Consider the following 72,089-nt stretch of genomic DNA (forward strand, 5'->3'; position numbering starts at 1 on the left):
CTTCTCATTGTCCAATTCCTTCTTCAAATCATGGGGTCTGTTTGCAGTATGAGTAGACTCCTCTTTCTTTGTGTTCTCCAATTCCTTCTTCAAATCAAAGATTTTCTTTGTAGTTGACTCCTTTTTTTCTTCGCATTCTCCAATTCCTTCTTCATATGGTGGATTGTGTTACTATTTACAGTTGCACTGGAGTCCATTGTCTTCGCATTCTCCAATTCCTTCTTCAAATCAAGGATTGTCTTTTCATTTGACTCCTCTTTTTTCTTCATATTCTCCAATAACTTCTTCAAATTGTGGATTGTGTTTGCACTAGACTCCTCTTTTTTCTTCTCATTCCCCAATTCCTTCTGCAAATTATCAATTATCCTTGCATTAGACTCCTCATTTTTCTTTTCATTCTCCAATGCCATCTTCAAATTATGAATTTCTTTTTTAGTACATGAGTACTTTTTCCTTTCACTCCAATTTAATCTTTAAATTATTATTTTCCTTGATAGTAGAGTCCAGGTTAGTTTTCAATTTATTGTTTACTTGTGCACTACTCTCTATAGACTTGAACAATTGTATAGTAGAAGCATTTTCATTCTGAAACCTTTTTTTGCACTCATCCAATTCTTTAATCATATTTTTTAGTTATTCATTCATCTTTTCTTGCTGGACAATTGCCTCTATAGAAGAAGAATTCTTTATCCTATTTTGCAATTCTTTCAACCTATTGTCTGTTGCTTTTTCCTTGGTCTTCACATTATCAAAGTTTGCCTATAAATTTTCCATTTTCTTTGCAAGCCTTTTGTTTTCCCTCTCTACTTTTAGAAGTGTAGAGTAGATCATTTTATTGCTCTCTTTTGATATATTGATTTTGTTAATATTTTTCACTTTTGAGAAATCCATTTGAAGACTAGTAACTTGTACATCGTTACAATTTATTAGATTTTCTAGTGGATTATTACCTCTAGCTAGGGGTATAACAGCCATGAAGTTTATCATTTGGGTGTTTGGATCATATGTTGGAAATATACTGTTACTAGATCCCTGATGTTCAACAACTGCATCACTTTTCAAAGTCCTCATAATTTTCTTATTTCTTTTGCTTGTCTTATCAAACATTGATGAAAAGTCATTTAAACTAAAATATGGATTCACTAACACAATTAAGTGTTTGAAAGGTGAATTATTAGTTGTATTGTTATATGCTCCTCCAACTCTAGTTACACTTACTCCACCTAAAATTGTATTTTGAGGATTGCCAACATACTAAAGATGGCTTATTCCAAATCTTGGTGTTTTAGGACTATTTTTAGGGTTATGTATATAAGCTACTAGTGCATACATTGGTGAAGTAACCACACAGATTTCTTGCATTACAATTGTCATAACTTTTTTTTTTCTGTGCAAGGTTCACCCATGCTAGTGCTAGTGCCAATGGGATCAACTACAACTAGATTTGAGGATTTAACAAATTTTGTATTGGGATGACCTTTAGAAGTAGAAGTATAATGTTTTTTGCCTTTCTTCTAAATGAATCATCTTCAATCTCATTGAAGAGTCCAATGACTAGTTTATTTCCACTTTTGGGTGGTTTTGGTATTGCAATTAGATTCCCAATCCCTTCTCCACTTGCACCAATGGGCCCTATACCTATATAACCCATTTTTTGTATCATGGTTGCCCATTTATTATACCTTTTTTTAATAGAATCACTCATTTGAAGTTTAACAATATGCTTGGTTAACCCAGTATACTAAGTAACTTGAATGTCTCCACCAGACTCGAGGTTCTTCTGTCTTTGACTATTATTGTCACTACAAGTGCCAAATTCATATACTACAGTTGGATGCTCTTTATTCCAATAATTTATGAAAATTTCATCCTCTTCAATTTCCTCAAAACTTACTGAGGTCTTTGGTTCACCCAAATTTTGCCTCATTTTCCAAAAATCAATCATCTTGGTTTGACACCATAATTCAGATTTGTGTGCCTCTTTAATTGCTTTCAGCATAGAACTCTTAGAAGGTTGAGATGTTTTCTTGTCAAAATTTCAAAATGTCAAAGGCTTTGATTTGTGTGACTTTGATATGTGCATTATCGTAATTTGGGATGACAATTCTTACATTGAAATATTATTTTGTGTTGCATGTTTCTCCATCTTTTTCTTAACCTTATCCCATGAATCCATGTTTTTAAACTTTTCTATCAATAGAATCTCCTAATGTTGATATTTACTTGTAGAGTTCCTATTGGAAATAAGTCTTTTTTTTATTATGTTCAGTGGATCATAATTCCAGTGACTGACAAAATCAAAGCCAAAAAAAATTTACCAATTCATTTGCCACTTTGAAAGCCTTTCTCTCAAATGTGAGGCCTCCAATTGCAAAAGGCAAGGAAGGAAATGTCATTTTCTTTTGTTGTCCAGTGAAAAGTTCATCTGCATTCTCCATCTTCTGTATATATTCCAGTGCAAAAACCCTTTCTGTAACATGCATTGGAATTTTGCACAGGTCAATTGTTGAACCATAACACCTTAACACAGTATAGTCTTCCATGAAGAACTAGTCAACCAATTGAATTTGACTTTCCAATTGAATGCAATCTTTACAAGACATAGGAAATCTAGGCATCAAAGTGCCTATATTTTTTTGGTAAATAGGTTCCAAAAAGAAGTCTACAAAATGGTTGTAGTTATTATTGTTAGCAGTAATCCTCATCTTAAGTGTCCACTCATATACTGGACTTGGAGTCTTTGATTTCTTCTAGGTTTTCTCATTAAACTTTTAGACTTCAATGTCAAGGTTTTTGTTCTTTGTCTCAAATATTGGGTGATGCTTTGCTAAAAGAAGGTAGCATAAGTAACTTGTGAACCTAAATCTCTTCATCTTGCCTGTATTTGTACTTTATTTAATAATTAGTAATTATTCTTGCATAGATTCAACAATGTGTTGAGCATAGTTATATCTTACTTCTACCTTCTCAACTGACTGACCTTGACAATGGATATTATAAATCATTTCAATAAAATTGGCCCCCACTTCCTTGTTACTATCCAATCTCAAAAAAAATGATAACAAAGAAATAGTATTATGAACGTATGGCACAAAAATATCATATTGATAAGGAGGCTTATGGTCTACGTCTAGTGTAATAGTAACACTAGTATGATCATGATGCAAGAGCATATAGAGGTATAAGGGCAATCCTGTCTCACCCAAAAAAAAATGTACTTAGACTTAGTTTTTGTTTCATGTGTTTTCATTTTTGGACACCCATTTGGGTCAAATAAAGGTTCCAACTCTCACAGTTCCACTATCAATGTGTTAAAAAATCTTGAAAAAATAGGAGCATGTAATTGGGCCATCATTTTGGTGAACTAGAAGGTGTGAATTGGCTAGATGAATGTAATTGTAATTTAGAGCATTCCAGAAAAAGAATCAGGTCAAAAGGCCACACGGTTTGAAAGTTATTGCAATTTTTTGAGTTTTGGAGACCTCCTAAGAATGCTTCAAAGTCAGGTTAGGTGCATTAAATGACCTTGAAAAGAGCTAAAAAATGGGGGATGAGTGAAGCTTGTCCATAGGGCTATAGAGCGCTTCGAGAGCTTTCTAGAAATGTAAACAGTTTGTCAATCAGAGCTATGGTTCAAAAGTTATGCCTTCCGAAAGTTCGGTTACCGTTTCTGGATTCTTCTAGATTTGCACCGACTTCTAACACAGCTTCTAGAACCTTCTATTTGGTCGATGGATGCCTACTAGCACTTTCTAGAATGTAGTCCTAGTCCTTAACCCTCCAGGCTCTATTTAAGGAAATTTATGGCATTGTAAAAGGCAGTTCGGAGTGGAGTTTGAGAGGAGGGACTGAAAGGAGAAATTATCTCCAGATTTATGCTATTGTAAGCCCTTAGGGCATGTTTTGAAGTTTATTTTCTCTGTACTATTTGTACTAGCTTATTTTCTTAGTTAATACAATTTCCCTTTTCTATTGTGTCCATCTTGTTCTTGGGTTATGTCCCCATCAGATCAATAGATGACTCTGATTTTATTAAACCCTTAATATATGAATCTTGGAAAACTCTATCCAATTTGTCAATGCACTCATTAAAGCTTTCTAGTTTAAACCCTAGCCCTAGGTCTAACAGAGTGAAAAAATCACTCCCAGTTATAGATAAAATTTTCTCTTGAATATTTTGGTTTACAATTGCCTTTCTATTTTCATCATAATTTCGAGCACATTGCATTACAATTTTGAGTCAAGGGAATACTTCTAGTACAGCAAGGTTTGCTAAACCACGAACCAAAGAAGCTAGTTTATTTCTGTTTGTGCCAATACTTTTGTTATATTTGAAATAATTTCTCCTCTTTTGTGGATCTTTCCACTTATTAAACAAATAATTTCTAATTCCCATGATTCCCAAATCTCCATGGATAACAGGATTAAAAACATTGTTACATTCATTAGTGAAACTGGGGTTTGTAGCACTTGCTTGAGTTTTATAATGACTTTCTTTTCTTTTATGCTTGCACTCATACTGGAGGTTTTTAACTTTATTTTTCCCATGCCTACTATTGGTTATTATTGTTTACACAAAACTCTTCTTCAAGCCCTATGAGGCCTCACCCCAACCCATCCTAGCATAGTTGATACATTATTATTTTGATACTCATGACTCAATATGTTGAGACACTATTGAACCCATTGAACATTATTATGTCATCTTATGTTGTGTGATGTTTTACTTTTAGATGTTTTATGAACAAGTATACTAATGAAGTAGTGTAGAAAGTGAATGCAAAATTAACACTTTGGTTATGCAATTTTAATGGTTAAGAATATGAGTAGAAATGAGATAAACAACTAGTTATTTGAAATATGGATGTTTTAATTTATGTGATTTCCCTGATATATGTGTGTGTGTGTGTGTGTGTGTGTGTGTGTGTGTGTGTGTGTGTGTGTGTGTGTGTGATTTTCTTAAGCTAGTAATGTGTGCAATGAGTGTGCAAGATATTTTAGCCAGAAAATCTAACAGGGAAATAAAATTGAATCCTATGTACCATTTGTGAAAACCATGGTTGAGTCTAACAAGAGACGCAAACCCTGTTGTTTGTATTTTATTTGTATTGTGAGTTGAATGAATGTATCATTCTATAACCAATAAGTGTTAATATTTTGTAACAGTGATTTTATAGTGTTGCTTGACACTTGTGCATTGTATATGCATTTCAGCATGATAGTTAGGATTAACCGAGTAACCTAAAGATCTAAGTTGGACTAGGTTAGTGACCTTTTTACTAATCAGTTGGTAATCGAGATTAATTACTCTAATCATGATTAGTGAGTAATCTGCAGTTTTTGAAGGTTGTTAGAAAGTACAAAATTTTCCAGGCTTTTGTTAGGTCCCTTAATGGTCCTAGAAGCCAAAAATCATGAAAATTAAGTACCTAAGGGCTATGGGTATCGGTTGGGGGAATTTTCCACCCCTTCAGCCCCTTTTGTTGACTTTTATGGTCACCCAAAAAACTCATTTTTTATTTACTATGAAAATTGAATGTTTTCACCATGAGTTGGATAAGTTTAACTCCACCTTGAGGTTAGCCTTATGACAAGTTGAGTTAGAAGTCTCTAGAACCTTAGGCAAGTGGGGGAGTTATTGCATTTCGAAGGTGGTTGAGCTAGGATCTTATTTAGAGGCAAATTTGAGAGAGAATGAGTGTTCAATCAACCTCTAGTTTTAGAGAACAATTTAGGATTGAAAGAGAAGGAGAAGGAAAGGAAGCTCATCTCAAATTGTTCAATTTCCATAAACTTATTCTGAAGGTAGGAACCCTTCAAGCCCTTTTGCTTCATGTTCTGTTTCATGCTTAAGTCATTTTGTTTGCATATGTATGTTTGTGTGTTTGTTGAATACGTTTGGGAGGAATTGAAATGGGTTTTTCTTAAATGGTTTTCCTTTGTATTTTGCTTTGATTTTCAAAGGGATTGTATGGGTTGTATTGGCATTACTCACCCTCAGATAGGGCAAAAGTGGTCATGTATGGGAGGAGGTCTTTAGTTAGACTCTGACAGTGTAGAGTCTTTTCTAAGGACGAGGAGAGGGAGAGAGAAGGAGGGTATTATGGACCACTATTCGTCAGCACAAACCATGTTTTGAGTTTTGGAAATTGAGAAATGGAAGAACGAAAGTTCTTGAGTTTATAGCCCTGAAAGCGCACCTATTATGGTGTTATGTCTGACGTCTCGTATTGGAAAAATCCACCTTCTTCCTACTGTGGTTCAATGACGAACATGTTGTGTAAACCTAGATGGGACTGAATGTTTGGAATTGTCTTCATGTTAAGATTTGGTTGTCTCTCGGTTAGTTTTCATTCTCTTGAAGACCACCTTGATGTGTTGCAAACTTCATAATAGTTTCCCTATTGTGGAGCCAAGAAGGAAATTCAGAATTGTTATTGAAATTCAAATATGTCGGGAGATTTCTCCTTAGGATAGTATTCTTGTGTAAAAATGTTATTTTAAACTTATTGTGGAAATGGCTACGATGTCGAGTTTTCTTCCTAGTTCTTTCACGACAGAGCCTTTGAATTAGGAGGTTCAATAAAAAAAATTGAGTAATATTCTTGCATATGAGCTTTCTAGTATTTCATTTTTTGCATATGTTTACTTAAAAATTAGATGTGATGATGTTTACCTTACTATGGCATTATATACTTTGAAATTGCATTCATTTGATTAATGTTCATTGGACAAATTGGTGAAATATATAAATTTATAAAAATTCAAGTTCAAATATATTAAAGAAAATTTAATGTTATGATTGGGACTTCAATTTATTTTCGTGATATTAGGAGATAAAATAATCTTACATTATTGTTTAAACAAATTATTAAACCCAATGCTATAATCAACGTTACAAAGAAAAATAATATTCCCCCTTGGTTAAATAGATTTTTTTGCTAAATTTCAACACCTAGAAAGAAAAAAAAAATTATAATCCCCCTTGTCTTAAAATATATATATATATATATATATATGTATATACATATATACATATATATGTATATACATATATACATATATATGTATATACATATATACATATATATGTATATACATATATACATATATATGTATATACATATATACATATATATGTATATACATATATACATATATATATATATACATATATGTATATATATATATATATGTATATATGTATATACATATATATGTATATATATATATATATACATATATATATTTCATTCAAAAATCCATACTTTGAAAAAAAAATGGTCTTGAAAAAAAAAAAAACCCTAGAGAAAATATGCTCTCTAGATTTTGTATGGGGAAATAAATTGATTGTGCTCTTGAATAGAGAATCGTAAAGATTCTCTAAATATCTCTTTTAAACATAATAAATATATCAAATTAAAGAAAAGAAATAAATAATAAATAAAAATAAAAATATATGCATACAAATCTATTTCTAAATACCCTAACCACTAAACTTTATGCTTCAAACCCTCACCACACTTGGGGCAAGCAAATTTGACCAAAAATGCTTGTAAGGGGGATGACATCACCGCCATAAAATTTGCAGCCCTATGAGACCATGTGACATGACCAATGAGTTGAGTGGGAATTTATAGTATGCAAGTTTTTTTTAAACTTTATTTTTTTTCCTTGTACTTTTTTCAGCCTCCTTGGCTAGGGGTACATCCTCCATGAAGATTTTTTTTTGGGGGCTACATTTTTAACTTGGACAGCATGGGGGGGGGAGATAGATTGAGGCCTTGTTCCTACGTGGGTGGTCTTGGGGTGTGGAAATAGGGGTTTAGATAGTTAGTGGGGTGGGTTAGTATTAAACTAGGATTTTAGTGGTTAGCTTAGTTAGCATTTTTTTTCTATTTGATTTATAATTTGGTTTAGTTTTAGTTTTAGTTAGTAGTTTTAAATATTAGTTAGTTTTAATTTTTAGTAATTTAATTTGTATGTTTTTAATTATTGTTAGTATATTTTATTATTAGAATTTATTTTATTATTAGTTAAAGGTAGTTAGTGTTTGGTTAAATTAGATTTTAGTATATTTAAATTAAATAATGTTAAACATTATTAGAGTTAGTTGTATTATTTCTTACTTAGTTTAACTTAAGTTTCATAGAATTATTGTTTTAAATATGTTTATGTGGTAACTATAAAGACAAAGAATTGGTTTAATTTAATGCGGAATTGGCTATTTAGGGATTATAATTAATTATAATTATTATGAATATATTAAATTAAAAGACATTTTGTTTATGTTAGATTTAATTATGAGTTATTAGAAAAATTTAATTATGGGGTTAATTAATATTTTTGGTTGATTGTAAATTATGTTTACTAGTGGGTCGGTTATACTATTGTTTTGTGAGTAGATCTTTTAATTAATTGAAATTTGATTGTTTAATTTAATTAATTGATTTAATAATAAAAGTTTAATTTAACGATTTATTCCTGGATGATGATGATAAACCTAAATTAAATATCAAGTTATTGATAGGAGAACCTGTTCTATCTTACAATGTACTTATGTTTTAACTTGTAAAACAAACATATCAACTTAGTGGATTTAAGTTTTTTTTTTTAAAAAAAATTACGTGTGTTTTTGCCTCGTATTTTTGGGCATGACATTTTTGTATCAGAGCCTGTGTTTCAACACTAGGAAACCTAAAACCATTTCCCTTCAACTTAATCTAAACTTTAAAAAAAAAAAAGGATGCCTCCTATTACACAAAGCAATCGACGAGGCAAAGGTTGTAACATGAGAGCTAGTAGAGTGGGACAAGAGGATGGACCACCATCTCCACCACTACCACCACCAAACCCAAATTAGGACATCTTGGATGCCCTCCAGACATTGATTGGAGTGGTTTAGAAGAGACTACCACTTGTAGTATAGCCAGGGTAGTAGATTCTCGAAGAATAAGCATAAGGACCCAGAGGAGGCAGGCCTGGTGGCAGAGAGAGGAGTAGGAGTCCCCCACTGAGGTAGGTAGAGAGACAGGGCAAGCGTGAGGGTGAGTCGATACATCAGAGAGGACCACCACTTTATAGACCTCCTAGACATATAGGAGATGATATTAGGGAGTTGATATGACTCCAGCTACCATACTATATCAGTTCCACTAATGGAACACACTAATACATTTGGTACCAAATTGCAACGGCACTGCCGTTGCAATTTGGTACCAAATGTATTAGTGACAGTAGCAAAAGCCTATTTGTAGAGTCTACAATGGTGCTTTGGATTACATCCTTATGGGAGTAATCTAAAGGCACGTCTAGTAGTCCATCAGTTGAGGGGAGATGCCTCCAATTGGTGGCATCAGGAGGAGATTATAGGAGGAGTGAGGATGGATACCCTCACATGGGAGTCATTCTTGGTTAGATTTTAGGAGAGGTACCTGTTTGAGCACTTCAAATAAAAGCATATAGAGGAATTTCATTCTCTATATCATAGGGGTCTCACAATAGCTCATTATGAGAGTAGGTTTCTCGAGCTCCTTCCATATGTTGAATACATGAAGGACGAGAAATTACAAGTACATTGCTTCATCATGGGAGTAAATTTCTCACTCTAGGGTGCAGTCTGTTTGGCCTTCCATACCACCTTCAAATAGGTAGTTGAGAAAGCACTAGTTGTTGAGGATACTCAGGGTGGGTAGGAGTTATGGGATTAGTCTCAAAACTGAAACTCTACCTAGTAGAAACCCCCTTGGAAAGGAAATTAGAACTATACAGTAGGGTCCTCTAAGGGCCAACAGTCTTAGTAGAAGAAACCACAGCAATAGCAACAGAAACCTTCACAGGGTTATCAGGGCTCCAAGCCCAAGCAGTGGTAGTCACAGGGTTCCAAACAGGATCAGAAGGTATAGGCCCCATAGTCACAGTTAGTGAAGACTTAGTAGTCTTCTAGAGGTGGATACAGTGGATATAGTAAGTCAAGAGGCCCATAGTAGTCTAGATCACAAGGTGTACGATCTTATATCCGAGGACTATGCTACACTTGTGGTGGCATGGGTCATATAGCTAGAGAGTGTCTATAGGGATAGTCATTCGATGGTCAAAGAGGGGTTATTTCAGAGCTGATAGTTGATGATATGGGTAGATCCCACAAAGTTTTTGCAGCGGTTAACAACCGCTAGGCTAAACATTAGGCCACAATCATCAAGGCCAAAGGTATAATACAGGGTAGTATGGTGGCTATTTTATTTGATTCCAAAGCTACTAACTCTTTTATATCTCCACATGTAGTGGAGTGTTGTGGGCTACTGGCAGTTAGATAGGATGTTAGTTGGGAAGTAGAGTTAGCCTTAGGAGCCAAAGTGTCAGTTAGTTCTATGGTGCATGATTTCCAGATTCAAATTGGAGACATGACCATGATGTTTGATTTACGCATTACCCCTCTAGGTTCTTATGATGTTGTCCTTGGCATGGATTGGATTTATGCCCACAACACCAAGATGGATTGTCGACAGAAGAGGGTGGAATGTGTGGACAAGTATGGGATCTCTAGAGTGATCTTTGAAGTAAAGAGACTAGTATCCCTTCATATGATTTCCGCTATGCAGCTTAGATAATGCATGCAAAAGGGATCTTAGTTGTTCACTATCACCATTAGTGATAGAGAGGAAGATTTAGAAGGAGAGCCATCCCTCAATGATTTTCCAATCCTACAGGAGTTTGTAGATGTATTTCCTTCAGAGCTCCTCGATATGCCTCCATGTAGAGTAGTAGATTTTCATATAGATCTTGTGCCAAGAGCTAAGCTAGTATCGAGAGCACCATATAGGATGACTACTCATGAGCTCAGTGAGATAAAGAATCAATTGGAGGAACCCTTAGAGAAAGGGCATATTCAACCTAGTGTGTCACCTTGGGGTGCATCAGTGATCTATGTAAAGAAGAATGACAGATCACTAAGGTTGTGTATTGATTATCAGTAGTTGAACAAAGTAACCATCAATAACCGATACCCACTTCCCAGTATTGATGATCTCTTCAATTAGTTACAGGGTGCCCGAGTATTTTCAAAGATTGATTTGAAGTTGGGCTATCATCAATTGAGGATTGTGGATAGTGATAATTGCATTTCGTATGAGGTATGGTCACTACGAGTTCACCGTGGTACCATTTGGCCTCACAAATCCTCTAGTTGTATTCATGAGCCTCGTGAATGGAGTATTCTATACCTTTTTGGATAAGTTTGTGTTCATTTTCCTTGATGACATTCTAATATATTCTCGTGATGAGAAGGAGCATGAAGAGAACCTTAGACAAGTATTGTGAAAGTTGAGAGAGAATCAGTTGTATGGCAGCTTGTCGAAGTGTGCATTTTATAAACTTGAGATACATTATTTGGGTCATGTCATATCAGGCGATGGTGTCTCAATAGACCTAAAAAATATTAGGGCCATCATCGATTAGCTAGTAACCACCAGTGTCACTAAAGTGAGGAGCTTTATGAGACTAGCAGGATATTACTGATGCTTTATTGCAAGATTCTCTAGATTGGCACACCCAATCACATATCTTTAGAAAAAGGGAAAGAAGTATGAGTGGATAGAGAAGTATGATAGAGCTTTTCAAGAGCTCAAGAGAGCCCTCACGAGTGCACCGATCCTTGTAGTGCTAGATCCTTTTGTGGATTTTTTGGTGTGCATAGATGCATCTTTGGATGGTATAGGGGCAATCCTTATGCAAGAGGGACAACCTATTTCCTTTTAGTCTAGGAATTTGAAGACTCATGAACTCAATTACCCTACTCACAACTTAGAGCTTACAGTAGGTGTTCATGCCTTGGTAAGGTGGTGACACTTCCTTCTAGGTCATACATTTGAGCTTCATTCTGACCACTAGAGCTTACAGTACATATTTACACAGTTTAATCTTAATGCTAGGAAAAGAAGGTGGATGGAGTTCTTTTGTGAATACGATTTTGATGTTCATTACATCAAGGGAAAGGAGAATGTGGTTGCAGATGCCTTAAGTTGAAGGTGCGATGAGCTTTCATTTGTGACTACTTGCACTAACTTGAGAGATTGGATCCTACAACACTTGCCTGTAGATGAGCTTTATGCAGAAGTTAGTTAGATGGTGCATTCTCAGAGACCCTTAGAAGGGAAGTTTTCAGAGTATTCCTTGGAGTTTGATGGACTTTTACATCATAGAGGATGTATGTATGTACCTTCCATTGGGGGTTTGTGTGAGCTAATTGTACTTGAGGCTCACAGAGCACCTTATGTAGCACACTCAGATGTTAAGAAGTTACATGTAGATCTAAGGTAGTTATATCACTAGCTAGGCATGAGAGTGTAGATTGCTAGCATTGTTGTGAGATGCCTCGAGTGTCAAAGGGTGAAAGTAGAGAATTGTCATCTAAGTGGGCTTCTTCAACCTCATGAGATTGTAGAGTGGAAGTGGGATGCTATATCTATGGATTTTATTGTTGGTCTTCCCATGTCATCTTTCCACCATGATGTCATTTTGGTGATAGTTGGCATGTTCACCAAGGTTACCCATTTCTCACCCTTGTGTACTACATACACAGCACAAGACATAGCTCAGGTGTTTTTGTGGGACATTTTCAAACTTCATGGCATTCCCTGTAAGATCATCTCTGATAGAGACTCACTGTTCACTTCATCCTTTTGGAGAGAGTTGCAGGCAGCATTGGGCACTAGGCACAGTTTTAGTATAGTGTACCATCCTCAAATAGATGGTCAACTTGAGTGAGTGAAGAAAGTTTTGGAGGACATGTTATGTATGTATATGATGGACCATCAGGTCAAATGGAGGAATACTTACATCTTGTCGAGTTTGCCTATAAAAATGGGCACCATTCCTCCATAGGTATGCCACCTTATGAAGCCTTGTATGGAAGACCTTGTAGAATTCCCTTGAGTTGGGATAAGATCAAGGATTAATTATCTATTGGCCCACCGTTAGTTAAAGAGATGGAACAACACATGACCTTGATTAGATAGTGCTTGAGAGAGGCACAAGATAGGCAAAAAAAGTATGTTAATGTTAAGAGGATAGATTGAGAGTATCGAGTTGGAGATAGAGTTTTCTTGAGGGTGCAACTGCACAAGATTTTGATTCAATTTGGAAAGGGCTCTAAGTTGGCACCTTGGTTCATTGGACCATTTGAGATCCTAAAGAGGATAGGACCAGTTGCATACCATCTAGCTTTGTCACCTAGCCTATCACACATCCAAGATGTATTTCACATTTTAGTACTTAGAGGATACATTTATGACAAATCTCATATTATAGATTGGGATGCCTTGTAGGTGGATTAGGATGGGTAGTTAGCATTGGAGCCTATCTGTATTATTGCCCGAGAAACCTTAGATCTTTGAGGCCAAGAGCTAGACCAGGTTAGGGTCTAGTGGGATTGTTATAATGAGGTCACAACTTCATAGGAGGATGCAGCACAAATGTGATCTCAGTACCCATATCTTTTTGATAAACTCCAAGAGGAAGTTCATGCCTAGTGGGAGAGGATGTGAGGCCTTGCCCTAACCCATCCTAGCATAGTTGATACATTATTATTTTGATACTCATGACTCAGTATGTCGAGACACTGTTGAATCCATTAAACATTATTATGTTATCTTATGTTGTGTGATGTTTTAATTCTAGATGTTTAATTATGTTATCTAATGTTTTATGAACATGTATATTGATGAAGTAGTGTAGAAAGTGAATGCAGAATTAACACTTTGGTTATGCAATTTTAATGGTTAAGAATATGAGTAGAAACGAGATAAAAAACTAGTTATTTGAAAGATGGATGTTTTAATTTATGTGATTTCCCTAATAAGTTATATATATATATATATATATATATATATATATATATATATATATATATATATATATATATATATATATATATATATATATATATATATATATATATATATATATATATATATATATATATATATATATATATATATATATGCATGTGATTTTCTTGAGCTACTGATGTGTGCAATGAGTGTGCAAGATATTTTAGCCAAAAAATCTAACGAAGAAACAAAATTGAGCCCTATGTAATGTTTGTGGAAACCAGGGTTGAGTCTAACAAGAGATGCAAACCCTGTTGTTCATATTTTATTTTTATTGTGAGTTAAATGAATGTATCATTATGTAATCAATAAGTGTTAATGTTTTGTAATAGTGATTTTATAGTGTCGCCTAAAACTCGTGAGTTGTATATGCATTTCAGCATGATAGTTAGGATTAATCGAGTAACTTAAAGATCGAAGTTGGACTAGGTTAGTGACCTTTTTACTAATCAGTTAGTAATTGAGATTAATTACCTTAATCAAGATTAGTGAGTAATCTTTTTTTTTTGAAGGTTGTTAGAAAGTCCAAAATTTTTAAAGCTTTTGTTAGGTCCCTTAATAGTCCTAGAAGCCAAAAATCATGAAAACTAAGTACCTAAGGGCTATGGGTATGGGTTGGGGGCATTTTCCACCCCTTTAGCCCCTTTTATTGACTATTATGGTCACCCAAAAACTTCATTTTTTCTTTTTTGCGAAAATCCAATGTTTTCACCATGAGTTGGATAAGTTTAACTCCATCTTGAGGTTAGCCTTATGACAAGTTGAGTTAGAAGTCTCTAGAACCTTTAGGCAAGTGGGGGAGTTATTACATTTTGAAAGTGGTTGAGTTAGGATCTTATTTAGAGGCAAATTTGAGAGAGAATGAGTGTTCACCCAACCTCTAGTTTTAGAGAGCAATTCAGGATTGAAGGAGAAGGAGAGGGAAGAGAAGCTCATCTCAAATTATTCAATTGCCATAACCTTATGGTGAAGGTAGGAACCATTCGATCCCTTTTGGTTCATGTTGTGTTTCATGCTTAAGTCATTTTATTTGCATATGTATATTCATGTGTTTGTTGAATACGTTTGGGAGGGATTGAAATGGGTTTTTCTTAAATGGTTTTCCTTTGTATTTTTCTTTGACTTTCAAAGGGATTGTATGGGTTGTATTGGCATTACTCACCCTTGGATAGGGCAAAAGTGGCCATGTATGGGAGGAGGTCTTTAGTTGGACTTCGACAGTGTAGAGTCTCTTTTCAGGATGAGAAGAGGGAGAGAGAGTAGGGTGTTATGGGCCCCTACTCATCAGCACAAACCATGTTTTGAGTTTTGGAAATTGAGAAATGGAAGAACAAAAGTTTTTGAGTTTATAGCCCTGAAAGCGCACCTGTTATGGTGTTGTGTCCGACATCTCCTTTTGGAAAAATCCACCTTCTCCCTAGTCTGGTTCAATGATGAACCTGTTGTACAAACTTGGATGGGAGTGAATGTTTGGAATTATCTTAATGTTAAGATTTGGTTGTCTCCTAGTCAGTTTTCATTCTCTCCATGACCACCTTGATGTGTTGCAGACTTCATAATGGTTCCCTATTGTGGAGCCAAGAAGGAAATTTAGAATTGTTATTAAAGTTCAAATACGTTGGGAGATTTCTCCTCAGGATAGTAATCCTGTGTAAAAATGTTATTTTAAACTTATTGTGCAAATGGCTACGATGTTGGGTTTTCTTCTTGGTTCTTTCCCGACGGAGCCTTTGAATTAGGTGGTTCAATAAAAAAAAATTAAGTAATATTCTTGCATATGAGTTTTTTGGTATTTTAGTTTTTGCATATGTTTACTTAAAAATTAGATGTGATGATGTTTACCTTCCTATGGCATTATATACTTCAAAATTGCATTCATTTGATTAATGTTCATTGGACAAATTGGTGAAATATATAAAGTTATAAAAATTCAAGTTCAAATATGTTAAAGAAAATTTAATGTTATGATTGGGGCTTCAATTTATTTTCATGATATTAGGAGATAAAATAATCTTACATTATTGTTTAAAAAAATTATTAAACCTGATGCTATAATCAACGTTACAAAGAAAAATATTATTCCCCTTGATTAAATAGATATGTTTTGCTAAATTTCAACACTTGGAAGGAAAAAATAAATTATAACCCCCCTTGTCTTAAAATATATATATAAATTTCATTCAAAAATCCGTACTTAGAAAAAAATATGGCCTTTAAAAAAATAAATACCCCCTAGAGCAAATATGCTCTCTGGATTTTGTATGGGGAAATAAATTAATTGTGCTCTTGAACAAAGAATCTTAAAGATTCTCTAAATATCTCTTTAAACATAATAAATATATCAAATTAAAGAAAAGAAATAATAATAATAAATAAAAATAAAAATATATGCATACAAATCTATTTATAAATATCCTAACCACTAAACTTTATGCTTTAAACCCTCAGCACACTTGGGGCAGGCAAATTTGACCAAAATGCTTTTAAGGGGGATGACATCACCCCTGCACCCCCATTAAATTCATAGCTCTATGAGACCACGTGACATGACCAATGAGTTGAGTGGGAATTTATGGTATGCAGGTTTGTTTTAAACTTTATTTTTTTTCCTTATACTTTTTTCGGCCTCCCTCTTGGCCAGGTGTACATCCTCCATGAAGATTTTTTTTTTGGGGCTACGTTTTTAACTTGGGTAGCGTGGGGGTGAGACAGATTGGGGCCTTGTGCCCACGTGGGTGGTCTTGCGGTGTGGAAAAAGGGGTTTAGATAGTTAGTAGGGTGGGTTAGTATTAAAGTAGGATGTTAGTGGTTAGGTTGGTTAGTAGTTTTAAATAAAGTTTTACAGTTTAGTTAGTATTTTTTTCTATTTGATTTATAATTTGGTTTAGTTTTAGTTTAAGTGTATAGGTAAGTAGTTTTTTAATTGTATTTTTAAATATTAGTTAGTTTTAAGTTTTAGTAATTTAATTTGTATGTTTTTAATTATTGTTAGTATGTTTTATTATTAGAATTTATCTTATTATTAGTTAAAGGTAGTTAGTGTTTGGTTAAATTAGATTTTAGTATATTTAAATTAAATAATGTTAAACATTATTAGAGTTAGTTGTATTATTTCTAATTTAGTTTACCTTAAGTTTCATATAATTATTGTTTTATATATGTTTATAAAGACAAAGAATTGGTTTAATTTAATACAGAATTGGTTGTTTAGGGATTATAATTAATTATAATTATTATGAATATATTAAATTAAAAGACATTTTTTTTATGTTAGATTTAATTATGAGTTATTCGAATAATTTAATTATGGGGTTAATTAATATTTTTGGTTGATTGTAAATTATGTTTACTAATGGGTCGGTTATACTATTGTTTTGTGAGTATAATATTTTAAAAGTAAATAAAAGAAATATTGTGTTAGATCTTTTAATTAATTGAAATTTGATTGTTTAATTTAATTAATTGATTGAATAATAAAAGCTTCATTTAATGATTTATTCCTGGATGATGATTATAAACCTAAATGGAATGTCAAGTTATTGATAGGAGAACTTGTTGTGTCTTGCAATGTACTTATGTTTTAACTTGTGAAACAAACATATCAACTTACTAGATATAATTTTTTTTTTTTTAAATTATGTGTTTGCCCTGTATTTTTGTGCATGACAACCCCTATTTTTAAAAATTGTAAAGTGTAAACCTAAGATAGTAAGAATCAAGTTTTCTATTATTGTAACTGCAAAATTAAAAAAATTTACATACCTAGAATCGAGATTCGATAATACTGGTGCTAGCAGATACTCAAATAATTGGTGTTGTCCTCAATCCTATGATACTCAAGTTTTAGACTTTCATTCTTTAGAACATAAAATGGAATTTAGTCAGAGTCTTTGAAAATTTGAAATTTGAAAACCCTATAGTATTAGACTCTCAAGAACTCTAAACATAATAGTCTTAAAACATAAAAGGTTAATAGTTTAAAGTTAAAGCATAAGTATTAAGTAATTAATTGTTTAAAGTACTTTACTATTACTATGTACAATTGCAATGTAAATGACATCAAGACTCAATAATGTACATAATTATAATAATAAAAAATAATAATTAATTACATTAATATACAATATACAATGTACATTTGAATTTTGAAATTTGTACTTTTTAAATAAATTAAATAATAAAAATCAAACCTAATAATCGATCTAGTTTTTTGGTAAATTTTTGTAATGTTATTGTTGTTGTCAAGAGTCATTTGGAATCATGACACTTGTCATGGACATGTGTTCTTGATATGTGTCACAATTTCAGATGTTTCTTGACAATAGTGATAGCATTCCCAAAATTTACCTGAAATTCATCTCAGGCTATTGATCTATCTTTTACTTAACAATCAAGATTAACTAATAAAAAGTTTAAAAGACTAAACATAATACTTATTATCTAATTCCTAACAATCGATCATTGCAATGACCAGACATATGTCATGATTCTGGATGAATCTAGGCACATGGGAAAACATACCCCAAATCAATCCAAAATTTATCTCGGTTCATTGATATTTCTTTTAATCAATGGTCAAGAATCGGATGATGGACATAACTATAAGAAAGTATCTTGGACTACACGTGTCCCAATTTCAGGTAGTGGAATGTTCTCACACACATGTATCACAATTTCAAATATTACTTAACAACATTGATAGCATTCCTAAAAATTACCCAAAATTCATTTGGGGTCGTTGATCTTTCTTTTAATGAATGGTCGGGACTTAGACATAACTATAAGAAAGAATCTTTGAGTACATGTGTCCTGATTTCAGGTAGAAATAGAATTTAACTTAAATCTTTTAAAATTTGGTCCGAAATAGAGACGCAATCATTGTCAATTAATCTATCATTCATTGAACAGTCCAAATCAATTCATGAATTGTTAAACCTTTCACATAACTAATATTAATTCTTTAAATTATAATTAATCTTATTGTTGCACAATGCAAATTAAAACTTAAATCACAAAGTGCAATAACCAGCTGCACACATTGTAACTAAATGATTTAGTTAAAACATACAAATTATTTGAATTTTTTGACAATTTCCAAAATGCTTGATTTGGATTAGAAAAAAATTAAAAATGTAAAATTAATGAAACATTAAATTTTTGAAAATATAAAATTATTATTTATAAATTGTAATCAATTATCATTCATCAATCAATAATTGGCAATTGCTTGATAATGATAACTTGATTTAATAATCGTAGCATTTTTACTTTATTAAAATTATTTTAGGTTATAATCAATATTTGCTAAATTGCTTCAGCTTGATAATGATAAGTGATAACTTAATTTAAATCTAAATAACCATGGCATTTTTCATTTAATTCAAAATATGATTAAAAGTTAAAAATATTATGATGATCATGATATTTCAATAAATTTACATTTGAAATAGGAAGTAATGAATAAATAAATTAAAATTCAATATTTTATATGAATATTTATATATAAATGTTCATTTGGACTTTTTATTTTCAAATCAAATTTCAATATTATTTATTAGTCTCCCATTGGACATTAATAATTTATCTTATCTTATCTATCTTATCTTATACAATTTAAATTGCATGATCATTTATCAAGATTCAGGATTCATGAATCATGATGTTACATGTATCATAAGTTAAACTTTAACAAACTATTTTTTTATTTATTTAATATTTTTAAATAAATTAATAGTAGTTTAAACTATTATAACTAATAACTAATAACTTGCAGGTACTAAAATTTAAAGGACATACATATACATATTAGTATGTTAATATTACAAATTTTCATTGGATAATTTTTAATTGAATAATTTTTTACTTAAATCATTAATCAAATATGAAACCATAAAGGGATTCTTGAAACCTTTTTTTGTTTATAACTTTATAACAGTTAATTTTTTATAGTAGAGTCGTAGACTAACATTTGAAGAATGCATTGAGAAGCCAAAAACAGAGTCATAGACTAACAAGAATAATGATTTGAGAAGCCAAAAAATATTGTTTTCATTAATTATATTTGAGATTGTACAATGTACATACTACTGAATCATAGCATATATATTCAAAATAGTTGATTAAATCAATCTAATTTTACTATTTCATAATTTAAATTTAATGAAAAGGCCCAATCCAAAGAAAAACAAATATCTTAAGAACATTTTTTTTCCAAAAGGCAAGGGTCAAGGAAACAGGAAAAAGGGAACTAGAGAACTAGGGAACATGGAACATCAATAGGCTAAGGTCTTGAAGCCTTCAATTAGAATGGTCTTCAAGCCCCTCCACAAGGAATCTCTTGGAGATGATAATATCGCTAAACTCGTGCATTCATGTGAAGTCAATGTCACTAATATTGTCCAAAAACAACCACTTATGTAGAAAATCCCTCTTGAGTTGCACCCACTTCTGATGGTGAGTCAATTGGCATTCATTCATGTTGAGCAAGAAGGGATACTTATGTATAATGCTCCCTATGCCTTGCTCCCAACACTTGTCTGCTACATCTACAAAAGGGATGCCAATGCTTGGCCCCGATACTTCTCCGCCAATACAAGAATTTTGACATTGTCTTCTAAAAATGTTTCCTTAAAAACATTTCGGAAAAGCATCAAAATGTCTACTTGATTTTCTCCAAGGTTGTAAAGAGATGTGAGGAAGCAGGAGGTAATATCTGTGGACACATGGTACCTCTTCTCATTTCTTAAGAATTCATGGCCTAGGACCATGAACAAAGAAGAGTAGATAAAAGGACCTATGGCACAATCCTTGCAAACCATGGCTAGGAAATCCTTAGGTATCATCCCCAAAAAAGGATTTTATAGACCCATTGTGGTGCATTTCAACCGAATTGGTGTATCCATGAAAATTACAATTTACAACCCCAAGATTTTAAGAAACACTTCAAACTAAGAAACTCTATAAACCAAATTGAGATTCAAGAATTTGAGAAATGATAATGAAAGGTAAATTGAAGAGACTCATTAATGGCAGTTGCATTAAATTGTTCAGTGTTCATGATCTTTCATATCTGTTTTCTGTATTCCTAATAATTTGTAAGTGTGGGAAATGTACTTGCATTAATGTCAGACAATCAAAGTGCTTGCCAAGGTGGCTGTAAATGGAATGTAATTATTGTAATTATTAGTACCACATTTATGATTTTAATCTTGACGTGAATGTTCACTACATTCTATTTAATGGTTTCCATGCAAAACATGTCATGTGTCTCCATTCTGAAGACTTTCATGTCGCTCCAAGTATTTTCAAGCAACTAGCCCCGAAATACATCTTCTATCATTGATCTCTAATTAATCAATGGTCGATAAAACTAATGTATTAATGATGCAAAAGTGACAATAGACAAGTTGGTAGTTAATAATGGTGACCACTAATACTGAGTTTATTAATAATAGATAGTACATTAGTCAGTAGTCAATATAGTTGGTCACTAGCCAATGGTGACATTGATGTTATTAATAATAGAAAGTACACTAGTTAGTACAGTTGGTTACTAACGGTCACTAGCCAATACACTTGAAAATTGGCTTTCAAATTGTAAAAAAAACTAGTTTACCACTAAAGATTAGCTAAGACCATTATTATTATTTTTCCTACAAAACACGTCATTCACCTCTGACATTACAATCTCATTTTTTCCAAGGAAAAAAATAGCCATCATTTATTTATCTGTCAGCAAGAAAAATCTTTAATTTGCCACATTTAAAATGATTTTTGTTAGGGAAAGAAAAAAATTGCTAACATATAATATTTTATTTCCCTACATGGAACAAAAAAATCATCGTCGACATTAAAATTTTCCCACCCACAAAATGTTGGATTTGCCAGCATTATTTTTTTTGGGAGGGGTTTCTTAAAGTTATCCCTAGTGTTGAATGTGTAATTAATTAGTAATGAGGTTAGACAACCACCTTTCCTAGCAATATTTGAAATTGCATACAAAGGATACATGTCTGGTGCGCTATCAATGATACCACTGAAAGTCTTAATGCTTTAGGATGTCAGGTGTTGTTATACATGAAAAGTTGGAAGTATAGGTAACATGGAGATTAGGGAATTGTATAGTCAACTTTGTGATGTTGGAGTTTTAAGGGAAGAGAATAAAATAATAGAAAGGAAAGGGTTGACCCATGCACTAGATTTCCTTGATGTATTCAAGAATGAAGGGATCAAGATTGTCCTTAGTAGAATACATGACAACTTCATATGGCTATAAAATGGACCATGAAGATCACTAAAAGGATCATTAGCTAAGTGTTATGGTATCCTAACCTAGAGACCCAAGAGCATTGCAAAGTGATTCAAAAGAGACCCCCTAATGTTTTTTTATGAGAGCGATAGCTCATGAGTTCTTTCAATCTAGCAGATTGAATAGTGTGATGTGCATGGCTATAGATTTGACATACTAAATAGTAAAGAAAGACCACACCAATAACCTTGCCAAGTTGCAACTTTAGCAACTATTTGAAAACTTGTAGGTAACAAGGAAAACTAAGAGTGTATCATTCAAATTTGGCTCTTTATCAATTTTTATATTCTTTTATGTGTAGAACACATTTCGCTCATTTGGTAAAGTTTCTTGGAAAACCAACAACTTGATTGTAGTTCAGATTGGAAAATTCATAGAGAAACTTGGAGATAACTTTGAGTCAGTGATGACAAGTTATTTTGAAGACTTTAATAAGTCTATGAAGTAGAGACTAAGAATTCCAGTGTCACTAGTTGAGAAACAATATGATGATGTTTTCTTTCTAGTTGATGTTGATTATACATATGTGTAGGCAGTCCTACCCAGGGTTAGATGGCTTAAGCCCTTACCATATGAGATAAATGTTGATGAGGCATCTACAACTATCATAGCTCTACTGGCAGAGGAAATAGATAAAATTGCCACCTCATTTGGAAATTATGAGGAAGCCAAGTCAAGAATAACAATAGACTTGAAGACAGATACTGTTCTTAGAAAGAAAAACAAATTAGTGAAAAAGATAAAAGAAATATTTGGAAAAGGGGGAGATGAAGAAGAAGATGAAGGTGAAGAAGAGGAAGAAAAATTTCAAGCCCCTTTGGAAAGTACTCAAGGTCAAGGAGAAGATGAGGGATCTCATGAAGAAGGTGTCAAGGGAGAAGAAGCCAATGAAGCACCCAAGCTTGCTAAAAAGAAAAGGAAGGCTAAAGAGCCTTAACCCAAGAAGATGATTGTGAAACTATCATGATAGAATCCATTAGCTCCTATTACTAGGTCTAGCACAAGGGAAGCCACTAGGAAAGCCAAGGTTGCTGAGAAACCTAAGGGTAAGAGGACTATTGCTTCAACAGAGCCAAGCCAACTAGTCAAGAAGACATATGAAAGGAGAAAATGTGTAGCTCTAATTGAGTTAGATGAGGAGAAGATAGAATCTAATGACATGAGTCAATTCAAGGTGGTAAGCCATATTCCCTCCTCTAATTTAGATAATTTGTGTGACAATATAAAATAAAATGCAGATTTATCTGGTTTTGTACACATAGATTTTGATAAGATAGACAAAGTTGAACAAAATACTATAGAGGAAACCATATATGTGATGATGGCTACATTCAAATCAACTCCTATTGAGATTTCCAACTCATTACCTAAGAGTCTTTATGACCAAGTTGAGTAGAAATGGAAATATAGCCTACAAACATAAAGACAAATTAGGGAATCAACTTTAGCTCAAGTAATGCCAGAATTGGACAAAAGATAAATTACCAAGGCTATGGAAAAGCACAAAAAAAAATTTGCCCCAAATATAGAGTTTCCCATATACTAAATAAGAAGATTGAGGATGTGGTAACCAAAAGTATAACTATTTGGAGATCTATTTATAAGTGATCCACTCTTGTAATAACAGAGAAAGGTGATCAAGCATTGTAAGACCCTAAGAAAGTAGAGAAAGAGACAACAAAACAAGTACTAGAGACTATAATTTGATATATCAGTCAATGATGGTCATGTGGAAGGTATTGAGGAAATAGTAGGAGAAGAGTCTACAGCTAAAGAAGAGTAGCTAGATGATCAAAGTATACCTAAGGTACAATTGTTGAGTGCTAGTCCTTAACATGTAGACCAAGTGAGTCAGAAGAACTCAATACAAATCAAGGATATTCTTGAAAATTCCTCTTAGAACCTCAATCCTTTGACTAGGGATGATTTAAAGGAGATATTGAAGAGTTCTACCATGGTAGCATAGTTATGCACAAATCTTGTATTGGTGAGAACTGATGAAATTGAAAAGGCAGACATGGCAGCAGTAGGGGAGAAGAAAATTGACACATCTAGTGTGCCCCTAGAGGTAAAAGTTATAGAAAAATAGAGTGCAAGCACTACCCAGTTTTGATCTTACAATAATCACCATTGATTCTACAGGAAGCTCTACATAGGAAGAACAACAAGAGTTTCTAAGAAGGAAGCACAAGAAGAAGTAAGTTCTTCATGAAATAAAAGACATATTTCTTTATGTTTTTAGCCTCCCAGCCCCTAATGAAGAGAAACCTATTCTTGAGAAATTGATAAATATTGTTGAGAAGATCAGTGATGAAGAATTACATGCAAACACCAAACTATTGGAATGGTCTGAAAGAAAGTTTCACTCTAAAGTTCTTGAACAAATTTCTAGTGCTATTGCACTAAGATAGGTTGATGTAGCAACCAAGATGGAGGATGTGAAAAAGGTGTTGGAGAATATCTTTTCTCTATAAAAAAATCTTTGTGATGTGAATTTATTCACACAAGAAACACTAAGGGCTATTAACCAACTATAAGGAGATCTACAATCCACAAGTACAACATTGAAACTATCTCCTGGTCAAAGCCAGACTCATTTTCAAATATTACTGTCTACTCAAGGTCAACTAGCCACATTACATTCACAAGATGCAAACATTAGGGCTGCCTTGATTAGTATCCACTCCATGTTGACCCTACACATGGAACTATTGCATAAGGAACTAGCCTTCACTGAAACATTGATGAAGAAAGATAATCAACTTTCAACACATTGTGGCTTAGTTGACCTTGTTTCCTAGCTAGATATTCAATACCAAACTCTAGATGTAGCATGCAATAACTAGGATGCAACATTGAAGATAATTATGGAGGTCCACAAATCATTTTTAGACAAACACACTCTTAGTGTACCAACAAATGACGTAAGTGTCAAAAAGGGGGGATAGTAGCTATAAGGAGCTATAGTGAATAAAAGGACAATTATAAGGTTTTTACAAGAAAGGGGAACACAATTTTGAGATAGAAGCAGGGGACAGCAATAGTACAACATATTTACTCTGCAAGAGTTATACATAATTTAGAAATAGCAAGGAACACTCAACTTAGGGGGAGTTATAAAATTTTGGAGAGGTATTACAGTTTAAGTCATCAGTTGTGCAAAATTTTGAAATTTTGAAATTTTATATGAGATACAGATTATCTGAGTTATGCACATAAATTACGTTGTATATGCATGACAAAGTGTTTTTGTCACTCATGTCAAAGGGGGGGATTATTGATCTCATTTTGGTTTTGACAAGGCAATGACAAAAAATGTAAGTCATTACTTGACAGAACTATGTATGTGTTGAGTAAGAAGTGTATGCTGAGAAATATACGTAGTCAATGTCAGGCACCAATATGTGTCCAAATGATGGTATTTGTCGAGTCACTCAAGTTCTGAGAAAGACATATATGCCAAGTGATTCATATGTTGAGTAAAATAGTGGTGGATGTCAACTCATCAAGAACCAAGTTATAGCATTAAGGAAATAGTGAATGTTGAGCATCAAAGCTTTCAAGTGTCAAGTAAATAGTCTTGGGCATGATTGTTTTTAATGGCACAAACTCCTATATAAACCATTTTTGGTCTAACTTAAGGATTTTTTTACGATTCTACAAAATATATATGAAGGTATATTGAGAATCCCTATGCAGTGCATGCAACCAATCAAATTAAGGGATGTTCTAAGAGGCAAAATGGGTGAATCACAATCATTGATTCCTACCTAACCTTATCTCACCTAAGTCTTCTTAAGAAAGAAAAACCCTAGAAATTTTTTGTATATGCAGATGAGAAGAGAAGTTTGAATGCTAAGTACAGAGAGAACATTCATGGTGACTAAGGAGGTTGTGAGAGAAGAACGAATTGCACAATCAGTTAGAGAGAATAGAGAAGAGTAGTTAAAGGACATGAGAGATACATCTAATTAGGAGGATCAAGTACACATCAAGAAAGAAGAGATATGATATCTAGCAAAGAGGTACTAATCAAAGGATCAATGCTAAAAAAATTTAACAAGTGAATGAATGAAAATCTCTTAATTGAGTAGTCCTAGTAGGATTTTGTAAATCCTTTAATAGGGTGCTTACTTTATTGTAATTTGAAGTCCTCTAACAAGGCACACTTTAGCAAAGTGTTGAAATCCTTTAATAGGTTAAGATTTAATAGTCTTTGTAAGCCTTTAATAGGGTAGACCTTTCATATGGTAGATCATAGTTTATGATCAAACTTATTGTAACCTTCATTGGATACACTTTACAACTACAGTAGTGAAGATTTGTGGGTGTCATCTCCACTCTAGTTTTATCTTCTCATTGGAGGGTTTTTGGGTAACAAATTTATTGTGTTATGTGTTATTTGTTTCATGCTATGGATGAACATGTGTAGCTAGTTATTTTAATTTACATGATAAATTGTGAGATAGATGTGTGGTGAATGTTTTTATGGTTAAAGTTTTGAAGTGCTAATTCACCCCTCCCCCCCTCTTAGAGTTTTTTTTTCCAATGTTAATTCTAACACATAGCGATGGAGACATCTGTATCAATCTGTCTATACTTCATAGTACCAGTGACACTATGAGAAAGAGAAGAATAAAAATTCTTAATACTAATAACATCATATGGGTTGTATGACTCAATTGTCTAAATCATATGATACAACTCATCTCTCATATCAATAACCTTCTCCCTATTAGGGAGGTTGGTAGAAGTTAGAAGTGTATAATCTAGGACCTCAATAGCACAAAATAGCCTAGAAAAAATATCTCTAAATAAATTTTGTCTCTCCTTAGATAATGATGTCACTCTATGTCCTATACCAGACTTAGCACTACCACCCTCTCCCTAAACACTACCCTCCTTGGAGGATGTAGGTGCACCTCCAATACCAAATGCCATAGTGTATAATGTACAAAGATATGTATATGTCTATAAATCAAGAGCCTAAGATACAAGTATATTATAAATATCTACATCTACACATGAATACATACATACATACATACATACATACATACATATATATATATATATATATACTTGTGTAAATAAATGTTTAATATTGCAATAGTACATTTGAGATCAATTTTCAACCTTTAATTTTGACCAAAGGCCTTCTTAGGTTGCTCAAGTCATTTTTTTTTTGTTTAGGAGCTTGGTAATGTTGAAATTTTGACATCACTTTAGTTTTGGGTCAAAATTTTGATATTATTAGGCTCATAAACAAAAAAAAAGAAAGAAAAAGATCAGAGATCATGTGATCAACTCATTGTCATTTTGGATTGTCGGTAGGAGATTTGGAGCTATTTCTCTATGCCTAGGGGAGGTGAGCCAAAATTTGTAGATGTTAATGCCAAAGCTAGGTTCCATCACATTTAACTTAATTGTTTTCCTCCCTTGCATTTTAACGTAGGTGAAAACAAGTATGCACTCCATAGACCTCTGCATTTTCATTTTTAATAGCTCATTTTGGTATTTGATAGCTTGTTTTTGTTATTCTTCATTATTCTTGTTTATATGTTCTTGCAACTAGGGTTTGATTAGTTCTTTCAGCTAACAAACGGTAATGGAGATGAAATATTTCTAAAATGTGCCATGGATAGATTGAATAGATAAACTGTAGCCTAAGCATTGATAAACCCTATGATCCATGAGTTTCCATTGAAGAAACCATTAAAATAGTATTTTGAAAGGTCATATCAGTATTTTCAAATCAATCTTAATGCAATAATAAACAACCATGAAAAAGCTCTAAATCATATTACAACAGTTTTATTTTATTTGATAGGTAACATTATTGGTATTGTATTGATATTAAAGAGAGAAATTATAATATTTGAAGTATGGCCATATACCTTACTACAGTATATCTACCCATCCCAATGCCATACATTTTTACATTACAAAAACTATAGAGTATTAACACCCTACAAAAAGCATAGACTGCCCAAACCAAATAAAAATACTAGAGACAAAACAAAAAGGTGCCCACATGTTATCATTGAATGTCTACACCATCTTCCTATAGCTAATTCTTGAACCAATGAGTCACATCCTCATGTTTTAATGTTCCAACATAGAGCAATTGTCCAACACTAAAATCCACTGCCTAACTTAGCAACACTTACTATAGCTTTCTCCCGCCTCTTCAAGAAATGAAGCATCCACCCAATCACCCTTTGTCGAGGATACTCTCCCCTCCTTCTAGTTCTTCTTCATGAGTTAATGATGTAGGGACTTCCCTAGAGAAAGTGTTCTCTTGTATGGTCTAGCCTTCATGAAACCTCACTTGCTCTTAGCTAACACCCAAATTCTCCCAAGCTAAAAGTCCACAATCTTTCTCTAGCCCTGCTCTACCTTTGGGATATGCACTCCTTGTGCATTTGTAGAGGAGCATACTACTAGGGGATTAATAGATGACTCCCCACCTCCAATAAATCTAAGGCTTCTCTCCCATCTCTATGCCCACTCTCAAGACAACTCATTGAATTATATCTTCCAACCGCAAAAGCCATTGTGTATCAACACAAGCTACAACTACACGATGAGCTTCCTCCTTCATTTTACCTACCATTAGTGTTAGGATTAAACCTCTGATATAAATAATAGTTACATACAAATATAACCAATATTAGAGGATAATAGATTGCATAGAAGAGAACACAAGGCACCATGATTTAACATGGCTTTCCTAGTCCTTGAACTACGTCCACCAACAACAACTCCAATATTATTATTATCCAATGATTACAATTCACAATCCTATATAGCTTAGTACTGCCACAAGAAGCTACAATATCACCATTACATTATAAAATCCCTAACCCTAAGCCTTTTTATTCAAGCTTTTACAACTTACAAAATTAGGGCTAGAATAAGTCATCCAATAAGAAAATTAGTAGCCAACACCTTTTACAATATAAGGTCATTTTTGGCTTCAGGGGAACTGCCCCCAAAAATTCCCATGGGGGCATTGCCGCTCGACCCCACCCTATATTGTGGTAGGGAGCACACCTAGGGCACTATCCTAAGACCCCGTAGGGGTGCTACCCCTTGACCCTATCTTGGGGTGCTACCCCCAAACCCCCATAGAAATAATATGGGGAGAAATCTGTGTTGAATATACCTCTGAGTTTGATTAGGTTCCACATCACAAAAATTTCCCACTTGGAGATTGATTAGAATCCATAAAAATAACCTCCCACTTGGAGACTAATCATAGCACTACTAAACCTGTAGCTCCCATTAGAATATCAAACCACCCTAGACTTTGTTGTCATTTTATTATGTTCAGTCCAGAAGACCAACTAAAGTTGAAGAGGAGTTTAGCTTATCCCTTGTTACTACCTTGGAAAACATATATGTTGGGTTACCATTTGTATGTATCTTCTCCAGCTTTAACTGTCCATCATCCAAAATTGACCAAATGAAATGGTACCACAATTGTATATGTTTTGTCTTTGAATGCAGAGCTAAATTCTTCATAAGATGAATAACACTTTGACTATCTGTAAACAAATATTTATCCTTATAAGGGTGTCCCAATTCTTCCAAGAAGAACTAAAGCCATATCATCTCCTTGGTTTCCTCTGTAACAACAACATAGTCTACCTTTGTATTCAATAAAGCATTAACCTTTTATAATCGAGAAACCCAACTCACTGCTACTCCACCAATAGCAAATACATAACTTGTAGTACTTTGCCTAGTATCAATATCCCTTGCCAAATTTGAGTCAACATATCCCTGTAAATCAGTAGTAGAGCCCCCAAAATGTAGACACTTACTAGATGTTCCTATCAAATATTTGAGAATCCATTTAACTGCATTCCAATGCTCAATCCCTAGATGACTCATATACCTACTAACAAATCCCACTGCATGTGCAATATCTAGCCTCGTACATACCATAGCATACATCAAGCTTCCTACAGTTGAAGCATAAGGTACATTGGACATCATGTCCTCCTCTTCTTGTGCCTTTGGACACATCTCCTTGGTCAACTTCAAATTACCAGGTAAAGGTGTGCTAATAGCTTTAGCATTCTCCATAGAGAAATGTTGCAACACCTTCACAATATAATCAGCCTAAGAGAATGTCAATTTCATGTTCTTCCTATCTCTATAAATCTTCATACCAAAGATTTGTTTTTCTGTCTCCAAATCCTTCATAGAAAATTCATGTGCTAATTGGCATTTCAACCCCTTAATATGATCCATGGTAGACCCAGCTACAAGCATATCATCAACATACAAACATAAAATATTGTAGCTATCATCATCCAACCTCTTAAAATAAACACAATGATCTAAATGATACCTGTTATATCCATGTTCATGTATAAATTTGTAAAATATCAAATACCATTGCTGAGGTGCTTTCTTCAAGCAATATAAACTTTTCTTCAATCTACACACTAATTTCTCCTTACCTTTGACCTCAAATCCCTATGGTTGTGCCATATATATCTCTTGATCCAAATCACCATAAAGGAAGTTTTTTTTAACATCAAGCTGCTCCAAATGCAAATCTTCAATAGCCACAATACTTAAAACAATGTGAATAGAAGTCATTTTAACAACAGGAGAGAACATCTTATCAAAATCAATGCCTTTTTTCTGTGCAAGTCCTTTTACAACTAACCTGACTTTAAATATTTTCTTAGGTCCATCCTCTTCTTTTAACCTATAAACCCATTTATTCTATAAAGCTTGTTTACCTATAGGAAACTTGCATAAATCCCAAGTCTTATTTTTCAGCTAGGAGTCCATTTCATCTACCATTGCAGACTGTCACTGAATCTTAGTATCTACCTGTATAATTGCATCATAAAATTTAGTTTCACCAGCATCAGCAAGTAAAATAGAATACAAAGAAAGAGAAAATATTTCTAGAGGTCTATTTAGCCTTGTTGACTATCTAAAATTCACTGGGTTGTGTGGTATTTTTTGTTGCGATTGTTGCAGATCATGAGGAATTATTGGAACATCAACTTATGGAGTATCATCTAGCACTATAAAATCATCTTCTTTCTTTTCATGTTGCTACAATAGATCTTTGTATAACATTTTCTCATTGAATTATGACATCCTTTCTTCTTATAATTTTATGATTTTCAAAATCCCAAAGCCTATAACCAAATTCATCAATGCCATATCCAAAAAATACACATTTCTTTGACTTAGCTTCTAGCTTGGTTCTATTTTTAGAATCTATATGAGAAAATGCTTCACAACTAAAGGTTTTGAGAAAAGAATAACTCACCTTCTTACTAGTCCATGCTTCCTTTGGAATACCACAATCCAAAGGAGTAGAGGGACCTCGATTAATCAAATATATAGTACTATTGACTACCTCCACCCACATGTTTAAGGGCAACCTTGCATGCAACCTCATGCTCCTTACACACTCCATTATAGTCATGTTCTTGTGTTTAATCACTCTATTTTCCTATGGAGTCATTGGAACAATTTTTATCTATGAATACCATTAGTGGAGCCATAATATTCAAATTCATGACTATATACCCACCACCATTATCATATCCGAGACATTTTAATTTCTTACTAGTCTCATTTTCAGCCAAGAATTTCCATTTCTTAAAAGTTTGAAATTCATTAGATTTTTGTCTAAGGAAATAAGCCCATACTTTTCTAGTTGCATCATTAGTAAATGTAACATAATAATGAGAACCACCAAGGGAAGATACCTGAGCTAGTCCCCATACACCTATATGCACAAGCTCTAATTTATCACTTTTCTTTTCCTTCCTAGTCTTCACAAAACCCACTCTCTTTTGTTTTCCATACAAACAACTTTCATAGAAGTCCATATTAACACATTTCAAACCTGGTAAAACTTTCTCTGAATAAAGTACTTTCATATCTTTTTGACTTATGTGCCCAAGTCTATGGTGCCATAGCACTATATAAGAATCTACAAAAACTATTTGTTCTCCCTGCTCAACTGTAGAAACTGTTCCTTAACATTTATTTTTCTTTGAAACAATCATAGTAGAAGGAACAATATGACTTGTACAAAGATATAAGTTGCCTACTTTCACACCTTTTGCTACTACAAGGGAACCTTTTGAAACCTTCCAATTTTTATCATTAAAAGTAACTACACAACCCTCATCACCGAGTTGCCCTACTAAAATTAAATTCCCACTTAGCCTTGGAACATGTCTTACCTCATGTAGTAGCCAATGATTCCCATTCTGCAACTTAACCTTAACTTTTCCCTTTCCAACAATTTGGTAGGGTTCATTATCCCCCAAATAAACAAGCCCAAAATCCCATTGGACATAATCAATATAATAACCTCTATGAGGTGTAGCATGAAATGAAGCACTAGAATCTAAAACCCATGAATCATCAATGCTTTCTAAAGACAGAAGCAAAGCATCCTCTTAAGATTTGTTACTAATGATATTTGCCTCCTTGTTCCCTTCTAGTTTATCTCCTTCATTGTTCTTTCAATTTGAACAATCTTTCTTCTTATGCCCCTGTTTTCCATAGTACTAGCAATCTCTTAGTCCTCTGGATTGAGACCTCTTTCCCTTTGACTTTCCTCTTGATTTGCCATGATTTCTAGAATTATTTCCTCTCTCGGTCATTTTGACTCTACTTTGTGCATTCAAGGCACTTCCTAATGTAGATCCACCTGAGGTTTTCCTACAAGTTTCCTCACTCAAAATAACACCGATCACATCATCATTATTTAGGGTATTAGATCCAAAAATAGAATTACTTACAACCATTACAAAGTCATTCCACCTTTTAGGCAAAGAAAAAAAAATCAAGAGAGCCCTAATTTCTTCATCAAAATTAATACCCACAGAAGATAACTAACTATTAATAGTATTAAACTCATTTAAATGATCTACAATAGATCCACCTTCTATCATCTTCATATTAAATAAATGCTTCATGAGAAATACCTTGTTTGAATCAAAGGGCTTTCATATAGTTTTGCTAGTGTTTGCATCAACTCTTTTGTTGTCTTTTCTTTTGTAATGTTAAATGTCACTGATGGTGCCAAGCATAATTGAATGCTTCCAAGTGCCTTTCTGTCTAAAATCTCCCAGTCCTCATCTATCATAGTTCCATGTTTCTTTTTTTTTCATTCCAATGGCTTCCATAAATCCTTCTAATAAAGATAGTCCTCCATTTGCATCTTCCATAACTGAAAGTTCTGCCCATTAAAATTCTCCACCTTTAGCTTACACTTGTCTACCATTGCTCCCACTCAATCGTAAGACTCCCACTCAATCATTAGACCTTCTTGTAGAGGATCGCTAAAAAAAAGATGATTGTCTAGCTAAAAAAAATGAGGACTATCTAACTCTGATACCACTTGTTAGGATTAAACCTCTGATAGAAATAATAGTTACATGCAAATATAACCAATATTAGAAAATAATAGATTGCACATAAGAGAACACAAGACACCAAGACTTAACATGGTTTGCCCAATCCCTAGGCTATGTCCACCAACAAGTCCAATATTATTATTATCTAGTGATTAGAATCTACAATCTCTTATAGCTCAATACCATAGCAAGAAGCTACAATATCACCATTACATTATGAAATCCCTAACCCTAAGCCTTTTTATATAAGCTTTTGTTGCTTACAAAATTAGGGCTAGAATGAGTCATCCAATAAGAAAAATAGCAACTGATGCCTTTTACAATATAAGGTCATTTTTGGCTTCAGGGGTGTTGCTCCTAAGAACCCCCATAGGGGCATTGTCCCTCGACCCCATCTTAGGAGTGCTGCCCCAAAACCCCTATAGAAATAATATGGGGAGAAATCCACACTAAATAAACCTCCAATTTTGATTAGGATTCACATCACAATAATTAGTGCCAGTGCCAAAAATAGAGATGCCACATCTAGGTTCAATCACCGCTTCCAATATGCATCTAGGTACTCCAGCCCAAACATCTACTCGATGCCCTCCAAGAAATCTGGATCATTAAACTCAAATATATTCTTAAGGCACTGAATAGTGATCTTGCCCTCGTAGGTTTGCATCTAATTCTTAGAGCCCAACACAATATTTGCCTTTATTTCTGTCACCTTTGATGAAAAACTTTGAGATTTGGCTTGTCTTCTACCTAAATTTAACTTGCTTGGAACTCTTTGGAAATAAGCATATGCCAGGGTACTGAGAAATGATTTCACAATCTAACACGCATGGAGGATTGGGATCTCTGCATGCTTTAAAATGATAAATACCATCGAGGTAGGAGTCATGATGCCTTCCCCAAGAAATTAGCAAGGATAAAAAGATTATTATTTCTAAATTTGGTCAAATCATAAAATTTTCTCTCTTCAATCTAATACAAGGAGTCTAAGCTCCTCAAATATTTCATTCTGAGTTCCCATAGTTGCATTTGCACCCATGTTAGCCAACATGTCTACCACCCTATTTGCTTCTCAGTAGTTATGGGAAAATATAAAGTCTTCAAATTCCATTAACAATCCTTTCATCTGCTGAATATATTTATTGAGGTGCTAAACATCTAGCTTCCCTTTCTTAATGTCAATAATGAAGATTACAATAGTTTTAATAAAAACCCCACATAATAAATTTGAAAACAAATTTATGGTATCTAAGTCATGTGCATTCAAAGAAGCTAGTTTGGCTATCAAAGCATGGTAGAGTGTTAGTTCATTTAAGAATTGATGATTAATACATGGATGTTAGCCAAAAGATTTACATATCTATAATTGATAGATTATTATTGACTACTTTCTTAAAATTTTCATGGTTGCAAGATATCAAGTTAATCAAAATAGTCACAGAATACATGATAATGAAAAAAATATTTAGATATTTGAAATGGACTCTATGCTTTGGATCATGGCACAAGAGGGATATTGAATTTTATTTGAAATCTTCTAGTGTTGTTTACTGGATAGTATGTTAAAATGATAAAAGATGAATAAGTAGAGGTGCATTTTTTTAGGGAAAAAAAATTGGTCTTTAAATGAGAAAGAAATGGGATTCACATCATTATGTACAATGGAGGGAAAATATATTGCAAAAAGATCTTGTTACACACACTTTCTAAAATCCAAAAGATAGCAAGGTTGCATATGATGTAGTTACATGTGGCAATTCACATGCTATCAATATTTCAAATAATTTGATGATGCAATCAAAGATTAAAAATATTTCTATTTTGTGTCCCTTCTTGATTGAAAATGTTGTAGAAAAACAAGTAAAATTAGGGTATGCAAGGATAAAATTATAAATATATTCACTAAAGCATTGACAAAGAATACTCTTCAGTATCTCCAACAAAATTTAGGAGTTATTTCACCTCCTTCTTCAAACTAGATGCATAAGAGTGGTGCATCTTTCTAGGGGCAAGTGAATGGCTATATTTGAATTGTTGATTCTTGTTGCAATAAAATTGTTGGAAAAATGATTTATTCCTAACACAGGGATCATTATTATTATTAGAATTATACCTGGAATAGGGAGAGTTATCTTGAATTTTAATAAGAAAATAGTATTTGTACTTGAAAGGAGGAGAGATGTTTTATGATAAAACTATAATATTATTAAATATTGTGACATTTGTACTTGATGTTAAAGGGTGAGATAATTATTGATAGTGTATAATTAGGTTGTGTTCATTTTTATTTTATTTTTAGTATTTCCATGAATGATAATGATGATGGTTGCCAGGAATAGTTCAAATTGGTTCACAAAATTATCCACATTGATGATTCTAGGTGTATTTTTGGGTGGACACGTTATTAATATTTATGTCGTGTTTTAGTTTTAAATATCTTATACTTATTGTGAATTTATGTTGTTCTATATTCAATATTATTTTATATCTTGACTTGATTGGTTAGCATGTTCTAATATCTTACTATATGTTATATCTAATGCTAACTTTGAAGGATGTTGTAGTTCATGCACTTTGTTCAAATAATTTGTGTTATGTATTTGTTCAAATAAGTTGAAATAAAAATCCCACATAATGATTTTGGAAACAAATTTATGGCATCTAAGTCGTGTGAATTCAAAGAAGCCACTTTGGCTGTCAAAGTAGGGTGGAGCATTAAAGAGACCCAAATGCACTTTGTTCTAGATATTAAGAGAGATATTCTATGTTATTTTATATTTTGTATATATAATAGAATGACATGAATCGTTTCCTTTTTCCCTCTATTGAGGTGAACAAGAAAGATACGTGTGCTAAGTTCCATAAAGATTGAAAATCCATACATTATAAAGCAACTATTCAAATTATGGCATGAGCATAGATAAAGACTCACTTTACAAGATAAGCTAGTAACCTCATGAATATTTTAGATGTGTCTAATCAAATTAGAACTTTAAATAAAGTTGAGCTTGGACATGAAGAACTTAGTGAAAGCTCAATTTCTAGGTCACCTTTAAGAAAGGAAGGGAAAATGGTAAGATCATGTACAATTCTTTGGACTTCAAATATTTCTCAAAATGTAAATCTTTAGCTTGTTTTAAAGGATCAACAACTTAATCTATTTATTCAATTCTCTTGGAGATTAGCCAAGGTGGGAGTTCTCTTTCCTATAGGGGTGGGTGTTGGATTAAAAACATACTAGTTTACATCCACTTATACCTACAACTGGCCCTGCACACATGTAAGATATTCCATATGATGTTTGTATCACTATTGTAGATCAATTACATTACAATGCTATAGTTTCATTGGAATAAACTACTCTAGATTTCAATATTCCCATAGAAATAATTCACCGAAGATATATTTGAACATTGATATTTTTCCTAATTAAACTCTTAGGCAAGAGTTGGATTGGGTTTACATAAATTGGAGTTACACAACCAATTTTGAGTACTATTTAAGCTATAATTGTACATTAAACCTTTTTTTCTAATTTGCAATAGTTCAACTACCATGCACTATTAAGTTAAGAATATGCATTTCTTGGCCCAAAGACATGCTTCTTGACCATACCACATTCCATTTTATGCAGTGAAATGAAGCACATTTTTCACCTTGGGGGCATTTCCTAGTTGCTTGTATAGTTTGTATGCCTATGTAGTGTTTCCTAGTTTGGTATTTAAGAAATGATAGATACCAAAGAATTGATACATAGTTTGATATGTGATGCAAAAAAATCAATATAACTCACAAATCTACAAACTAAATCTTCATGTATTATCAAATACTCATAGAAAGAGACAATATTATAAAATTACATACTATTTCTCACATCCATTCTCATATTTATTAATCTAATATTATACCAACAATAAGGTATATAGTTCAACCAAGTCCATTAATGCAGTCTCATACTCCAAATCACCAACCAAATAATTATAATTCAAATCCACTCTATCATTAATATTCAGCAATATATGACAACCATCTTCTTTTGTTAACATTCTTTATGTGCCCTTTACTTTGGAATATAAATCCAAGCCATTTTCTCTTGACATTTGTTTGACAATCCTATGCCTTGAATTGGTAGCCCCATTCATTAATAAAATAAAATAAAATTCAATTCAAATCTTCTCTAAGCCTCTTAATGCACACTGATGCCATTATATAATAAACCACATTATATTATGGTAAGACTCTAAATATCCACTTATGTGGAATTTGAGAATATGAAATTAATTCCATGAAGAATTCCAAAGCCCAATCAAAATCTTATTTGTTAAACCAAATTCAGCCCAAGAAAACCGATGGCATATAAATTTCAATGCATTTCTAACAAGCTTGAATATTGAAAACCCATTTAAATATTATTTCAATAACTGATTTTGAATCTGATTTTCATCCTCAAAACTGATCCCAATATCTCAAGCTTGAAATGAAACAATTTTCAACTTAATTGATAGCTAAACCCCATAAAATTATCAAGTAATGCCAAATAGCTATCAAATATGAAAGTTTGAATTGGTTTAGCCCAAATGAATAATTATTGAACCCAACATACATGTATCATTTATACCAACCTGGTATTATCAAAATTCAATACAATTCAGTTAGAACCAAAAACAATTCTTGGAATGTAGAAAATTGTTGTCAACTTTTCTATACAATGGATGATAAATTCCATAGGCAGATCCATAATGATATGAAGCTTTTTAATTTTGAATGAAGAAAAATCAATTTTAGAATAAAATGACATAAGACCCAATGATGAATACAAACCAGTACTGTAACTTTATTGACTCATGAATTTTGCAATATTCGTAAACATTACCTATGGTCTTGGTTATTGACAACCAGAGGATCAATATGATTTCTCTATTGTTTTTTCCTTTGAAGTCTATTTCTTCAAACAATTAGACGCCCTTTTATAATTGTGTCTAGGTAGTTACAATATTATAACTTCCCTCTTCTATCAATTACATTGAAATCCTTATGCAGATATCTAATTAAATCAATTGTGCTCCTACACCAATATGTAAGAAATAATATATAGTTTGATATCAACCCCTACACATTGTAACATTTCTCCTATCGCCTTTTATATATTTCTAGCATATATATAGAAAATAGTTGTTGCTAGTATATTTCCAACTATGGCTAATCTAGAAGTAATTGTATCACATAAACTAGTCCATATTTGTATATGCGCATAACTTTATTGACTCGTGAATTCTGCAATATCTGTAAACATCACCTATGGTCTTGGTTATCGACAACTAGAGGATCAATATGATTTCTCTATTGTTTCATCCTTTGAAGTCTATTTCTTCAAACAATTAGAAGCCCTTTTATAATTGTGTCTAGGTAGTTACAATATTATAACTTCCCTCTTCTATTAGTTACATTGAACTCATTATGCAGATTTCTAATTAAATCAATTGTGCTTGTGCTTTTAAATACAATATTTATGTATTGGCATGGATTCAATTTATCATTTACCATTTGACAACATTGGACTTTTACATAAAATGTAATTAATTGATTAAATTATTTGTGCTCCTGCACCAATATGTAAGAAATAATATATAGTTTGATATCAAGCCCTACACATTGTAACATTTCTCCTATTGTCTTTTATATATTTCTAGCACATATATAGAAAATAGTTGTTGCTAGTATATTTCAAACTATGGCTAATCTACAAGTAATTGTATCACATAAAATAGTCCATATTTGTATATGAGCATGTGTGTATGTATATCAGTTCATTATATGAACTCATATACACGCACATATAGTACATACATAGTTCCTCTACAAAAACATATAAATTATGTCTTTCACCTTGGAATCAAAGCATCAAATCAAATCCCTGTATATAACTGTAAGTATGCTGAAATCAAAGTTGTAGATTAATCTTCTCTTGGCACAGATCAAGGAATGATCTAGTTATGATTGAACATGACTTGAACATGTTTGAGCCAATTTAAGGTTGAGAAAATGAGCAAAGGAGTATACATACAACATCCATGCATATTCCCAATGGCACATAGCATGATACAAATGTACAATAAGAACCATTATGTTGCAGTGAAGATGTAAAATCTATCCAATATGTTCATGAATAACTCTTTGAACTTAAATGGAGAAGAAAAACAAGAAACAAGAAAAAATGTAAATGAGAATGTTTGTTATGGATAAATAACTTACGGACAAGACCTTCCATAAGTATAACCATCAACTCCTAAATTGATATCAATATCAGTTTTACTGTCGACTCATAGTATATACAAATACACCTTGGAATCAAAGCAACCATTCCTACATTAAATCAAATCACTGTATATAACTATAAGTCTTTTGAAATCATATTTGTAGATTAATCTTCTCTTGGCACAGATCAAGGAATGATTTGATATAGAACTGATCTAGTTATGATTGAACATGTTTGAGCTTATTTAAGGTTGAGAAAATAAGCAAAGGAGTATACATACAATATCAATGCATATTCCTAGTGGCACATAACATGATACAAATGTACAATAAGAATCATTAAGTTGCAGTGAAGATGAAAAATCCATCCACTATGTTCATGAACAACACTTTGAAATTGAATGGAGAAGAGAAATAAGAAATGAGAAAAACCCTAAATGAGAATGTTTGTTATGGATAACTAGCCTATGGATAAGACCTTCCATAAGTATGACTATCGCCTCTTGAATTGATTTCAATATGAATTTGATCATGGACTCATATATTTGATATCAAATAGGTTAAATCTTTCTTAGCTTACATTTTTTTCTTGAGCTTCGCATTCCAATATATATAAAATGTTGATTCTATGTTTGCATACATACATACATACATACATACATACATACATACATACATACATACATACATACATACATACATACATATATATATATATATATATACATGCATACATACATACATACATACATATATGTATGTATGTATGTATATATGTATGTATGTATGTATGTATGTATGTATGTATGTATGTATGTATATCAAAAAATAATTTAGATGCCACCTTTACTAATTACATAGTAATATTTTATTATTTTTAATTATATACAAGATACTATTAATGATTTTATGTTTATATTTGATATAATTTTATAGCCCAAATAGTTGCCAGTGAAGAAAGTCCACACCAGTGTGAACCTAGAAAGAAATAAGGAGACAATTGATAGATTGTGATCTCAGTTCAAAAGAAATGGCTATGGGAAATTTTAATGTCCCTGAAAAAAATGTAAGGGCCTAAAGAATCAAAGAATTTTAATTGGAACAACTAAGAGAAATTGTAAGCAACATGATCACATTGAAGGGGGAAACAATTTTTGTCCATTGGTGAATGTAGATTTGTAATTGGGGGAACATGGAGGTGTGAATATTGAAATAGAAGGTAATGGTACCATGGAAGAAGATGATACTAGGGTAGAGAACACAATTGAAGATGTTGGTATCAGCACTACTAATCATGTGCCAGAGAACACGATTGAAGAAGATGTTACTGGTGCAACTGATGAAGACAATTATACTAGCACATATGATGATGATGATGATGAGAACCTTGATATAGCTATAATTGAAAAGGCATATGAGTCTTGATACCAAGGCTCCCAAACAACTCTTCTCTTAGTTGTATTGTTGTTAGTGAACTTCAAGGTTATGAATGGTATATCCAATGTAGCAATCTCACATATGCTAAGGTATATTATCATTTTTGTCATCTTCTTTGTTAGCACACTATTAATATTCTTTATATTAACATTTTTTTTCTATAGGTTGATAGGTGAGTGTTTATTACCACCATCAAACATTCTTCCTCAGTCATACCAAGAATTATTAGCCATTATGAAAGATATTGGAATGGAGTGTCAATGAAAACATGCATGTCCCAGTGATCATATTATATATCATAAACAACATGAATTTACAACAAAATTCTCTAATTTTCACATTAGTAGATATTGATTAGATCAAATAACAAAAAAGGTCCCTAGCAAGGTTCTTTGATACATTCCCATTATTCCACATCTGTAATGATTATGAGGTGCACTAGCTTGGCACAATTTATGGATTACCATGCATGCAATAGAAGTCAAGATGACATTATGTGAATACCTATGGATGGTTCTACATTTAAGGACATAGAAGATAGGTGGACACTCTTTAAAGAAGAACCTCATAATTTGAAGCCTTCATTGGTGGTGGATGGTGTCAATCCATTTGGAAAGATGAGATCTATTTACAGGGTTTGGCCTATTTTTGTTATTAATAATAACATTCCTCCTTGGATTTTCGTAAAGAGGGAGAACATAATATTGGAAATTTTTGTACCAGTTTCTTTTTTTCATTTAATAATCATCTAAAATAATTTATAAAAACTATATCAAAATAGCCATAATAATTATGTTTTGTCTATGTTCATTCAACTAGGTAAGTGAAAGATATGAATGTATATATTGAGCCCCTTATTGACAAGTTGTTGGAGTTATGGAATGGGGTCACTATGTATGACATATCTAGATATATAGGTCAAAGACAATTTCAATTCAGTGCAATTCTTGTATGGATAGTATATGATGCCCCTAGGCTAACACATTTTTGTGGTATGTAAACTTGTTAATGCATATATTTGGTATGTAATAGTGCTAACACATTTTCATTGTATGTTTAAGTTGTGCGTGATAATTGTAAATATAAAAATTAACACATGTCATCCAATTATACACAATATTTTAGGTCTTTAGACAAAGGGATAGAAGAGGACAGACAAATTGGCTTCAAACAAGGCTATAAAGTAGTGGTTGCCCACACCGCACATACTCTAGTGCCAAAGAGAAGATTTTGATGCATTGTTTCACACATAGGTAAATTGGCCTAATGAATAATAACTCAAATTAAGAACTTGAGAAATAATCTATTTGATGTTAATTTCAAACTATGATAACAATGTGCATGACATTTCACTGTAGCCTTCTAATCCTATCACAAACCCTACACATGACAAAGGCCCTAATGTGCATCACAATATAGAGGTGTATATTCAATTTATATTGTAAATTAATTATATAGTTGTTAATAAAATTTAACATCTTAAATTACAATTGGTTTAACCTTTTTTTGAATATTGTAGAGTATTCAAAATATCATGGTGACATATTTGAGTGTGATGTTAGTGTTGAGCATGTTGAGGTTGGGGCTGAACAAAATGTGATAGTAGATGATGTGGCACTATCAAGTAAAAAAAACCCATGTTATTTTGATTAATGAAATACTTATAACATTAAAAAAATGTTTTGAATTAAACCCATTTATTTGTTATTGCAGGGGCACATGAGCCTTGTGCTTGAAAAAAGAAGAGGAAGCATCATGTCATAAGATCATAACCATAAGAGCTGGAGGAGAATGCCGAAGATAGTCATGATGTTCATACTAGCCTTTACCTTTAAAAAACATCAAAGAAAAACAAAAGAAGAAACGATTGTTAAAAAACTTGTTTAATGATGCTAGAACATTGTCCTAATGAATGTGTTTATGACTTATTGATGAATGTTGCTTATTTATGAAATTTATGTCATGTTACTGAATATTGGTTATGAATGTTGCTTATTAATGAATTGTATGTCATGTTAATGAATCTTATGTGATTATAATGTTTCAATGTCATTGTTCTTAAATGAATGAATGAAATATTTAATTAGCTATTAATGGGGAATGTAGAGTGACTATAGGGGGGAAATTAGATTCCACCTTCATGTGGTTGGCCTTGTTAAGTAGAGAATATGGAATTATTCTTGAAACCAAGTGAAGCTCAAACTAAACCAATCAACACCTGCCTAAAGAGATATTGTTGTTATACTTATTAACCACAACTGTCTGGGTGGGTCTTTATTTTTTATTCCTCTACCTACATCTATGTTACTAGAAAAAAGGAAATTATTTAGTCTCTTCTTTCAAAATTCTTCATCTCTCATGTTGATCTGAACTAGAAGTATTAGTCCTATTTTTGTCCCCAATTCAACTTTCTTCAACTTGTTTTATTGCTCACTCCACCTAGGAATATTAGGCCATTGAACTGAATTCAACTATTGATTTGGAGTTCATCTCCTCAACTTTTATGCTTGTTCATAATGATCTATATGCTTGAAACCATGTGAAGCTAAACATCAACTAGGTTCCACCTTTATGTGGTTTACCCTAATTAGTAGAGAATATTAAACTATTCTTGAAACCAAGTGAAGCACAACATTGAACTATGATTGCATGAAAACTTTGTAACTCCACCTAGGAATCTAACTATTTTAGGTCGTACATCTAGGACTGCCCTCCAGTCTAAAACACCTAACCCTTCAACCAAATACTTATTTGTCCACACCTTGACACCTTAATTTTGGGCATCACTACTTTTTAACTCCACCTAAATTTGCATGCATGTGCATCTCCAATGTATATATTTGCAAGAATGTGCATATAATTGTTTATGTATTTTTGACAAATCAATTTTGTGTGTATCCCACACTCATGGCTTGCAACGAGACCATATTTCTTTGAGGAATTATATAAAATACTTCACATGTCTTTCCTATGTGATTTCAATAGGAATGTAGTAGTAAATAAATTGACAACATTAAATTTTTAATGGTAAATATTTGGAGTATGGTAAATTGAAGGTTTATTTTTACTTGTATTTCAGTAGGAATGTAATAGTAAATATGGTGCTATTTGTAGATGTTAATTGTCTCAATCTCTTAGTTTTAGGAAATGCAAAAGCAAGCCCTAGTTCAATATGTAGTATTAACTGATATGCATAGGACATCAAGTGGAGCTAAAAAATGCTTGTGTTTTTTCAGCTCCGCCTATTGTCCATGCATATGGAATGTAGATGCACATGCATTCTCGATTCAAATTGGTTGAATCTTATTTTGGATGGGAGGGAAAGAATCCAAAGACATAAAGGACATACACTAGAAGATGGGAAAATAGTATCACTTTGCAGGTCTAAAACCTTTTTTGTTATAATTTGTCACACGTATCCACATGAATATTAATATTTTGTAGAGAAATAGTAATAAGAATCTTCCCTACAAATTTTAAAATCCTACTAGTCTCATGGTCACCTAAGTATAGAAGTTAAGTATTTTCCCTCACATGTTGAGCATAGGGTAGAATCAAAAGATTAGCATAGCTTTATGTGGAACTCATCAATTTCCTTTATTAAAAAAAATTGAACTATTAAAATTTTCTTTATGGGCAGATGAAAGTAGGATGGATTAGTGTGGATAATATAACACAATATGTTCAATATGGCCCTATCATACATGGTGATGTACTCTTGAGGTAGCCAGATCTGACAAGGAAGTAAGTCTTATGTGTTCTTGTTAAGGCTTTAGATTCATTTTCTCACATCTGACATAAATAATTTTTGTTATGTGATTATTATGAGTTTAAGATTTTTTTTCTATAACTCTATATTTTTTTAAATATGTTTTAATCAAGGAACATTATAATGGGATATAAATATAATATCTTGTTGTTCTAACAGTGATTGGATTTGTTTTGTTCAATAGTAAGGTGTGCAAACTCATTCAACCAATAGATCAAGGGTGTTCACTTCTACAATATGGATGGTGCATGGTGGGATGTCCTAGAGCATCTCATAATTGAATGATAAAATTAGTTGTGGTCCATTTTGAAAATTGGATGAATAGAGTAGTACAAGAGTATCACTGTAGACCAACTCAAGCTTTGGTCAAGGGCAACTAGAACCTCTGGCAGTGTCAATTTCTTGAATCCCAACATGAATGTCTTGGTTGGTTTCATAAAAAAATTTCCCTTTAGGAGAGCCATAGATGGTCTATGGTGATACTCTCATCATACTATATTATCTAGTTTTCAAAATGGATCATCATCAACTTCCTTGTTCAATTCCCAACTGCTCCACATCCAACTATGCCCCATCCACTTCAACCCTTGTTGTAGCATCTCAATTCACCTTTCACTAATACATTTGACCCCATTTTTAGACCAAAATCTTTGACCATCTATTAAAATGTTTTACATTGGTCAGAATATGCAAGGAAATTTTTCTTTTTTTTAAAAATCCATGCCCATGTTGATCAAAATTTCAACCAACACTAAGTGTTGGTCAAAATTTTGACCAACACGAGTTTCATATGTTAAAATGAAAAAGCTCAATTTCCCTATTTCATTGTTATGAGAAACTTGTACAAAAATACGACCGAGGGATGCTCAAGACTTGGGAATCTACTGTGTATGGTCATTGTGGATGAGCCAAAATATGGTAAGGGTAGAGATGATGGTTTGCTTTGTTAATGTTGGGATCTCTTCTAGTTGTTTCAACGCCAATTTTTGTGGCTATACTAGACATTATTGTTCCATCTGTTTTGCTTAGGGTTTTCAAATCATGCCATGGATTGAAGGTGGACTAGAATACCTATAGTTTTCATTCTTCTTTGGTCAACATTCCTTTCATTTCTCTTATTCGGTCCATCATTATAATCTATAACTTTGTCTTGGAATTTATCCTGGAAGTCCTCACAATTGATTTCTTTTTGTATTCTATTAAAAAAATTGAACATTTTGGAGCCCATTTTGAGGACCAAATGCTGATTTGGTGCTTCACTCAACTTCTTTCACTGGTATAATGGAAGCATTCAAAAACACCAATCATGGCATATAGAGAAGCAGAGATTTTTGTTTCATACATTCTTTTGTTAATGGCCTCCCTAAACATTGAAGAATCTTTTTCTTCTAAACTCTACAAAGACCCATTACAGTCAAAAGCCTCATCCACCATGAAAAAATTAGGCATGCAATTATTAGTATTGATAGGCTTTGCCATTTCCTCAGCAATGGTGAAGGGAGAATACCCACTTGCCAAATTAGAGACATCAATAAAATCAAAGTCATCCATTTTTTCAATCACACCATGTAGACTAGAACTAATATGTGTGTCTTCCCTATTCATACATTCCACTAGCATGATATGATCTATTTCCATCAAGATTGAAGAACTAAAATTACCCTCTTCCCCACCTCCTTTCACACTACAGTAGCTTTTCTATAACAATTGATGCAGCTCCTTATTAGGGTTTGTCTCAATCATTTTGAATGCCCCATTACTAGGGTTTCTCTAGCCCATTCTTCTATTTATAGTGGGTGAGCTAGGATTCAAAGACCCATCTTTATCTTCTAATAGTTGAGACAAGTCCTTATTAGGGTTTCTCTAGATTGCTCTAGGGATTATAAGGGTTTTCTGGACCAACTGAAGCAAATCCTTATTAGGGTTTGTGTGAACCACTGTAGGGTTTTAAATGGTTTTCTAGATAAACTGAGGCAAGGCCTTTTTGAGGGATTGTTTGGACCAATTGGGAAGCTCCCTTATTGGCATCTCTCTGGCCCATTCTAATGTTTGGCTTAATGGGCTGACTAGGATTTAAAAACTCATCTTGATCTTCAAGATATTTCTCTTCATTTGAATCATTAGCAGTAGCATGAGGCTTGTTGGGTGCTATAGAATGCAAAATTCCATCCATGCTTGACATCCCTAGGGTTAAGTTGTGGATTTGGGATGTTTCAATTTTAGATAAATTGTCCTCCTCCAAGCTTGGCATTTTAGCTTCAAGATTAAGTTTTGAGTGCATAAATTGATTAGAAAGACTATGATCCATTGAAGAATTGATATCAGATATCATACCGTCATTGTTGTTTCTAGCTTTGGCTTCCTAGAGTTTGAGTTGTAGCATCCTTTTAGTCCTTCAAGGCAACATTGAGGTCCCATAGGCTTCAATGGAAGGAGATGGCCAAAAAATTGTTCTTGTATTTTTCCCTCTCAGAATACAGGAAACTTCATCATAGGTTTGGGCAGCATCCTCTGTTGTGTCAAAGGTGCCCAACCAGAGTCTAATCTTTTGAATGGTGTCTTTAATCTCAGCAACCCATCTCCCTGATGGCCTCTATCTAATTCCCACAAACTTATTTCTCTTTCTCCCCATCATTCTACCCAAAAATGTAGCATGTCCCAATGTTTAATCGAAAGAATAGGTGGCAAACCTACTATTAAAAATCTAGAAAGTATAGGATCAAATGAATGATCTCTTAATTTTTTGGGAGAAAGTATAATCTATATAGTGAGAAGGCATCCTATACCCAGGTATATGAGATCTATATTTCCTATACCCTCCAAAATAACTTCAAATTTAAATCCTATGTTAGTGATGAAATGTTGTTTCTATTTCCACTCATTACAATTTCATGTCTTATTCTTGTCTTTTTTATTATGTTATAAGTTTTCATTTAGCATAATTAGGTTTCTATCTTACATTAGTTTGTTGTATCTCCTTAAATACAACTCATTCCAATTCATTATCATCAAAGGATCATTTAGTAACTTAGTGCTTAAGTCATATTTGAGCCTATTGGGCCATCATCCTTTTGATTGTACAATTAAAAAAAAGTGGGTCACCTCTCCCTCCTCTTCTAATATTCTATGCTTCCATATTTCTCTTTAATTTACACCAAGTAATATCAAATATTTTCAAATGTAAATAAACTTGATGAGGCTATAGGCTTGATTGAAGTGCATGTTTCAGATAGATCATTCTTTAATATTGAGGAGTTTATTAATCCATGAAGGGTGTGAAATGAGTACACAAAGCTCTTTTTATTAGTTAAAAGGCTAAGAGTTGTGTTATTATTAGAATAAATTGCATCCCTTTTTACTCATTTTTTTCTTACCATTAAAGATTATTTGGCTATGTTTAGAATATTGAGATCTCATTAAGCTAGTTATTAGAAATAGAAAACTAACAAGGAATACATATTTCTTTTTTTTTTCAATTAATTTTTTTTCCATGCTCCTCTACTTCCTTTTACTCTATCATGGATAGTTCAAGAGCATCATTTGTAATATCTTCATTTGAAAAATGTGATAGATTGACTAGACAATAAGCAAACACGTCAACTTGGTGTATCTTCAAAGTCTCTTGCATTGATTCACAATTCAAGGGTAAAGGAAAGATGAAGATTAAACTTAAGATAAGAATTAATAGAACTTCCTACCTCTTCTCAAGATATTATTTACCTAGGAAGGAGAGCTTGAATTTGAAATGTAGCTATTTTTTAATAAGCTTGAGCATGCTGAAAATTATTGTTTTAGGAAACAATTTGATGACATGAAGCAGTTCGTGGTATGGGTCAGTTACTGTTATGATGTCATATGAGTTCTATAAGTGATACAAAAAATCAATAAAATAGAGAGCAGGATGCTTTTCCAATTTAAGAGGAAGTTCATCAGCAATGGGACAGCATCAGAAAACATGATTAGTTTGAAGTTAGTTAATAAATGATTAGGAGCCTAGTTTTGGGATTGATATTGACTTGGTCACTTTAGGCTTTGGCATGAGAAGTTAAAAACTATACTTCAAGATAAATTATTTTTTCATAATTTTCAATTCAAAATTATATCAGCAATATGAATAAAAAATGCAATTCTTCTCAACAATCTAGAGCAAGTTGCAAATTTTTATTTTTCAATGGACTAGTCATTGTGTTGCACTTAAGAGATAATTCAAGAACTACTTGTGATACAATGAATTTGACATCATTCATAGATCAGGGATTGACACTGACTTGGTCAAAATTTTGACCAACACAAGCTTAACATGTAAAAAGGGTTTTGGCCTATTTCATTGTTTTCTTTAACATGCGTGCACGGGAGCTATAATTATTGTCAGAGGAGTCAAGGGTTTTCCTAGTAGTCAATTGACAGAAGAGAAGAGTTTTTGGTAATTAGGGTTTTTAGCTGATATTGAGGTGTCTTTCTTATTGTAAATGGTGATTTGAAGTTCTAGTTGGTGATGGTTTTACTCTGGCAATTTGCGCATGGTTTTTACTAGTATATGGTAATGCAAGGCATGGTTTTTACTCTAGCGATTTGAAGTTCATGGAGCTTTGTGGTGGGTTTGATTTTTACTTTATTGGGCATGGTTTTTAACTTTGAGATAGGGCACCTATATTATCAACCTCTGTTGTGTTCAATAGATACAACTTATATTTGGGTTCAGGCTCTTGTGTGATCTCATTGAATGTGGTAGAGGCTCTATAACAGTTACAATTATGCATGTAATTTTGATTGTTTTTATTTTGTTTTGATTTTGTACTATGTTTCTAGGTCATTCTTGAATTTTGCAAGGGATTTATATTCTTCTATGCTTTGATTTTGCAGTTCCTTGTTGGGGTTTTTAAGTATTAGAGGAGCATGTAATGATTCAGAGTAGATTTGAGGTTATTGATATAAATTGGAGTATTTGAATATTTCAATCGGTTTGTGAATTTCGTAATCTCCATTCTATTTCTAAAAATTTTGAGGAGACATTGTGGAAATAATGTGGCAGAGGCTCTACAAAAGAACATTAATGGATGCTCTTACACTCTGTGCCAAAGGCAATGTTATACATTAAGTTCAGGTTAAGGACAGTCCATTTGTTAAGGCCAAGCATTTACAGGTATGTGTGCTATTTTGGTTTCTTTGATTTTGTAGTTTTTTGGTAAGTTGTTTTAGAAGCCCATTAGAAAGGGTTTCTTTTTTGCATTGAATTTCTTTAAGTTTTGAGGAGCCCACTTTTTATTTTAGTTTTACCTTGTTATTGTACAAGAGACTTTGATTCTGTAGTATTTTGGTAAGTTATTTTGGAAATATATAATTGGATTTTTTTGCTTTTATTTTCTAGTGCTTTGGTGGGATCTTTAAGTGCTAAGGAGCCTGCTTTTAAAAAAAAAAAATTAAATAGGGATGGACAAGGAATTTTAATTTAAAATGTTACAAAGCATCAATGAACAATGGTATAATGACTCTTACCAGAAAAAATATTTCAATGTATCAAGAGGCAGTGCTAAACTTCTGAGTCACTACAATATCAAAAGACAATGGCATTATGAAAAAAAATAATGCTGAAGTTGGAATAGCAGTGATAACATGAACATGTCAAGATAGTGTTACTACCTCAAAAGTTCAAAACAAAGAGAATGATTGTTGTAGTGCAAAAGAATGTTGAAAGCAAATAACAACAAGAAGAATCCATTAATTTAATCTTTCCTATCAATCTAACATTTATGATGTCACGCTTAAAATGTCCAGCACAATTGATATAAATATTATAGCTATATACTAAACTTGATTGGTTGGGAAAGAATGCACTAGTGGTGTTGGGATTTAAATTTTATCCAGTATACAACAATGAACCAAGCCAATTGAGCCTTTGGTGTAAAGTTAATATGGTCAATATATGATGATGGAGAAAGATTGTGTGGCAAAACTCTGCAACTCAAATATATGGGCTCACAAAATAAGCTTCATCTAGTAACTTGAATGCTTTTACCATGGGTTTTAGTGATACATGATTTTAGTTAAGAATTCATTAATAAATAGCTCTTGCCATTGGTTTCACCAATCTATGATTTCAATACAACAAATCATTACTAGCGCTAATATTTAGATGAATTGTGGGATGCTTGCATTTCATGCAACCCATTAATTGAGAATCAAGACTTTAGCAAACTAGCTAAGTGTACTTGTAGTTACTGTGTTGAGCTTGTAATAACTTAAGTAGTTAATATAGTTTTCATAGCATAGAAGTATCTAAAATCCCCCTTCAATGACCAAATTTTTCTCTTGTTCCTCTTTGTGAAAATACTTGAACCTAGAAAGTACCTTGTCCAAATTTACTAAGTCCCTTATAGAAGGATAGACATTGAAAATTGAAAGAAAACCTTTAAATTCTATTGGAAATTCTCCTAATAATTATCATATGGGACAGATGGAATGAAAGAAACTTAGTAATATCAGTTATCTAATCCAATCAGAAATATAGATTGGCTAAAAAGTAAAACCTTAAGTTGCTATTTAGATAGCCTCTGGCTATATAGAAAATAGTGTGGGAATGGGAAGTGGCTTACAACTTGATTTGTTTGGAATAAAAAACATGTGGGTGTTAGGATTTAGATTTTTTACATTAATCAAACTAGACAACTGAGCCTTTGATGTTAAATTGATATGGTCAATATATGAGGATCAAGAAAGGTTCTCTAGCAAAACTCTGTAACTTCAATATTTGGACTCGTGGAATAATCACTATCTAGTAGCTTAAAAGATCTTGTCATGGTTTCAACAATATAAGATTTCAAAAGAAGTCATTTTCAATGCCAATATTAAGATGTATTATGGAATTCTTAGATTCAAGAAAGTCCACTAATTGGGAATCAAGACTTTTGTAATTAGCCAAGTGTGCTTGTGATCACTGGGTTCAACAAGTGATAACCCAATAGAAAAAGAATGGTTTCTAGTATAGAAATGTCTTTAGTTACCCCCACAATGCAAAGAAGAAAAAGTGGCTACCTTACTCATCTTCTATCTAGTTAGTCTCATCCCTGTAGAATATGATTAGACAACATTATTTTGGATGAGAGTAAAAGTATGCAACTTTTTATTAAAACTGCATATAATAAAATATTAATTGCTATCAGAATATTGCAATGTTTCTATAATGATAATCTTTTCTATTGATCTTTTCTAAAGACACTGTAAAGTATTATAAAAATTAGAGATTATAATAAGATTAGAGTCAAACTAATATGAGACTTCATCTAGTCAATAGTATGTTTTCTCTATGTTTAGTTGCATGCTCAAAACTAATTATCACCATAAAACCCGTATTAAAATTATCTTATGTCTGTATATAATTACAAGAAAACAAATGCTAGGACTTGTTGTATGCTTGAAAATAATTACAGGAATGAAACCCTTGACAAATCTATATCCATTGTTGGGATTCAATAATTTGGCGGCATGCTTAAAAAATTAGGGCAATGAAACCCTTGAGAAATCTATATCCTTTATTGCTTGAATGTTTATTGTGATTGAATGCACGTGTGAATGTTTAATTTGACATCACCTTCAGGTTCAAATGTTAATGATGGGGAAAGTAGAAGACTTTAGATGCTTTTGAGTAGTAAGAATCTTGTTGCTGGCAAGGATGGTTAACCAAATGTTGTTGGTGATATGACCTAGAATGTTGGATCTCCATTGCAGTCTACAAGACCTAAAGTTGACATGATATTGAAGAGATATGCAGTTTTGTTTATTTGGAAAGGCAATTTAGTGTGGCTTAGTGATTTCCTTATTCTTCCATGTTTTTATGACATCTAGAATGAGATTTCAAAAGAATACTCATCTTAGTTTCTCTAAATTTATTTTCTTTTTCCTGAAGCCAATCTTTATGTGTTCTAGTAATTTTTGTGTGGACCCCTGTTAAAGCTTATTAATTGAAAAAATCTATGTTGTTTTCAGTTCTATCAAAACATCTGTTACAAACTATTGTGATTGACTGCATGTGTAAAATGAAGAAGATTAACACTCAAAGGGGTCAATTGTAAGACAAAAAAATCAATTGAAAGAAAGTGAATAAGATATATCTTTGGTCAATGAAAAAAAAAAGGATTGGTGCTCCAAGAAGCTAACTTGCATTCACTTCTTCTAAATAACAACATAAGAGAGTAAATATAGGTAGTTTTTCAAATATATATTTTTGGGGTCTATCAAGTAGCTCCAGCCCTGCTATATCAAGAACAATAGCTAGAGATATAAAAATAATTCAAAAAATATATAGAAAATGAAAATATTTTCACCAAATATAGCAATAGAAAATTTGAACAAAAGTTGCTCCTACATACACCCAACCATCCAGACAGCATAGAGTCAATGAGAGCCACATTGCACAAACATGACCCTCCAAAAAAATAATAGAAAAATAACAAAAAGAATCAAATAATCCTTCAAACACCTCTAAGAAACACTAAGAAATGCAAACAGACTAGATTGGCTCGTATGGCCACTTTCAAGAGGCACTATTTTCCAGCATTTTAATACATTAGCATAACAATTGTTTCCATAAATAGGTCTAATTGAAGCAAGCACTGCAACATGCACCTTCAAAAATTTAATTATCTCTACACTCTATACACAACCTGAGTCAACAAAAAAAGCAGCATCATAGAGCCAAGGATTAACTTCAAGCTCCGTAATGAAAAGAAATGACCATGTACCACATAGAAAAACAAAGATTCTAACAAAATATCTCTTCAACCTTTTTATCCACCCCTGAATTATATAATTCTTCTTGCAACTAGAAAGTGGAAGCTTCATCTTAAATAGAAAGATTGCTTATGCTTCCTACTTGTAATCTATAGTAGCTTCCCCTCAAAAATATCACCATTCTTGACTATTTTCTCTTCATTCCCTTGAGAAAGGGAGTGACCGAACATTCATTCACATTCTCACTCACTAGAAACTTACATAGATTCTCCTTACATTTAGATGATATCATAGCAAACAACCAAAAGCATCTAGTGTCAACCAAGTACTCAAGGCCAAAGGTGGTCTTTTACCAACAGCATTAGCTCCAAATCATCACAGTTAAAATATTCTATAGTCAATGGTCCACATTGGTTCTTTGGCTTAGGAGGACCCAACACACATCATCTTACCAAAAACCATAATAGCACAACCACAAGACACTTGAAACAAAATGATCTGAAACATTATCGATAAAAACCCACATGTAATAAAAAGTAATATTAAGAAAAACTTTGATGGGTTACTTGATATTTTCTCTTGTAGAGATTCACTACAGCTATGTGATAAAGTAGGAGATTGTGGGCTACAATATATGGCTCTATTACTAAATGATGAGTCAGTGGGATTATGCCCATATCATCTCCTATAGCCACATAGGCATAAGGTTTATTTAAAGTGATCTAGTGTTTCACTCTATCTCCAAACTCTTTGTAAGAATTTGCCTAAGGGCAAAATTCACCCAAGAACTAAGAACTCAAACACAAGCACATAGTAGACCAAGAAGAGAGAGAGAGTATGATCAGAATAACAATGTATTCAATAAATGTCTCATAAGAGTACACTAGGAGCGCCTGAATATAAAGGCCTCAGGAGAGCTTCTAGAATGCATAGAAGTTAGCATCATGAAGTGTCATACAACCAAGCACATGTCCACTAGATATGGATTATCCTCCATTAAGCATGAAAGTAAGTGTGGTGATGTGAGGATAAGTCAACAAGGGTGGGACACGCAAAATAGTGTTGTAGACACCATGTGCTCAAATAAAGTTGCACACTCCTGTGTTGTCTACATGACAACTCAAAAGGTGTGCAAACTATTAAGTGTCTCACAAATAAAAATAATAAAATAATGCAATATAATTAAATAATGCATTAACCTAAGTAAACTTAAGTAAGTGTAAATAGTAAAGTATGTATTTACACCAACACCCCCCCTTAAGTGCAAGTTAGGGGAATGTGCTTAAGCTTACGAACTATGATGAAAATGCATAATGGGTCCTGGATACTAGGCTATATTAGGTACCCATGTACATAATGAAATGCAATCTCCCATAAAGCAAAGAAAGAGGGAAAACCTCATGGGAAAAACCCTCCCCCAAAAAGAGAGATAAGAGAGGATGCAGTGATGGATGGAGTAATCAAGACCCCCCCATGATGACATACATCCAATAAATACAAAAGAGAATAAGAGAAGGAAGAGAGACAAAATAGGCTCCCCCCCCAAAAGAAGAATGTCAACAAGTGAAAGCTACTCCGAGGAAGAAGTTGGTCCAAGAATGCAGAATAGTGTTCCTCCCCTTAGGAAGAAACAATGCCCAATGTATTGTTCTGAAGATGTGTGTTGGTCCTAAAACCTACTCAAGTATCCCTATACTAATACTGAAGTTCACCCCTTCCAACTGTGCTGAAAAGAATGAATGCAGATCTAGCAAGGATGTCTGTTGAACCTGTTCCACTAAACCATCTATCTCCTCTATTGACAAAGAGACCTCCACTAATTGCAGTTCATAAGGATCCACAATCATGCCAACCTATGCAGATTGATCATGTAGAGAATGGACATGAGGGTCAGAGTGAGCTGTCGCAACAACTGTAGAAGAATCATCATCAATGAGAAGATGTAAGTCCTTAAGTTTGTCTCCCAAGTCAAGTGAAACTGGAGCTGGAAGATGATTTGTACCATGTTGTGATGGACCTTTCACTGTGGCAATATAAGCATGTGGACTAGACTGATGTGACCTCTCACTAAAACTTTTGATGGAACCCCACATGTTTGAACTTGTTGAAGCACTATCGCTGGTGTCACTATCAGTTTCCATTGTGTATGAAGTGTGGAGAGGATTAGAGGATAAGCTGGGAGAAATTTCCTCAAAGTGAACATCCTTCTCCACAAAAATCTCATGTGTCTCTAGATCCATAAGTCTGTAAGCCTTCACATTGTCTTCATACCAATAAAGGTACAAGGCCTAGATGATGGTGCCTTGTAACTCTTGGAAGATAGGTTAGCCCATGCTAGACAATAGAAGACTCTAAGGTGACTCACAACTGGTTTTCTTTTGCACCATACCTCAAAAGGAGTCTTGCCATCTAAGGCTGGATGAGGAGACCTAAGTATGTGAGTAGCACTGCTAATGGCTTCAACTTCTAGTGTAGGATTGAGAGACTTGGCCTTTATCATGCAACTTTCCATGGTCTTGAGAGTCCTAATCCTCATGGCTGCAACATCTGTCTTGTGTGGACTGAATGCTGGTGAGTTTTGAAGATCAATCCCCTCAATTCTGCAAAAGTTCTTAAGTCTTCTGTCAACATATCTATTCTCATTGTCCACTTTTAGTACTTTGATGGCTTTCCTTGACTTGTTTTCACCATGAGTCTTGAAGTCTTGAAGCTTATGAACTACTTCATTCTTGTGATGAAGGAAGAAGACCCAAGTGAATCTGGAAAAGTCATCAACAAATGTGAGTATGTAGTGGCCTTGGCTGACTAAAGTCACTGCAAATGGTCTTGCTAATACCATGTGAACAAGCTGAAGAACAACTAGAGCTCGAGAAGACTTCCCTTTATCATACTTATCCTTGAGATGCATATCCATGGAACAAGATGAACACTCCCCCTTAGAAAAGCTAATGTTGGGTAGACCTTTGAACATGTGTTTTGAGCAAAGTTGCTGAAGGGAGCAGAAGTCAAGGTGACCAAACCACTCATGCCATAAATTGTTGTTTGAATTAGAGTGAGTTAACAAGGCTTGAGAAGAACTCTTAGGCACAAAGTGGGAGAAGGAATAAAACCTCTTGTCATCATTAACTTTCCCAACTGCTACCAATGAATCATCTTTTAGACTTTGCACCATCACTGAATCGGGAAGGAACTCAACCTTATGACCATCTCCAAGGTGAGTGATTTGGTAAATTGATAGTAGATTGGAGCTTAGATTTGGAACATAGAGAACATCTTTGAATTCCCCATCTTCCATTTCTACATGTCCTTTCCCTTCAACTTCCATTTTGGCATCATCTCCCACGAAGATGTGTGGCACCTTTGACTGGTTCAATGAAGAAAAGTCTTCCCTTGAAGAACCCATGTGGTAAGAGGCACCGGAGTCAAGTATCCATTCTAAAGAAGAACTTGTGTTGGCCATAAGTGCTTGACCTTTACCCTTTGAAGAGTTAGGAGTAGAATCCTTGGAAGTACCTGGCACTTGAATTCTATTCTTCTTGAGTAGATTTTCTAACTCATCAATTCTTTTTGTCTTGCAATGATGCTCATCATGATTTGGCTTTTTGCAGTATGCACAAAAGAGTTTTTCCTTCTTTTCATTACTTCCTTTCTTGTTTGAAGAAGAACCGCCTTGTTGAGAGGAGTCATGTTGTGTCTCAGATTGTGTTTTCTGCTTCCACTACTTCTTCTTCTTCTTGTTGCTTTTTTCCCCTTGACCAAATTTTTGACCATCACTAGCTACTAAGGCTTTGGTCTTAGATAACTTGAGAAGTCCAAAATCACCAAGTGAGATTGTTCAACAGTCAACATGTCTGCAAATCCATCAATAGAAGGCTTCTGGTAAGCAGATCCCATGGTCAACTTGTGAGTATTAAAGCTCGAAACAAAGTTAGCATACTTAGAAGGTAGCTTCTTCAGGATGTGATGAATCAACCTATCATCCTTAATAGGATTTCCACAATCTTTAAGAAGTGCCCTATACTCATTGACTTTGATGATATAATCCTGAATTGTATCATAATTTTTAGGATCTAAGAGAAGTAGATCATCCTCAATCTGAAATCCCTTTTCTTCATCCACTTTACCATACAATTGTTCAAGTTTATGCCAAGCTTCTTTAGAGTCTAAAAAATTTTTAATGTAAAAGAGAAGATCTCCATGGACACAACTCCTAATTACACCTAAAGCTTATCGATCTTGTCTTGTCTAATCAATGAGTTCTTTAGCATCAATAGGTTTGGTAATTGTACCATCAACATAAAGACTATATCCTTTTTCCATTAAACTACTCCATGCAATATTTTTCCATGTAGAATAGTTGCATGAAGTTAGAGGAGGATATTTAAAACCCATGATACAGAAATGAAAGAGCACAAAATAGAGACACAAGAACACAGTACACACCCCCCCTTTTCACTCAATCAAAAGACCCCCCCAAAAAAGATGTTGTTGGCACTTTATAAGTAGTGCGTTTACAATGGGCCACTTGTCAAAATGAATAAAGTGGACTTTCTGATTTGGCTTTTACAACTGCCTTATGAGGCTTAAATCTGTCACTTAAGCACTGTAGCTTAGTTTTACAACTATTCTGAAAAAGAATCAAAGCTTTACAATGCCAAAGAAAGCGTAATTTTGAAAGTGAGAAATTTGTCCACAGAACCCTAGAATTTGACTTCAGATCTGGAAATAGACAAAAAAAAATGCACTTTCAAAAAAAATAGAACCTGAAAAAGTGACCAGATGTGCCCGTATAGAGCTTCTAAAGTTGCAAAAAGTAAGATTATGCAGGTACAATCACCAAAAAATGCAAAATTTGCAAAATTTGTGCACCAAAACTAGAAAACAACACCACCACTAAAAAATTCAAGAAATTCTACCTGATTTCAAAAAAAATGCACCTAAATCAGAGTCTAGATGTCCAAGTTACGAGTTCGCAAACTCAAGCTACCAAATTGAAAAGCAATCTGGAGAGGGGTCTAGAGGAGAAACCACAAGTTTAAATTTGATGGTCAAACGGTCGTCAACGTAGTTTAAAAATGCCTTGGAATGATGTCCAGACGGGCGTCAAATTTAACTAGGCAACAGATGATGTCAGCAAAAAAAGTGCCTTGGGGTGACGTGGCAGTTGACATGTTTGTTCGTACTATATAGACTGTGCTGACATGGCAAAAAAAATCGCTTCCATGGGTGACATGGCAGTCCAATCATATTTGCTAACTATGCAATCATAACAGATGTCCACATGGAGGTGGGACGTTGACTATACTTCAGTTGTCCGTGTGGCATTGTTTGAGGGCAACGCATGTCCCAGTCAAAATGCGAAAAGTTTTAAAAATGCCGGTGGGAGGGAGCAGGGTCAAAAACCTCCAAATGCATGTTTGGAAAGTCAATAACCGGTTGAAATCATAGGAAACTTGCCAGGAATAGTGAGTAAAGGACGCTGAAATATACTTGGCGCTGCCGCCTGAAAAACTATCACGCCGTAACTGAAAGTTAAAGGATCATGTTGCTACTCTAATTCAATGTTGCTGAGAAACACCAAATGCATTGTCAAAAATTGGATGCAGATTGTAGAGGTTTAACAGTCTATAGATCATCGATGCTGGGAAATAACAAACGCAGTGTGGGATTTTATGCAGCAATGGCCGAAAACTTAGTGCAGCGGGTGGGAGATTTAAAACATGGCCAAAAATCTGCAGATCTGCTGGGAAATAGAACGTGTCTGTCCGAAATCTATGGGCGAAATTGTGAAACCGTCAAAGTTTTAAAAAACTCATTGATCATTGTCGAAGGGTTTTCCAAATGTCATTGAAATTCGCAAATTTACATATTGTTGTCACTGAGGGAATGAAACACGACTGTGGGAAGAAAATGATCTAAAGACTGAGATGCCAGGAGTCTACAGGCAGGGTTGCCAGAGGTAGCAGCAGCTGCTAGTTTTTCAAATAAGATCCCACATTGAGTGGGAGAGCACATGATGCACTTTTTAAAAATAAGCCTCCACAGATAAGCAAACAAAGAGCTAGCGAAGGTTATGCTGAAGGGACTGTTGGATGTAAGGATTGGGCAACCGGCAGGTGGGTATTGTTGGCCAGTCAATACATTGTCGCCAAATTTACTATGGTACCTGCTGCTCAGTATGCAAATTTGTACTCTATGGCCGCAGTATTAATAAAATTCTCCTGCGAATACAAAATATACCCTGCAAATGGCAGATCTGGGGTGTCATTGCTCGGGTCTGTCAAATAAAAATTTCTCTGCTGGTGCCCGTAGGGCAAAAAAGATTTCACAAATACTGATGAAAATATGTAGAAAAAATAAAAATTACAGATCCAAAAATAAATTCATAAATCTACGAAAATGACCATACCCATACCGTAAATCAGGGCTTTCGGGTTTCGATTTGCAAAAAAAATTTGCCTCATGATCAACTTTGGGCCAAGGTAGCTGAGTTTATAGCTGATTTTCACCGGTTCAGCATTCCAGACATAATGGAGAGGTCAGATCTGATGCTAGACACTCCCAAATTCTGTAGCACTTTGAATTCAGGCTGAGGTGACGAAGCAAGCAAGAGGTCTCGAATGGCTTGCGATGAGAAAGTCTCCAAATTGCTTTGATACCATGTAAGAATTTTTCTAAGGGAAAAATTAACCCAAGAACTAAGAACTCAAACACAAGCACAAAGTAAACCAAGAAGAGAGAGAGAGTATGATTAGAATAACAATGTATTCAATAAATGTCTCATAAGAGTACACTAGGACTGCCTGAATATAAAATTCTTAGGAGAGCTTCTAGAATGCATAGAAGTTAGCATCATGAAGTGTCATACAACCAAGCACATGTCCACAAGATATGGATTATCCTCCATTAAGCATGGAAGTAAGTGTGGTGATGTGAGGATAAGTCAACAAGGGTGGGACATGCAAAACAGTGTTGTAGATGTACACTCGATTGTGTCCCACTCTAAACCCTTCTATCCAAATGATTCCATGAGTTTGGAATACTTGGATGCCAGCTTAGAGCTCCCTATCCATGGAGTGCAATAGAGTGTATTTCAAGAATAAGAAGACTCTCAGATGAGCCTTAGAGATACTCTTCTTGCTAGTAAACCATGCAATGGGAGGTTCCAAAGACAAGATGCAAGAATGCAAATGTCCCAAGGAATTCCTCAAGGATGCAATGCAAATGAAGATTAAGCTAAGATGAGAATACAAAATACAGCTATGCTAAAACATGTATGAGAGTGTTGCAATCCAACTATTAGACTATATAATTTAAGCTACATGTAAAAATGAAAGCTAAGCTAAGCTAGAATGCCATGGATGAGAGAATGTAGACAAGAAAGAGAAGTTCTCCACAAAGCTCCAAAGAAACTTGTTAGAAAACCTGCAGCATAACAACATTCAAATGATAATTGATTGACGGGGAAAGCTCTCTCCCTTTTAAAGATGTATGGACGGTAGAAGAGATTTGGAAAAAAGTGGAGTGGAAGGCTTTGGAATATTTATAGAAATATTTTTGAAAGAAGATGGAATGGAAGCCTTTGGAAGCTTGAATGTCAACTTTGAAGTATTTTCAATATTCAAGTCTTTGAAAAGAGACTTGGGAATCCATATAACTTTAGATTTTCCTTTGGATACTTCAAAACACATTTCTTCAATAATGGGTTTAGGAACCCATATTTTCTTTGATTTAGCTTTTTTAATAGTGGACCTTTGCGATCTCTTTTGTGCATTCTCCTTCTTAGCATTCACATGTCGATTAGCTGGGACATAGTGATCTTTCTTTTTCAATGGATTCTTATGTTTATTCTCACTTCCAAAGGACTTCGGATTTGTGGATGAATAAGGCTGATATGACTAGTTTAGGTGGATAGATGGGTGATAATTCATCAAGGATGAGCGTCTTTGTTGATCTTGAGGTATGACGAGAGAGCTAGGAGTGGAAAATGTAGGAGATGACGGGACATAAGGTCCCAATATAGATGGAAGGTTTGAAGGCTTTAGCTTTGATGGATAAGGACCAAGGATAGACTTAGGAGATGCAAATGGATAGTGAAAAGGGACATCAACATCTTTAGAGTGAGAAACATGGTCAAAGCCATCAATAGACTCATGAGTAGCTTTGACAGGAGGAACATTTTTAATAGGAGCACTTGAAGCTTGAGTAAAATTTTGAAGTGGATATGGAGAAGTAGAACACGAGGGGACACTTTGATCTTGACAAGTAGCTTTGGATAGCATAGGAAGAGAACTTTTCTCATAATTTTTAGTAAGCTTAAGGGAGATAGTGGAAGTGATATCTTCATCATACTTAGGAGGTGGACAAGATATAGGATATGGAATGGAAAAATCTTGAAAGAGATGAACAGGTGCTTGATCATGATCTTTCTTGAAATTTATAGCTTTTTCTTTTTCAGAGTCCTCTTGACATGGAGCCACTTCTAAGGACAAGGGAGAATGAAGAGTGAATGGAGTAGTGCTTGGATTAGGCATAGTAGTGCATGAAGGTTGAGGATGTTTAGGATTAGTGGCATGGAAAAGGTTTGCAACCAAGTGACGGTTAGCTTGAGTTTCTTTTAGAGGTAGCCCTTGAGGATACATGTAGTCAATGTGGAAAGCATTAGGTTCTTTATTTGATAGAGGCATGTTGGAAAGATTTGAAGTGTTGGGAGATGCATGAGTGTTGGAAGAAGTGTAAGATGTAATGGAGCCACTACTAGACATAGGTTCATCAACATAATCTTGCTCAAGAGAAGTATCCTCAACACATGAGTCATTAGAGGTATCAATAATTCCATTATCAATAAGATCTTGGATTTTATGTTTTAGCTCAATGCAATCTGAAGTACTATGCTCATTATGTTGATGATAAGCACAATAGATATCCAAGAATGGGTTTCCATATGAGCTAGACTTTGGTAACATGATGATCTTATTGCTAAGAAGTTTTTGCAAAGTGTCATCATAAGAATCTTCCAAGGGAGAAAAAGTTCTATTAGAAGTATGTCTAGGATCTTCTTTTTGTTTCTCAAGTGAATAGAATGCATTCATGTCTTCATCATTATCTTTGTCAAAGGTAGGTCCATCATGAAATTTTGGCATAGGCTCAAAGAAGGTATCACTTGCTTGTTCTCTAAAGAGGTCTTTAGATCTAGAAGATGAAGACATTTGATGTCTTGAAGTAGAGCATGTAGACCTAGAAGAAGAGGATGACCTCAAAGAAGGTGACTCACATGCATATAAAGACCTTAAGGAAGATTCATGTAACAATGTAATCTTCTCCTCCAACCTTTTCTCAATTTTAGACTTCATTTCCATCATGCGCTTAGAGAGATGAAGGTAAGAAATATCATTTGTCTCTTCTTGTTCTTTGTATTGCACATGTAGATCTTGAAACTCTTTAGTGACATGGAGGATATCATGATCATCTAGATTCGGTTGAAGTTTGGTAGCACAAGGTTTAGATCCCATAGTTTTAGATGCAAAGCCAAGCATAAAATAGTCTAGAAGATAACTTGATGTTGAAACTATAGGAGGTAGAGTGTTTACTTGCCAAGATAGTAGAGAGAGATTAAAGTGACTTGTCAAACAATATGTCCAAGAAACTTACGACATGAATGACTCAAGTCAATAGCTAGGCAAGATGCCCAAATAGCCAAATAGATAGAGCAAGCAGGGTGACAAGTGAACAACTTTCCCAGCCCAAGAGTGTAGTCAAGAAATCAAGGTAACCATTTTAGCAAAAGGATAACTAGCAAGCATGCATAGACCATGAAGACAAAAATACCAAGAGCACTAAGACCAAAGAGCCACTTTAAGCATGTTTAAGCACTAGAGACATAACAAATCATAGCCAAATGATGAAACCCCCCTTAGTAAGTAACACAAGAAAATATTTGCACTTGACATTTTGACTTGGTTGACAAAGTTTGACAATAATTGATAGCATAGCAAATTTGGTGTTCAAAAACAATTTCTTTCCAAGCAAGATAGTGACACATGGAGTAGTCTTCAAACAATCAAGCAAGGGACAAAGCAACCTTGCATGATACAAGCATATGTGAGGTCTTAAAATAAAGTTGTATAACTATCATCATGTGTATGTTCCAAAGATTTCCACAGGTCTAGCACATTCAAGAACACATCAAGCAATATCTACCTAAAAGACATGGTTCATTACTCAACAACTTGGCCCACACTTGATGCTCCTTCGCCTCACACCAAGGGGTTGCCCACAAGAGATATTGGCTTTTTCATGGAAGTTCCATAAGCATAACCAAGGGAACACATATGGTGAGTGTAAATCTTGGGGTGATCTGGGTAGTCCACTAGGATCAATCCTTGCACCAAGAAGTTGAGCGGCTAAAAAGGGTAGTTACTAACTTAGGATGTTTAGATAGGGCTTCTTTTCATAGTGTTCCTCTTGCTCTCAATTACGGGACACCTCACCTTGCGATGAGTAACCGATCTCACGATCACAAGAGTACCTTAAGCATTCTTGCCTAGTGATCTCCCTATGGTCGAAATCCCATAAGCGATCACACTAGGCAAAGACAAACACTGCGTCTACCAAAGTTTTGTGTCCTTGGTAGCCTTGAGTTTATAGTGGGTTGGAAGAGCTAGGTAATCGGCTTGTCCCCACTTGGGTCATTCCTCTCAAGTTGTCCAAGAGCAGGCCCTCTAAAAGATTCTAACTACACAAAGTGGATCAACTTTTGGAAGTCAAGATTTCTGGTTCACCACAAGGGTGAAGAGCATACTCTCCTATTCCAATCATTTTCTCCCAAATACACCAAGAAGATTCAGTTACCCCTTGCTTTTGAAACCAAATGGCAAGTCAAGATTTTTGATTCACCACAAGGGTGAAGATCATACTCTCCTATTATCAAAATACTCCAATCACAAATTTTATGTGCTTATGGAAAATGAAAAATTAGTCAATGCCACACATGAAAACAAAAAAGAAAGAAATTTTGGGTTTTTATGCTTTGGGCAGCCCTGCAAACAATGTTAGTAGCCCTTGTGCATTTGAAGCTTTGACATGCATTCTTTTTATGCAATGTTTTTTTTTTTTTTTTTTTTCATAAGAAAGAAATTTTGGGTTTTTATGCTTTGGGCAGCCCTGCAAACAATGTTAGTAGCCCTTGCGCATTTGAAGCTTTGACATGTGTTCTTTTTATGCAACCTGTAATCACAACTTGTTAGCACCAAAAGTTAGTGTGAAATAACATAAAAGTCTGCAATAAAAAGTGGTGAGGTGCCTCAAAAATCCAATTTATCTTCCAACCAAGTGCATGCAAAGAAAGTGCAAGTTAATCACAAATGCTCTCATTTTTACTCTTTGCTTTTGACCTAGTCAACAAGATTGGACTTGTTTGCTATGATTTCATATCCAAAAATAAAAATGAAAAGAAGAGACCACTATTAAAAATTAGAGAGCTTTCCAAAAATGTAAAAAATTTAAAAAAATCTCTTCATTTGCGCTCTAGAGATCGATTTTGTCAAAATAGGCCAAATTTATCAAATCGAGTTTTTGATCCTTAATAAAACCTCAAAATTCAAAACACAAAGAAAAAACCCCCATCAAAATTGAAAACCATTTTTGAAAATGTAACTTTTTTTGAAAAATTTGCTGATTTGTGATCAGAAACGGCTTTTTATGAAAAATAAAAAAAAAATTCATAACTCTCAAAAATCATGTCCAAATTCTCTAAAAATCGTACTGAGACATTTTGAGCACATACTCAACCTAAAAAAAATATTTCAGATCCAAACTCCAAGCGGTTTAAAAGATATGATCAAATCTTTAAACCAACTAAGTTTTTGGCCTTCAAACCAATCTACTCATGGGTTGGCCTTAAAACCAAAGTGATAATTCTACAAAAGAATTTTATTAGATCCAATATGCTGCTGTAAAAAATCATAGATGAAAAATAAAAGCAAATGGAGCTAGAAACTTGATTCAAGCCCCACGGTGGGCGCCAAAAATGTACACTCGATTGTGTCCCACTCTAAACCCTTCTATCCAAACGATTCCATGAGTTTGGAATGCTTGGATGCCAGCTTAGAGCTCCCTATCCATGGAGTGCAAGAGAGTGTATTTCAAAAATAAGAAGAGTCTCAGATGAGCCTTAGAGATACTCTTCTTGCAAGTAAACCATGCAATGGGAGGTTCCAAAGACAAGATGCAAGAATGCAAATGTCCCAAGGAGTTCCTCAAGGATGCAATGAAAATGAAGATTAAGCTAAGATGAGAATGCAAAATGCAGCTATGCTAAAACATGTATGAGAGTGTTACAATACCATTATTAAGCTATGTGAGATTAAGCTACATGTGAAAATGAAAGTTAAGCTAAGCTAGAATGCCATGATGCCATGGATGAGAGAATGTAGACAAGAAATAGAAGTTCTCCACAAAGCTCCAAATAAACCTATTAGAAAACTTGCAGCATAACAATATTCAAAATGAAGATTGGATGCTTTGAGGGGGAAAGCTCTCTCCCTTTTAAAGTCGTACGGATGGTACAGATCAAGATGAAGATGGTGGATGATCAATAGTGGAATTCGAAAATAGGAGTAATCCATGTGCGCACACAAGTCAACCAATAGAATATAAGTTGACTTGTCACATAAGACAAAAGTCTCACAAGCCTTTTCTTTTAATTGTAAAATAGAAAAAGGACTTTATGTGTGCACTTTAAGTGGATTAGAAGAATGGGGTGTTTTATTTAATTAAAAGGGGACATGTTCTTTTAATCAAATAATGAACTTAGGATAGCATAGTCAAACTATAGGTTATAATCAAATAAATTGATTCATAGCAATTTGGCTTAGGTAAGTGATTAAATTAATTTAGCCAAAATGTTGAAAAGGGGGCTAATAGTCTAGATGACCATTTTTAGGTGATTACAGTAGACACCATGTGCTCAAATAAAGTTGCGCACTCCTGTGTTGTCTACATGACAACTCAAAAGGTGTGCAAACTCCTAAGTGTCTCACAAATAAAAATAATAAAATAATGCAATATAATTAAATAATGCATTAACCTAAGTAAACTTAAGTAAGTGTAAATAGTAAAGTACATATTTACACCAACACTCTTGAAAGTAGACTTCGGTGTAAGCTACAAAGTCCTTCTTGCATTGTTAGGAACACAATCTCTTTTATGAAAGTATGATGACCAAGAAAATAAATTAAAGTTTAATGATTTACAAGTGTTTCTTACACAATGATTTGAAGCATCTTTTTTTAGGAGGGTTGCAAATATTTTGTTTCGAAGAGGCCTCGATCTTGCAACTGCGAGGAGCACATATGTTACCACTTACATATGAATGATAGTTAAAATTTATTTTTCCTCACAAGGCCTCTCAAAAGGACGCTACACAAAATTTCTCAAGGTTTTTTCATATTGACACAAGGGCTAGGTAGATTTCTCAACCCAAATTTAATTTTCTTCAAAATAAAGCAATGCAATTGGGATTATTTCAAACTTTTTCTACATACTAACATCTTGGGTCCTCTATTGTTGTGGGATGATCAAAACCACCAGTTGTTTTGTAGAGGGTTTCTAGGTTCTCATCACCACAAATGGCATTAATAGTTCGCTAAGGAGACTATAGAGTGAGATGTGCAGAAGATTAAGGGCATAATATTCACTTCAAGAACCTCATTTGAAGGTACAGATTTAACATCTCTGAACAATTTATTGCACTTAACTATTTAAAAGACTTATTCTCACTTTAGCCATCTCCAATACTGAATCACTACACATAGGCTAGTAGGATGTTTTGTGCTTGGATACCACTGTAGGACACTGCGTTGTTTCATATTGAAATTTTTGTAACCTGAATTGTGAGAAATTTTGTCAAATAGTTTGATTTATTTTACCACTGTGAAAACCCAACTAATTTGTCCTTCAAATAAAATCTGAGGATTAGTTGTAGTTTGCACAAGCTTTGTCCTTTGCTACATAAGATTTAGGAGTCATACTGGGCTGGTTACTTGCACAAGTTCTTTGTGAAAAGCATTTGATTATTTTAAAATAAAGCATGGATTAATTTTGAAACTAAATAATAAACAATTTTTGTACTATAGCTCTGAATTTCTGATATTTACAAAAAGTATTCCACCAATATGACCACCATGCAATGCTGACTACTACTATGTAATATACTAGCCCTTGTAAATTTGATGTATTGCTTGAGAAAAGAAGTATATTATTTATAATCAAAGAGTAGAGCCATATAAATAATAAATATACCTATTAAGAACATGCTTGCCCCTATTGAACGATTGTCAAAAGGTAATGTCCATCTACCTGGAGCACACATAGATCACATCTAATTCATATTTCCTTTTATATCTTACTGAAGAGCATATATTTCCTCAAGAAAAACATTGCTATACATTAATATGTTTTGATCTTTTAGTCATCTTCATTAGTTGATGCATTAATCACATTAGTCATTGCTATTAGGATTAGTCAAGGCATACTGTTGATAGCACCTAAGTAACTTTCACCTTGTGACATCTCTTTGAGGCATTTTGCAAATAATTAAGATACATTGTCTATAACTCCACATTTTGCTAACATCGAGGCCTTCTAGAAATTATAGGATCATTTTAGTTACATTTGAAAATATTAATCAACAATTTCCATATGTGAAAATATAAAAATTAACTACAACATGTCCAATTTATTTGCAGATATATTTTCCAGTGAAGAAAGACCATCCTTGACAATATGAACCTAGAACAAAATAAGAGACAATGGCTGCATTGTGGGCTCAGTTCTAAAGAAAACCTGAGAAATGTTATTGTCCTTGCAAAAAGTATAAGGGCTTAAAGAATCAAAGAATTCTAATCACAACAGCCTAAAGTCATTGTAGGCAACATGGTCACATTGAAGGGGGGCACGATTTTTCTCCATTGCTGAATGTGGATTTCCTACTAGAGGAACATGGAGGTTTCAATATCTAAGCTGAGGATAACACTCCCATGGAAGAAGATGATAATGTGCCAGAGGACATGATTGAAAAAGATGGTATTAGGGCAGGTGATGAAGAAGCTCACAATGATGGTACTAGAAAATCTAATAATGATGATGATGATAATGATGATGGTGTTGATATAACTTTACTTGAGAAGGCACATGAACCCTTATACGAAGGCTCCCAAACAACTCTACTCTCGCCTATAGTGTTGTTGATGAACTTAAAGGTTATGAATAGTATATCCAATGTAGCAATTTCACGTATGATAAGGTATGCCATCTTTTTCATATTCAATGTTAGCATACAATTACTATTCATTAGATTAACAATGCATATTTGTTGTTCTAGGTTTATTAGTGAATTTTTTTTACCACCATCAAACATTTTGCCTCGTTCATACTGAGAATTATCTAACATTATGAATCAAATTGGAATGAAGCATCAAACAATACATGCATGCCCTAATGATCACATTCTATATCATAAATAACATGAATTTTCAATAGAATGCCCTGATTGTCATATTAGTAGATATCAATCAGATTAAATAACAAAAAAGGTGTCTCACGAGGTTCTTCAATACATTCCCATTATTCACGTCTTCAACTATTATCAAGGTGTGCTAGCTTGGCACAATTTATGGATTACCATGCACACAATAGAAGTCAAGATGACATTATGTGAATGTATGTCGATGGTTCTACATTTAAAGAGATAGAAGAAACATGGTCAAACTTTAAAGAAGAACCTTGTAATCTAAAGCTTTCATTGGCAGTGAACAATGTCAATCCATATGGAGATATGAGATCTATTTACTTAGTGTGGCCTATTTTTTAATTAACAATAACATTCCTCCTTAGATGTCCATAAAGAGGGAGCACATAATGTTGTCAATGATTGTGCCAAGTATTTTTTCATTTTATAGTTATCTAAATTAATTTATAAATAGTGCATGAAAATGGTCATAATAATTATGTAATGTTTATGTTCATTCAATTACTAGGTAAGTACCAAGCTAAAGATATGAACGTGTATATTGAGCCCCTAATTGACAAGTTGTTGAAGTTATGGAATGGTGTCACTATGTATGACATCTCTAGACTAATAAGACACCGACAATTTCAATTCCATGCAATGCTTGTATGGACAATACATAATGCCCCTGGGCTAACTCATTTTTGCAGTAATGTTATATTGTTAAGATCACATATTTTTGGTTTGTTATAGTGCTTACACATCACTATCGTATGCTTAAGTTGTGCATGATAATTGTATATGATCTTTTAGGTCTTTAGACAAAAGAAAAATTTACATGTCTAGTTTGTGGTCTGAAGATGAAATCTCGTCATTCGAGAAGTTTAGAAAAGTAGGTATTCAATGAGTTTAGGAACTTTCTCCACAATAATCATAGCTATCAAATTGTTGAAAAAAATCTTTCAATGGGAAAGAAAAGACATCATCAAGACCGTGAAGAATGACACCTCATCTATGGAAGTTGGAATATGATCGACTAAATCGTCAAGGTAATGTCCAATTTGTTGTTCGAAGTTTAAAATTTGTATTTTGATATTGTCTTTATATTTAATAATATTGTAATTGATGCTCCTGAAGGTTGTCAAGGCATCAATGACCAACTTCCTAGAGGAATGAAAAGTTATCCTACTCAATTTAGTAGGTTACCATACTACAAGGATCTCCCAATCGTGCATTTGTTTAATGCTATGCATATTGGAAAGAATGTAACAGAGACACTATGGAAAATGTTGGATGGAAGGCATGATAGAGAATAAATTGCCAAAATTTGTACTGACATTCATGAATCCAATCATGCACTAAAAGATTTCATTGAATCAAATAGCAATGGAGACCACATAAATACAAGTACCCTTCCTTAGTTATTAACAGAGCAACAAAGTGATGCATTAAAAGAAGTCATAAAAAAAAAAAAAAAAAAAAATTCAACAGGATTTTTTGTAAATATAAGCACTCTTCTATCAAAGAAAGGTGATTTTGGGCCATGGTTGAAAGCACATTATTGGCATAATTTCGTCAAGGTAAGTCATGTTCTCTATTTACATTATATTTGTAAAATTGAATGTACTACCTATTGCATTATTTAATAATATATTGAAATGATCATTTTTTAATGATTGTAGCACGTCCTACCTCTATCCCTTCCACACTAGTTTAATAATAGTATTAAACAAGTTATATATGATCTTGAAAAATACATGAGGTTAGAAGTGTTTTTTCTTAGATTTGTAGCTTTTTATTTGAAATCTTGTTTATGTGTTTTTGCGTATTGAATCTCTTTTAGGTGGTTATCATCTAAAGAAATTGATAAAAAAGATATAACATATTGGAAGAGAAAAATTTCATAGCTTATGTGTGAAATGTAAAACTGTTTACCTCCAACCTTTTTCAATGCTCAAGAACACTACCTCATACATCAAGTTGAGGAGATTGAATTGTGTGGACCTGTACAAACTAGGTCAATGTGGATGGTTGAGAGGCACTTAAAATTTATGAAGGGCTTGGTTTGACAAAGAGCACATCCTGAGGGTTCTATGGTAGAGGGATATATAGTATACCAAACCATGGTGTACATTAGTGAATATCTTCCAAAGTTTGCAACAAATATCCATGTAGATCGCATTTGGGATCCCAACTCTAATGACAAATTTGAAGGGGAGTACCTAATGGAGAAAGGTAGATTGAAGAGGGTGAGAGGTAATTATAAGATTTATTTTTTGTAGTTTAATAATTCTTATCCATCATCAATATATATAAGTTGTTTCTAACTGGTATAATTGTCTTCTTTATAGTTGGTCATGAGTGGGATGCACTAAATTTGCATATTGCAAACAATCTTGATTGGATGATGATATGGATTTAATAGTCTCAAGAAAATGGTCACTCATTAACATGGGATGGTGTTGCATTGTTGGTTAAAGAAGCTCATCGTAATGGAGATCCCAATGTTACGCCAATGGTAATTGATCTAGTATATGGGTTAAGATATATAAAGGTACGCATAAGATTACTAATCATGAGACATAAGTTTAATATCAACTCACAGATCAATGCAAATAATCTTGACATGTTTGAATAATTGTGGGTCAAACACCACAAAGCTATGTACTACCATGGCTATAAATTTTGCACAAAAAAGTCAGGTGAAATGAAGAAAATGTGTGATTCTAGGATAAGTGTTGTCTTCACGGTCACCAATATTTCATCTAAGACTGACATA

This window comes from Cupressus sempervirens, chromosome 5, assembly GCF_028749045.1.
Source record: "Cupressus sempervirens isolate cs-2001-9-10 chromosome 5, ASM2874904v1, whole genome shotgun sequence".
Classification (NCBI taxonomy): Eukaryota; Viridiplantae; Streptophyta; class Pinopsida; order Cupressales; family Cupressaceae; genus Cupressus; species Cupressus sempervirens.